We start from the raw sequence: 72,089 nt of genomic DNA, 5'->3' as shown, positions 1-72,089 counted from the left end.
AAAATTTTATGTGGTTGTAAAGTTTATTCCAATGGTGTATTTCTGCATCACTACCACTTATTTTTATTTTATTTTATTTTATTTTTTGGAGAGAGAGAGAGCTCAAGTGGGGGAGTGTGACAGAGGGAGAGAGAGAATCCTAATCCTGACGCAGGGCTCAATCTGATGACCGCGAGATCATAACCTGAGTCAAAATCCAGAGTTGGATGCTCAACCGACTGAGCCACCAGGTGCCCCAGTATCACATTTCTGATATTGTGGCTTTATAAAGTTCTAAAACATGGTAAGTCAATTCTCCTATAATAATTCTTTACCTAAAGTTTATTTACCATTCTTGTGAATTTACTTTTCCAAATCTTTATCAGCTGGACAAGTTCTTTAAAGTCTCACTGAAATTTTTATTCAGATTGCCCTGAATTTACAACGAAAAATGGCAGCCATCTATACAATATTGAGTATTTGCGTACAAGAATATTGCCTATTTTCTCATTATTCCTATCTCCTTTTTTGTCCTGTAGCAAATGTTTCACTCATATAGATCTTGCAGTCTTGTTAAATTTACACCTGGATAGTTTATACCCATTGCATTTTCTGATCTGTCTGTATGTATGTGGGGTGGAGGGCTTTAAGCTAATTAGTAAACTATGTAATAAACTAGGAATTTTTGCATGCTTATCTTTAACTCTCTCACCTCACTGAACCCTCTGCGCAGTTCCTGTTTTTCAATTTCTGGGTTGTATTTCTAAACTATCTTATACCTTGTAAGTAATGTTCTGTTGCTCCCATTCCCAATATCTGTATCTCATTTGCTAAGCCTCAGAAAACACTGTCGTAGCACTGAAGTGTTAGCTGGCATTCTTGACTTGTTCCAGACCTTAATGAGAAGAATATACAGAAAAAATGTGAATTCCAGTGTCATGCCACTGTTAACTGCTTCCCACCCTGAACTTCATCCTAGTTATTTCATTAACCTTACAACTCCATGTTTTTACCCAACCAAAACTTTTTACCCCACTTATGGCATTATGGAGGATGTTACTGTACTCCAATATTTCATCATTCAAAACCATGATTCTGATAGTTCTCTACTAAAAAGTACACTGTAATCAAGTTAATAGTTTCCTTCTCTACCTTACCTACATTTAAAAAGTTATTGTGGATTGTATTAAATACATCTTCAAGGTATGCTTTTCTCTTTCAATCTCTTTAACATCCAAGTGTACCCAAGAACGCATTATTCTTTTAATATATTGCTGGACTTAACTAATATTTTAGTATGGATTTTATAACTTGGGTGAGAATAAACTCTAGTGGTTTTTATTTTTGGTAGTATTCTCTCCAGGTTTGGACAGCAGGGACATTACTTTGAATTATGAGGTCTCCTTTCTTGTCTTTTCATTTCCCATATTCTTAAACAAAAATTACCTATTCTGTGAAATTTGACAAAACATATATTGAGTGTGTGGAAACTTTTGCAGAGGTAATTTTTTAACAATTCAAGTTAATTGATTATAAGTATTTTAAGGGTATCTGCTTCATTTTCAATAACTTATAAAAATTTTGTTAATTCTAGAAAAGCATCTATTTCACTGAAAGCTTCAGAATATTAAATTTTTCTAGAAATGAGATTTCAGATGTTTTAGGAGTACAGTTATATGCACTCTTGTTAGAAGAAAATTCTTTTTCCTCTGCAAAGCCCAAACACACACATCATCATCTTTGGAGGTTACAAAGAGTGAAATCATGAGAACCTTCTAGGTCAGTCTGGAAATCACGTGATGTCACAGCGAGATTGCCCTCAAATCCCCCATTTCTGTGAGACTAGCTTTACAACTTATCATACATCATTCTCTTACAAAAAGGTTAATAGGGTTGTGCTGAGAACAGACTGCAATGGGGCAAGTGTGGAAGTAGGAAGGAGTTACAGGGCTATTGTAGGTGAAAGCTAAGGGTGGCTTCAACTAAGTTGTTAACAGTGGAGTGGATGAGAACTAGTCAGACTCTGAAAACTGCTTGACAGGTGAGCCAACAGGATTTACACACACAATGTGCTTTCATCTGCAACACTGCGTTACAAGCAGATTCTCAACCAGGTATAGCTTTTGGTAAGAATCTATGCACTGACTTCAAGTTTTAAGAAAATCAGGTCAGGCCCACTGTTTTTTGTCTATCTTTGTACACTAAGCACAGTGCTTTGCACATTTGTTGAAAATTCATGCGGATGACCAATTGTGCTTTCAATTGTGACACGATATTAAGATAAATTTAGTCAACTATTGAAGCTTTGGGTCTTATGCTATTTCAGAATTTCTGGTGAAAGGGGCTTATAAAACACATAGGGACATTCTAAATATAAAACATACGTCTGGATTAGAACCTTGCTTTATTTAAGTGTCCTTCATGCTACAACACAACCCTTCCAAGTCAATCAAGTACGTAACATTATATCCTTCTTCAAAACCTGTAATTCACAGTCATAGCTTCTCAATTTCTACAAGGCAATTTCAATGCCTAAAAAGGCATAATATTATGACTGTGGCATCAAGTCCCGTGTTACGTACAAATTTAAGAAAAGCAAACTAGAGATTATTATCAGCAAAACTCAGTCAATTCTGTTGATACACCTACTTCTCAACTCTAAACTTGTTTCTTAACACTGGTGGGGGGTGGGGGGAGGAAAAATATCAGTGCCAGGGCTCTACCCCTAGTGAATTAAATCAGAATCTCTGCAGGCCAACTTTTTTTTTTTTTTTTTAAAGGTTCTCCAGCAAATCTAATGTCAGCCAGAGTTGGGAGCTACTGCTCTAGGAGAATCTTAGAGACAAAAAAATAAAAATAAAAATAAAAATAAAAAAGCACAGGGAAAGTGCCAGAACATGGACAATGACATCTTGAAAGGTCCAATGGTTACTAATACTAGACTCTACATTACAGCCTGATCAATTAATCAGTTAAGAAAAAACAAAATAAGGCCTAGAAAGATCTCTGTTACTCATCTAGAATCATCCAGTGTAACAGCATTTTGCAATGGGGGAAAGCTAGAGGGTTTCAGGTAATAAGCAATGCAGAAACAACTGCAGGGCATCAGGGAGAGGATGAGGAAAAGCGGCTCTAGTTTCCTGTGTTCCAGTTAAGGAAACGAGGAAGGGGATGGAAAGGTGCGTCCAGGAGAATGGGCTCCTATGATCTAAAGGGTAATGTTTTATTAATTTCCTTTTCACTCACAGTTTCAAACATAAAGCAACATTAAATATGGGGCAAAGGAAAGCTGGTTTCCAAGAATTTGTGCCTTCAAGTTTTTACTTGGTATAGCAGTTCTTCAAGCCTGGAACTATTCAAAGATGAATCATGCAAAAGAAGAAGAAAACCTTTATTTCAAACAGGTTTCTTGGTATGTGTGCTACAGCAAAGGCTGGTTGTAGCTATTTCATTTCAAACCTGCGATCATGTATAAATTAGACATTATTTGGGAATGATTAATTTCTGCTAAAATGTAGATTCAATCCAACATTATGCCAATTTTTACATTTATTGTAGATCCTAATTTAGCAGTAGAGGTTAAATTTTCATGACCAAAAAATGAGAATAACCTTAGAGCTGCCACTAAGGTAATGAGCTGTGAAATTAATTTCCCAGTACTGCTATGAAAATATACCCCTAGGTTGTAAAGACAAATTCTGATTCCATCCAAATGTATTATTTAACCGGAATTCTTCAGTCATCATCTACTGTTGGCTTGATCGTCACTCCTCTTCTTATTTGGCCCCAGCCAATTAAACTGCAAAAAACAAAATTTTTAAATCATGAATTTTATACCTCTTTCATTATCATTACCACACAATCATATGACGTAAGTGGTTTTACTTGCCTATCTGCTATGAATGTTTCCAAAACCTGCGCTCCATTAAGAAAGCTCACACTATCTTCGTAGATTCTCAGGCTCACAAAGATGGGCTCCAGCGATAACAAATGACCAAAAAAAGCAAACAAAAAGTTGCTACTACAAATATGCTTGTCTTTATTCTATCCCTAGAATAAAGGGATACACTAATCCCTCCAGAACCACCAGTCTAGTCCACCAAAGTATTCATGCTGATACACAATCTACCACAGCCTGATTTTCTAAAATATCTCATTCTCTATCCTTTCCTCATTGAAAAATGCTTTTTTACTATTCACAGCACTCGACAGATCACAAAGGATTTAGCATGACCTTGGCTGGTAAAGAAAACTTAGAGAGGAAGCAGAATATATAGTCTGGTAGCAAATTACTCTCAGTAGCAGAGGAACCTCTGCTCCCTTTTGGTGTTTTCTCTAATCAATGAGTAGGCTGGATTGCTACCTCAGCAATAGCTTCTAGAACAAAACCCATCTCATGGGGTAAAACCACAATTCTAAAGAATGTAAATCATTCAGATGTTCTCATTTAAAAATATTAACACACTTGCTAAATTAAATTTGATTTTTAAATACTTTTATTATTGAAGTATAGTTGGTATACAATATTGTATCGGTTTCAGGTATACAATATAGCGATTGGACAATTCTCTGTATTACTCAATGCTTACCATTAAGTGTACTCCCCATCTGGTGCCACACAACATTCTATTATTGACCATGCTCCTTCAATTGTTACTTTTCATCTCCAGAACTTACTTATTTTATAACTGGAAGCCTTAATCCCCTTCACCTATTGCACCCATCCCCCTACCCACCTCACTCCACCACCAGAAATCAATCTGTCCCTGTATTCATGAGCCTGCTTGTTTTGTTTTTTTAGATTCCACATACAAGTGAAAGCATATAGTATTTGTCTTTCTCAGGGCACCGGGGTGGCTCAGTCGGTCAAGCGTCTGACTGAGGCTCAGGTCATGATCTCGCGGTTCGTGGGTTTAAGCCCCACACCAGGCTCTGTGCTGGAGCCTGCTTTGGATTCTGTGTCTCCCTCTCTGCCCTTTCCCAACTTTGCCTCTCAAAAAATGAGTAACATTTAAAAGTAATAATATTTGTCTTTCTCTTATTTAACTTAGTGTAATAGCCTCTAGCTCCATCCATTTTGCCACAAATGACAAGATTTAAATATTTTTTGGGCTGAGTAATATTCTGTTGTGTACATATACCACATCTACTTTATCCAATCATCTATGGATGGACACTTGGCTACTGTAAATAACACTGCAATGAACATAGGGGTGTACCTTTTCAAATTAGTGTTTTCATTTTTGGGGGGGGGGGGGGGTAAATACCCAGTAGTGGAATTACTGGTATTTTTAAATTTTTGATGAACTTCCATGTTTTCCACGGTATCTGCCACCAACTTACATTCCCACAAACATGCATGAAGGTTCCCTTTCCTCCACATCCTTGCCAAACACTTGTCTTTTTCATACTAGCCATTCTGAGTAATGTAAGGTGATATCTCATTGTGGTTTTGATTTGCATCTCCTTGATGATGAGTGATACTGAACATTCTTCAGGTGTTTGTTGATAATCGGTATGCCTTTGGAAAAATGTCTATTCAGATGCCCATTTTTTACTTGAATTGTTTGGGGTTTTTCAGTGTTGAGTTGTACAAGTTCTTCATATATTTTGAATATTAACCCTTCATTGGAGCTATCATTTGCAAATACCTTCTCCCAATCAGTAGGTTGTCTTTTCATTTTGTTGATGATTTCTTTTATTGTGCAAAAGCTTTCTATTTTGGTATAGTCCCAATAGTTTATTTTTGCTTCTGCTTCCCTTGCCTGAGGAGACATACCATAAATATGTTGCTAAGGCTAATATCAAAGGTTAGTATGTTTTAAGTTTTGTGGTTTCGGGTCTTTAATCCATTTTGAATTTATCTTTGTGTATGGTGTAAAAAAGTGGTCCAGTTTCATTCTTTTGTGTGTAGTCGTTCAGTTATCCCACCACAATTTATTGAAGAGACCCTTTTTTCCGCACTGTGTATTCTTGCCTTCTCTGTCATAGATTAATTTACCACTTAAGTGAGGGTTTATTTCTTGGCTATCTTGTTCCATTCGTCTATGTGTCTATTTTTGTGCCAGTACCATACTGTTTTGATTACTACAGCTTTGCAGTATAGCTTGAAATCTGGAATTGTGATATCTCCAGCTTTATACTTCTTTCTCAAGACTACTCTGGCTATTCGGAATTTTTTGTGGCTCCATACAAATCTTCGGATTGTGTGTTCTAGTTCTATGAAAAATGATATGGTATTTTTTTAATTTATTTTGAGAAAGCGAGAGCGAGCATACAAGCAAGGGGAGGGAGGAAGAGAGAGAGAATCCAAAGGAGGCTCTGTGCTAACAGCCCTACACAGATGGGGCTTGATCCCATGAACTGTGAGATTATGACCTGAGTCAAAATCAAGAGTCAGATGCTTAACCGACTGAGCCACCCAGGCAACCCAATGCTATGGTATTTTGATAGGAATTGCACTGAATCTGTAGATTGCTTTGGACAGTATCGACATTTTAATAGTAATTCTTCCAATCCAAGGAAGGGAAGCCTGGGTTGCTCAGTCGGTTAAGTGTCCGACTGGGGCTCAGGTCATGATCTCAAGGTTCCTGGGTTTGAGCCCCGTGTCGGGCTCTGTGCTGACAGCTCAGAGCCTAGAGCCTGCTTCAGATTCTTTGTCTCCCTCTCTCTCTGCCCCTCCCGCAGTCACACATGGTCTCTCTCTCCTTCAAAAATAAGCACAGTGGCACACGGTTAGCTCAGTTGATTAAGTGCCCGACTTGGGCTCAGGTCATGATCTCAGTTTGTGAGTTCAAGTCACGTATCGGGTTCTGTGCTGACAGCTCAGAGCCTGGAGCCTGCTTCAGATCCTGTGTCTCCCTCTCTCTCTGCCCCTCCCCTGCTGTCTCTCTCTCTCAAAAATAAACATTAAAAAATAAATAAACGTTAATTTTTTTTCTGTAAATAGTAATTTTTCCAATTCATAAGCATGGTATATCTTTCCATTTATTTGTGTTGTCTTCACTTTCTCTCACCAAAGTCTTACAGTTTTCAGAGTATAGATCTTCCTTGGTTAAATTTATTCCCAGGTATTTTATTCTTTTTGGGGCAATGTAAATAGGATTTTAATGTTTATTTATTTTTGAGAGACAGAGACACAGAGTGAACAGGGGAGGGCAGAGAGATGGGGACAGAGAATGTGAAGCAAGCTCCAAGTTCTGAGCTGTGAGCACAGAGCCCGATGTGGGGCTCGAACATATGAGATGTGAGATCATGACCTGAGCAGAAGTCGGATGCTTAACCAACTGACACACCCAGGTGCCCCTAAATTTTTTTTTCAACGTTTATTTATTTTTGAGAGAGAGAGAGAGCGCAAGCAGGGGAGGGGCAGAGAGAGAGGGAGACACAGAATCTGAAGCAGGCTCCAGGCTCTGAGCCATCAGCACAGAGCCTGAGGTGGGGTTTGAACCCACAAACCATGAAATCATGACTGAGCCGAAGTCAGACATTTAACTGACTGAGCCACCTAGGCGCCCCCATTTGTTACTAGTTTTAACAGTTTTCTGGTGGAGTCTTGCTAATTTTTAAGCAAAATCTAAAGTTTCATTTGGACAGAAATCTTTTAAAGGATTAGCGGGCAGACACAAAAAAATCCTTTTATTTTAAATCTATTCTGATCTAGGAATTGTACCATTGAGACTAATACACTCCATGCTGTGAGTTTTTCAAAGTTTACTATTTAAGCCTATTTTAAAATACCCTGGAAATCAGTATGTCTATAATAGCAAATAGTATAATCATACCAAAGAATAAAATCAAATGACATAAATCACCACATAGCAGGATTATTTACTTAAAATTCAACCAAAAGTTAAACTCTGTCTCAATTAGAGAATAATGATTCAGATCGATTTTCTGAACAATAAGTGATGAGAAACCTTCATGGGGCACAGTATCAGGAAAGCCTTAATAAGGGAAGTAAGCACTGAGGAAAAAACAGACAGCAAAAGATATGAATAATTATGACAACAATGAGGACACAGAACAATGTAATTTAGAGGGTTTATATGAGACAAAGAAGGAAGAAACATAAAATGCATTGAAGTAGGCTTCCAGAAAGGTCCTGAATATCATAAAGTAATGAGAAGCTAGTGAAAATTATTGAACATGTCATAATAAAGATGTTTTAGGAAGATTAATTTTGACCGAATTCTTAACTAACAAAGGAAGAGGTAAATTAGGAATCTTTGGCAGTAACTTTTAGGTGTGAAAGAATGGCTATAGGGATATAATGAGGTCACAAAGAATAGGAAGGGTAGTTGCAGTAACTAACCAGGTAACTAAAAGCAAAGAGAAGTCTAAGATGTGTTGTGTTTCCTAGCTCTATCCACTCAAAAGACCTAAAAGGAATAGCACCCTATGAACAATGAACACACCTGGCACCTACATCTTCATTTCTAAATACCATTTCCCACTAAAAGAAACCAGGCTTGGAAAAATGGCCAATTCTAAAACTGGAGCATGGGAGGTATGAGAGGAGTTTGGAACATTTTGTGCCAGAAAGTAAGGAACTATTAAAAAAAAAAAAAAAAAAAAAAAGGTGGGGACGTATCAAAAGGACACAGGAGCCAGCCTCAAGAGTCTCTACTGGATGAATCCTGAACAATTTGGGTATCAAAATAAATAAGGACAGTAATGAATCATAACCTACTGAATAAAATAGGACTCTACGAATCTAAATTATAACTACTTAAGTAAATAATAGGGAAGAATAATAAATGAGAAGTGGCAGGTTTGGAGGAGGGATGTCATCATTTTAATAACATAATCAAGTTCAATTCAGACAAGAATCATCAGTGGATGAAGAGTAAACTAATCACATAGTCTCAACTAGTCTTCCCACAAAATGAGGTGCATAGGTAAAAAGAGTAACTATAGGGGCGCCTAGGTAGCTAGGTTGGGTGAGTGTCTGACTTTGGCTCAGGTCATGATCTCACGGTTCGTGGGTTCGAGCCCCATGTTGGGCTCTGTGCTAACAGCTTGGAACCTGGAGCCTGCTTCAGATTCTGTGTCTTCCTCTCTCTCTGCCCCTCCCCCACTCGTACTCTGTCAAAAATAAAAAAATTATTTTTTAAAAAGTTAAAAAAAAAGAGTAACTATATAGAAAATTGGAACGAAACCTTACTTGCATAATCAAAATTAACCTTAACAAGGAGGAGCAATCAGATCTCATGTGCCTCTGGCTATGATTCCCTGAGGAGGCATCACCAACTATATAAAGTATTCCAGCCAAGACTATATAACCTGAATCTCATCTTAAGAAATTTCAGATAAAGTGAGGAAGAGTTTAAAAACCAGCTTATATTCTTCAAAATAGTCTATGTCAAGTAAGACAAAGAAAAGCTGAGAAAGTTTCAGATTAGAGATCAAAGAGACATGATAACTAATGCAATGCATGAGCCTAGAATGAAGGGACTAGAGGACATTATTGGGAAAAGCCATATATAACTGGATTAGTGACTGTAGATTTCAGTAATTTATCAATGCTAACTTCTTGAAGCAATTATATAAGAGAATGTCCATGTTTTTAGGAAATATACACCAACTGTTAAGAGATCAAGAGGTATGATACATACAACCTGCTCGTCAAACAGTGGAGCAAAAAGTATATACATATAGAAAAGTACTTACACGCATATGTAAAAATAAACGGTGTATCTGGGAAAAGGGAATACAGGAGGTTATGTGCAATTCTTGCAATTTTCTTGTTAAGTTTGAAATTATCTCCAAATAAAATGTTTTAAAAAGCCAAAGATAAGAGAAACACTGAATCTAAATTCACCGGTTTCTTTCATAGGTTGTGTATATCACAGATCAGGGCTAGAGATAAAGATTTCAAAGCCATCCAAAAGAAGAGCTGAGCTACAGCCTCAATAACTGTTATGTTCAAGGTAAAGTGTGCACATACACCACCAAGAACTTAAGGGAATTGACTTTTTTATTAGTGACAGAGGCTAATAAACTTACCGCCAGTGTTTCTCAACTCTTCGGCTAAGAGCAATTTTTTCTCCTACTTCTGTGCACACAGGATTAGTCAGAACGATTTTGCCCAAATCGGCCTTAACTGCACTAACTCTTCCTCCTGTCGACAGGGATCCTATGTTCACCATGAGCACTTCATTCTTAGACAGCTTTTGCACCTAGGGAAGTAAATAGGGGAAAAATAAACCCTAAAATCAAGAAAATGCTTTCCAAAAAGGAATGCTTATTCTCCTACATCCTTGCCAACAAGAGATGTCAGCAACTGTCCATCTCTGCTGACTTAACCTAAGACTTTAAAAATGAAAATCATACAGATAGTAACAGTTTCATGTCATTGACATATGGGACATACATTTTTGCTTGGGTTTTTTTTGGCTTTTTTACTTTAAACTGATGACCATATCTAAGTTCTCGATATGACTTTCTGAAAGTAGAAAATCAAATTTACTCACATTTTCTTTTTCTTAATCCCATGTTAACTGTCAAAGAGTGAACCTCAAAACTGGTCTTAACATCACTGCCACTTTTCTGAAACAGGAATTACAGAGAACACTTACCTTTGCTGCTTTCTTGTCTCCTTCAGTGCGTACACCTAGAAGCCGTCTAAGTAGGAAATAGGAGATTTCCAATTCTGTGAAGATCTCTGGTAAAGCTCCAACTGCACCAAGTACCTGTCCCACCATTCTGTCAGCTCGGCACAAAGTGGGGTCAATTTTTGTTCCTACTCCTGATATAAAACAAGATACATAAAGTCCAACTTTTTATTTCCCATTAAGCTGTCTACCCAAAACAGTCAAACAAGTAAAGCAAACACCTGTATGTTTTAACACACATTTACACTTCCACACTCATGTAATAGCTACACAGGTATGACAAAATATGTCTTACCTGAAGAAAGAATCATAAACCTACGGATTTGTTGGGCCTTTGGGAACAGTCATTTGATTTAAATTCTAATCAAAGGATAGAGATGATAGCCTAACTCAAAAGTGAGTGTGACTACACTTAATAAAGAGTAAGAAGATACAAAATTCATAATGAGTAATTTATAGAATATTTGCCTGCCAATTCTCCCCTGGAGGGCTAATCAAAAGAAAAAAAAAACAAAAAACTTCATGACTTCATTATCTGATTCCTAGGATCCACTTCAAAATACTTTAGCTGTGTATGAGGAGAGGGAAGAAGATATAAAGATGAAGCAAGATAAAGTATTGACAACTGTTCAAGCTGGGTGGTGGCTACATGAGCATTATCATTAAATTATATACAATAAACTCTTAATTACAAGATAGAATAAAAAAATGAACTATATACCTAAAGACCAGAGAACCAAAAGACAAACTCCTTCTTTATCCAACAATTTCTTCTTTAATCCAAAGGTATAATAAGTCTAATTCTTACTAAATCTTATCTTTTTCTGGGTATCTGGTAATAACAATAAGTTGTAAGGGACCAGGAAATCCATAAATCATCTCGGTAATTCCTATATAATCAGAGTTATTTTTTTAGTCTCACCTGATAGTAAATATGATCTGACATGATTCAAGTGACATTTGTGGGTAACTTTCCATTTGCAAAACACACACAAAAACAACCACTCTCTACCGCCATAACTGCGTAGACAAAAAAGTATACTTAGGTATTTTAACACTGGGTCATAAAACTTACTTTATTGCTAAAAGGCATTCCTTTATATACTAAACCAAAATGTATTCTTCTTTATGCTTAAAATAATTTTTATCAACACATGAAACCATCTTATGAACTAAAATCAACAGCTTAACCACACAAACATTCCCCCAACCCAATCATTTAAAATACCCAATTAAAAATCTACAATACACTTTTTTGGGTACTCCTTTTCCCACGAAAAATACCACAAATTAAAAATGTAAGGTTAAGAAAAGAAATCCTTACCAATAAGACCTCCTGGAGCAGCATACTGAAGATCATTATGCTCCGCAAAAAGTGATACGATTTTCGAAAAGATTGGTTTACACATGAGTTTTCCTTCGCTATCTTTGGAAACAATACCAGGTCTGACTTCTATCTCTTGGCCCACCTGTAAACATGTAAGTTTGTAATTAGAATCACTCTGGGATGACACAATTACCACTTACATATCAAAAGTCCTAACAGGAAGACCCCGTAACTGAAAAGGCAATTCTTTTTCTATGTCAAAGACTGCTATTAAAAAACAAAACAAAACAAAACAAAAAACAGACATAGAGTTTCAAAACCAGAACCATTCATCCAACTATTGCTAACTACATACCACACACACCTCTCTCCATACTCAGAAAATAGTACTGTCTGTTTGGAGTATCCATACTATCCACCTTATGATTAAAACAAGAGAAAAACAGGGGCTCCTGGACAGCTCAATCAGTTAAGCATCTGACTCTGGACTTTGGCTCAAGTCATCATCTCATGATTCATGAGACTGAGCCCACATCAGGCTCTGCGATGACAGCATGGAGCCTGCTTGGGATTCTCTCTCCCTCTCTCTCTACCCTTCCCCTACTCGAGGATCTCAGTATCTCTCTCTCAAAATAAATAAACATTAAAAAAAAAAAGACAAGGGAAAAACAAACAAAACAAAGACAATAAAAATCCAGTTCACCTTTAATACTCCTTTTAGAATACTACCACCAGCTACACCACCCTTAAGGTCATCAACTTCACAGCCAGGTTTGTTGACATCAAAGGACCTAATAACTAAAAGAAAACAAAACAAATTAAAGCCAATTCTGCTCGTTTTAACTTTAAAGGAAATGTTCTTTTCTAAGTTAACTTCTAAAATAGCAGCCACAGGGATGCCTGGGTGGCTCAGTCAGTTAAGCCACCGACTTTAGCTTAGGTCAGGATCTCACCATATGTGAGTTCAAGCCCCGCCTCCGGCTCTGTGCTGACAGCTGAGAGCCTGGAGCCTGCTTTGGATTCTGTCTCCCTTTCTCTGCCCCTCCCCCATTCGCACTCTGCCTCTCTTTCTCAAAAATAAATAAATCTTAAAGAAAAAAAATTTAAAAATAAAACAGCAGCCACATAATTCTTATACACACAGGGGTGACTTTATGCAAAATTTATTATTATTACTCCTACATTTATTGCAGCCTTACTTATGATGAAAAAAGGGGAAATAAGTTAAAAGTTAATTGATGGGGGGCATATTATGGTACATCCATACTATGGAATATCACGCAGTTATTAAAAAAAACAATATTTGAGGAGCTCCTGGGCAGCTCCGTCAGTTAAGCGTCCAACTCTTGATTCTGGCTCAGGTTCTGGGATCCCACGGCTCATGGAATCTAGTTCCATGTTGGGCTCTGTGCTGACAACGCAGAGCCTGCTTGGGATTCTCTCTCCCCCTCTCTGCTCCTCCCCACTCACGCTCATACTCTCTCTCAAAATAAACTTAAAAAAATTTTTTTATAAGGATGGTAATTTATTATCATCTCTGTAGAAAGAGAAAGTATTAATAAACACCCTTAGAGGAAAATCACTAATGTGAAAAAGATCAAATTAAGAGTTAAAGACAGGGGTGCCTGGGTGGCTGAGTCAGTTAAAGTGTCCGACTTCGGCTCAGTTCATGATTTCACGGTTCATGGGTTCGAGCTTCATGTGGGGATCTGTGCTGACAGCTCAGAGCCTGGAGCCTGCTTCCGATTCTGTGTCTCCCTCTCTGCCTCGCTCTCTTCCACTGCTCATGCTCTGTCTCTCTAAAATGAATATAAAGACAAATACTGTCACTTACCAATGAGTCGGGGTTCTGAAGTAAAGTCTCTTGGGGGTACTGGAATTTTCTTCACTATGTACTCACAGACAACTTCAATATTGTATTTCAGCTGAGCGGAAATTGGAATAATAGGAGCTCCTTCTGCTACTGTACCTATAGGAAATTCAGATTAAGATTCTTTAGTTTAACAGAACTTCATCTATGTTACATGAAACACTTAAGATTGCTCAAACAAATGCCTAAACATCCCCCCACAAATGCCAGCAATAGGATAAAAGTGATAATTCTGTTTAGAAAGGTGGCAGTATTGTTTGTTCTATTCCTGAAAATGAACACTAGTTCCTTTACAGAAAAAAACTGCTAAAATATATTAACATATATATTTAATATACTAAAAGTGATAACACTGTCTAAAGGAATAAAATACTAACACTCCTGGGAAAGAGCACTTTACTAGTTGAAAGATTTCTAATAATATGTAATTAACCTCCCAATAAATGTCAAAGTAAAATTACAGACTCGGTGCTAATCAAAGACTACTGGCTCATAAAATATTTCCTCCTTATTAATTATATGTCAAACAGGCTGGGCAAAGAAATGGACCAAACATAATTAGATTTTAATCAAAAGGACTTATTCTTTTTCATAACAACAGAACTGAGTTCACAGGAACTAAACCTTTCCACCAACAAGGCTAAGAGAGAATTGTCAACAACATGCATCATGTCTGCTGTGAAATGAAAAACACTATGCTGTTAGAGAAATAGACACTGTAAAGACTAAATAAATCATTGTCAGTTCCAATGATCAAAGTAACTACCTGGTAAGAATAAATAGTATAAGACCTAAGTATAAAAAAAAATGCTTTTGTTCTTTAAAGTGAGTTATTATTTTTTTTAAATCTGATAGTTTCCAGGATACAAACTTCAGCTCTAACTTTCAGTCAGCAGAAATATACTTTGGTTTATCCTTCCAATTGTAAAATAAAAAATCACTGGGATGAAATGTACAGCATGGGGAATATAGTCAGTAATAATGTAAGAACTGTGCGCGATGACAGTTGGTGACTCCACTTACTATGTGGAGCATTGCATAATGTATAAAATTGTCGAAACTGTTGAATCACTATGTTGTACACTTGAAACTAATGTAATAGGAGATCAACTATACTTCAATAAAAAAAATTTTCAGGGGCGCCTGGGTGACGCAGTCAGCTAAGCATCCAACTTTGGCTCAGGTCATGATCTCATGGTTCGTAAGTTCGAGCCCCACATGAGGCTCTCTACTGTCAGCACAGAGTCTGCTTCAGATCGTCTCCTTTTCTCCCTGCCCCTCTCCCATGCTCACTCGCTTGCTCTCTCAAAAATAAACATTAAAACCAAGTTTCTTAAATTCAGAAACAAAGATTTCACTAGTTGTGTTAGGTGGCTAACAAATACTAGGGAGAGAAAGAAGGCTTAAAATCCATAAATGTATTCTATTTCAGATAGTCTATTATAGTAAAAGGTAATTTAACATCTGTATCTGGACTATATACGTGTCTAAACAATTCACAGATTTATTAAGTATCACGGCTTCTTACCTTGTACAAATGCAAGGATCTGTTCATACTGCTCTTTAGCCTGACTTTCTTTTACCAAATCAATTTTATTTTGTAGAATCAAAATATGCTTCAGTTTCATGATTTCTATGGCAGCCAGGTGTTCAGATGTCTGAGGTTGAGGACAAGACTCATTACCAGCTAGATGACAAAGAATCAGAAAGATGCCATGAGAATCAGCTGGAAATATTAAGACCAGGCAAATCCACAGGGACAGAAAGCAGATAAATGGTTGCCAGGAGGGCAACCCCTAGAGGGGGGGATATGGTACACAGTGACTGCTTAACGGGCATGTGGTTTTCCTTTTGGGGCAATAAAAATATTCTGGAACTAGAAGATGGTGATGCTCGTCTAACACTGTGAATGTACTTAATGTCACTGAGTTGTACAGTTTAAACAGCTAAAATAGTAAATTTTATTTTATGTCTATTTTACTACCAAAAAATTTTTGCCTGGCATCTAATAAAGAAAATTTGTCCAGGTCTTATCCTTACTCAAGGCAAAAGTCCTGACTATTATTGTCAGGCGTCCACCTTTTGCCCTTGCTTCACTCTCTGTGCTTGCATTCATTACAGCCTCCAAATCATTTGGCTCTCATCCCTGATCCTAAGCAAGAAGCTTGGAATCAACAAGTTTGGCATTTAGGGTCTGCCCTTAGCTTTTGTTCAAGGGTAAGTCATAGCCCTCTGGCTCTATTCAGTCTTAGAGATGTTTTGGCCCAGTCCAGCTCCTGAGGGGCAGAGAGTAATTCAGAAGGGAAGACGCTTATTACATTCTGTGAATTTCAACTACCATCAAAGGGTACTCTCTAACAAAGGGAGGGAAGAACACTAAACGTGAAGATAACCAACAGTGTATCACATAGAAATGAGCACGTTTTGTTGTGCACTCCACTGATCATTTTCCCTAAGCAGTGACGTTCAGGTGTCCTGTACTGTATATACATGGCATGCTTTTAAAAATTATGTTCCATACCAATGAAATCTCTTAAGAGTTCACATAAGAAACCCTAGCTTTGAAAACCCCAATGAGGTCTACACTTTAGCACTTATTAGGAGATCTGCATCTAAATAAAACCACTATGTGTCAATGTTGCAGTGGACAACACACAGACCAAAAAAAAAAAAAAAAAAAAAAGCACATTTATAACTAAATTTAAAACTAAAATAAGAAATCATTTCATGTGATCTAGACGGGGAAAAATGCACTATCGACTTTTTCAAAATATATACTACTGTAAGGATTCACCTGTCAGCCCCAGATCTTGTTTACTATCGTGTGACAGCTGGTAGGCAGGGATGGCATCCTAGTTGACATGTCACCTCCCGTCAGGTGTCACCCTTAGTTAATGGAAATGGCCCTTAATGGCCTTGGTTCTCGTTTCAATATCCCACCCTGGATTCGTTCCACACTGATCTGTCCAAGGCAGCTTTGATGTATTTACCTATCAGCAGAAGGGCTGCATCCATCACTGCTGCACCGTTCAGCATAGTCGCCATCAAAATATCGTGGCCGGGGCAATCAACAAAGGACACGTGTCTAATAATTAAGAAGTAACAATAAGTCCTAAGATCGATCCGTATTTCCGCAGACAGAAATTCCCAAATCCAATCAAAAGGAATAGGGTATAGAGTATGGCACAGAGTATATGCTGGAAATGTCATTGATTTGAAAGCTAAAACAGTGTTAACAGAACAGGCACTGCCATCTGAAAGAATAACTTGCCAAAAATTCCTCTAGCACCTTGAAAAGCTGGAACTGCCAATGTGAAGTAGAGACAGCAGTACTATTTTAATAAAACTATACTACTCATTCAGAATCACTATTTCCAAAAAGTATATGCTCACGATGACATGATCTCAGAGGTTAGCCGACTAAGGCCCTTAGGCCAAACCTGGCCCATACCCACTCAAGCACATATTATTTGTATTTGCTTTCATAACACAAGAGCAGAGATGAGCAGCCTCTTCACAGAGAACCTATGGTCTGCAAAGCTGTAAATATTTACAATTTGGCCATTTATAAAAAAACGTGATCTCTGATCAAGGACCAGAACTAGGGTAAGGCCAAGGGAGGAATCTGCCTCAGGTGCAAAGTTTAAGACGGTGCCAAAAAAACTCACTAATCAAAATAAATAATATTTAAATTTAAGATTGTTAAAACAAAATTAATGCAAAAAAATCCATGATGAGCAAAGTATCAAAATTAACTAATAATGCCACAATGAGCCAAAAACAGTGATAATGAAGAGAAAAAAATCTGTAATTGTCTAATTTAAACAAACAACATTCTATTTATTAAGATTTCTTTGCATTAATTTCAAAAAGCACTGTCTCAAAATACTATTTACCCTGATTACTGAGGTGTTTGGGGGGGATATTCCCCCTTATATTTGGGGCCCAAAGCAAGAGCCTCACTCTCATCTCTCCTTAGTTCCAGCTTTGCCCCAATCTAAAATTTCCTTGCGGGCCATTCCCAATCCCACATTAACACCACTAGGCAAAAGTCTGTATCCTCTGATAAAAAACTAGGATATGAATCATATTCAGAAAACAGATGGGTAACAAGACCATGTATTTAAGAGAGGTAATTAAATATTGCTTTGTTCATCCACTATCTAAAAAACAGAAACAACATTGTTTAAAAGAAATTTAGGAAGCCTGGCAAAAAGCATCCCCTAAATCCAAACAGCTGTGTTTCCACCTGCTTGTGTGATACCTTTCCTTTGAAGAATTTGCACTCAAGTATCTAAACGGAGGTTGAAATACTTGACTTTTCAAATTACTGTCATTATAGACAACAGAAACAAAAAATATAAAAACAAAAACATTCAGCAGTTTCATTATTTAATATCTCAGTTAAATACTTCAAAAAGGATAATCAGAAGACAACAGAATATGACATATAAAGTGTTTTTAGCATGAAAGAGCTCACCTGACTAATTTGAAGTTCCCTTTGGTCCCTGGAATGTCTGTAGGAAACTCATCGGGCGTACTACTTCCACAGGATCTATAACATTCTGGCCGAGGACAACTTGGGTCATCAAGTTTATAAATCTAAAAGTTCCAACAAAAAAAAGATTCAAATTTGTTACGTGCACATTCAACAAAGTTATTTCTAGTTCCACAGTATACATAGCTCACCTTAGCATTAGCATATCCAAGCTTGATTGTAATATTTCTTTCTAGTTCATTTTTGAACCTGACAGTGTGAACTCCAGAAATAGCTTTTACAACTGTGGATTTCCCATGAGCTACATGACCAATTGTACCTACAGACAAAGTACAAGAAATTAATTCATATGCATTCAATTATACCAAATACTTTTTCAAAATAGCATCAGAGGAGAAAACCCAAAGCTGTAACTCCCTATAAATATCAATGTAAAACCAACTGTGACTTCAGTTTTTCCTCCTTCATATTCTTTTCTACCCAAACCTTATGCTGATACAGGTCTGAAATAAACCTTCCATGTAAAGACAATCTTGTTCAAAAACTACAGTCAGTATAGTAAAAGCTATTCATCTTATGTTTCTAATCACATGAAAGACTGCCTTCATCTGAAATAAACACTCTGGGAATGCAAGCTGGTGCAGCCACTGTGGAAAACAGTATGAAAGTTCCTCAAAAAACTAAAAATAGCACTACCCTATGACCCAGCAATTGCACTACTAGGCATTTATCCACGGGATACAGGTGTGCTGTTTCAAAGGGACACATGCACCCCCGTGTTTATAGCAGCACTATCAATAATAGCCAAAGTATGGAAAGAGCCCAAATGTCCATCTATGGATGAATGGATAAAGATGTGCTATATATACACAATGGAGTATTACTCGGCAATCAAAAAGAAAGAATGAAATTTTGCCATTTGCAACTACGTGGATAGAACTGGAGGGTATTACGCTAAGTGAAATTAGTCAGAGAAAGACAAAAATCATATGACTTCACTCATATGAGGACTTTAAGAGACAAAACAGATGAACATAAGGGAAGGGAAACAAAAATAATATAAAAACAGGGAGGGGGACAAAACAGAAGAGATTCATAAATATGGAGAACAAACTAAGGGTTATGGGAGGGATTGTGGGAGGGGAGATAGGATAAACGGGTAAGGGGCACTAAGGAATCTACTCCTGAAATCATTGTTTCACTATATGCTAACTAATTTGGATATAAATTTTAAAAATAAATAAATAAATAAATAAAATTAACACTTAAAAAAAAATTAGGTTAAATACAAAAATAAACACTCAACAAGAACATAAAATTCTATATACTAAGAAACTTTCCAGTATATCCAGAGTGAAGTAAACAGGTATGAAACAACCTGAAACAACCAAAAAGAATCCATGAAAACAAGCAAACCACCCAGGTTTAATTATGGTAATGCTAGCAAGGATAACATATATCTTATAATTTCTTAATAACCTGATGGTAGAGCTTTACTTTCAACTAGATTTAATTGTGCTGTTTGTACAGGCTGTCAGATACTCTAACTTGACAGTCAACATACCTTCTCCTCTAAAGTTCTAGATGGCAATGGGCAGGGAGAGAAACTACTTAATAACAGCTTATATACCAAATAAAATTTTTAAAAATTCTGCCCTTGCAATAACCCTGTGTGGCAAATACCACCACATTTTCAACTCCTCTGATACATACGACTACATATTGCCTTATGCTACTAAACTTTTTATATGTATCTTCTCACCTAGTCTGTAAACTAGGCAGGAACAATATGTGCTTCCCACAAAATCTGACAGGTGCTTTGCTCATAAGGGCTCAAAGTCTATTTCTTGAAAGTCTGTGTCCTCATATAATTCAGGTAATCACACAAAGGAAGAGGTTAAAAAATTACTTGTCGAGATCAAACAAGTCAGGTCAGGAAAAGACTAAGGCTTTATTTACTTATTTTGAGAAAGAGAGCATGTGAGAGTGGGGTAGGGGCAGAGAGAGAGAGAGAGAGAGAGAGAGAGAGAAGAAGGAGGAGGAGGAGGAGGAGGAGGAGGAGGAGGAGGAGGAGGAGGGGGAGGGGAGAGAATCCCAGGCAGGCTCTGCACTGTCAGCACAGAGCCTGATGCGGGGCTGTAACCCACAAACTGCTAGATCATGACCTGAGCGAAGTCAAGAGTCGGATGCTTAACCACAGAGCCACCCAAGCACCCCACCAAGTTACTCTTATCTTACCTATATTAATCGTGGCTTGCCTGCTGATAACTTCGTGTGAAAGTGGCGTCAACTTGCTAACATCCTACAACCAAACATTTTTATTTTAAGTCGCTGTACATAAGACCAATCACAACTTTCCTTTGATTTTACATTTGCTCCACAGAGCTTCCAAAGAGCTTTTCCTGAAAAAGCAATCTTCTGTCCTGATGGCTGGGATGCCCTAAGAGTCCTTCATCGTTAGAGAAGACAACTCCGCTCACTATGGGAGATGTGAAGGCCCGAGGCCCCCCAAACTTGACAGTATTAGGGCTAAGGACTATGTAGATACTCCCTCCCCCTCCCCAGACCTTCAGAAGCAAAAGCCTTAGTGACATTTAACACCATCACTTTCCAGCCGATTCCTTCGGGGGGCTCGAAATCCCACAATCTTACACCCCCATGCACAGCTCGCAGACTTGCCGGGGTATAGCCGGCGGCGCGAGCTCAGCTTAGGGCGCCCGACTCCAAGGCTCCCTCCTAATGCATGCTCCCGACATCCCGGCACTGCCTGATCTCAACGCCTCCCGGGAGGCTCTGTCACTCACTTCTGAGCTCCCTCCGTATCCCTGCAGCACGAAACCTTACCAAGGTGGCGAGATCCTGGCGAGAAAGATGCGGCTGCCCCAGAGTCACGCCAGCCTCGCCCCCCGCCATCTTGCTCCGAGAGGAAGGAAGTCGCACCGGTAGCTGCCTGACCGAGCGCAGGTCCCCTTGTAAGGGGCGGGGAAGCGGAGGCAGGAAGGCCGACTGGGGCCCACGCCTGGGAAAGGAGGCTGGCCAGTGCCGCCGGGGCCTCGCTGCTTGGACTTCTCTCCGCTTGGGTTTACATAGTGCCTGCCGGCCGACTGACTATAAACCAGGAGGCAAAGTTTCGGAATCTATTCGTCGCAGACATGATACATATTTGTGCAGGCAACGCTGAGGGCAGCCCCATAATAAGACACCCCCGCCCCCCTTGCTAGGCGGGTGATGTAACCGCCGCGCGCGCTGGCGAGGGAGAAGCCATTTCCGGTTCCCGGGGGGGAGGGCCGGAAGAGTTTCCCGGAGCCTGGGAATGTTCTTTGGGGTGTGGGGACGGACAGTGGGGCTGTCCTTCTTTACCGATTTCCATAATTTAATAAGGCGAGATCGGCTGGGGGTGCGGCTCTCCTGTGACGGCCACGCTGGCCACATTTACGGCCCCACGCGTCACCTGGTGGGTGGGGGGGAGGGCGCCCTCGCGCGGAGGTTTGGTGAAATGGTCATGGCACAGGGATGGCAAGAGCAAAGTCCCTAACTTGTTCTCACAGGTTTCTAGGGCCTGGGAGGCGGTCCGTGGTGGCTGTAAACTGCACAGCATTGTAAGGGCGCCCAAAGAGGTTATTTTTTTAAGCTCATACAGGAAAACCCGCTTGCTTAATGGAAAGATTACCACTAAATCGGTGTTTTGAAATTTAAAGACTTTGGGGAGTTTCCTTTTTTTTTTTTTTTTATGGTGTATCAAAAAGTCGAGTAATTGTTTACCTCCATTCATGTCTACACTTTACAAGTTTTCCGTCATGAACAGGTGTTCGTGTTTAGCCAGCAAAAAATTTAAGGAGAGGTGAATAAGAATTTAGATTACCTGTGTTCATTGAATACTTAAGATGAAAAGGAATATATGCATTCTATCACATACGTTTTAGGTACAACAGTTACCTAAAATGGAAAGTTCTATTTCAATAAATGTATCCATTGGTTAAGTGATGGTAGAGACTACAATGTATTGTGTTTGAATGGAGGAATTTAGTTCCTACATTTAGGAACTCACACATTTGTAAGTTTATAAATTTAGAATTTCTCTTACGTTCTGAATAGTTACATCAGCCAATTAAGAAAACCCATTGAGGTGATAAAAATGTAGAAATATTGAACCACTATGTTGTACACCTAAACTCATTATTATATGCCAACTATACTTCAATAAAAAACGTTGAACTAGGGGTGATGGTTGCACAATTTTGTGAATATACTAAAAACCAGTGAATTGTATGGTTTAAAAGGGGTGAATCTTATGGTATGTGAATGAAAAATAAAATTCATTGATAATAAATATAATATGCCTCATTGTCAGAAACTTGCACTGGAAGTAGAAATGTCACAAAAAATAATATTCATAAAAAATTACAGTACAGTTAAATATTGGCAATGACTCAACAAGTATTAACTTTATTTAACCTTCACAACAATCTGACGACGTAGATGGTATTATTCCCACTTTACAAGTGAGCAAACTGAGTCCACAAAAGATTAGATAACGGGCCCACAATCCCACAGTTTATAACTAACAGAGCTGGAATTCATACGCAATTACGAGTATACTCTTTTTAAAAAATCACCTTTGAGGGGTGCCTGGGTGGCTTAGTCCGTTGAGCATCCAACTTCAGCTCATGTCGTGATCTCATGGTTCGTGGGTTCGAGCCCCACGTTGGACTCTATGCTGACAGCTCGGAGCATGGAGTCTCCTTCAGATTCTGTGTCTCCCGCCCTGTGCCCCACCCCCGTTCGACTCTGTCTCTCTCTCTCAAAAATAAAAGAATCAGCTTTGAGATAAAATTTGCATACTATGAAATTCACTCATCTGAAGTATACAATTCAATGGTTTTTAGTAAATTTACAGAGCTGTGCAACCACAACCCAGATTTTTTAATTTTCCGCCACCCCAAAGAAATCCCTCGTATCTATTTACAGTCAATCCCCATTTCCATCTCTGGCTGCCGGCAGCCACTAATGGGCTTTGTCTCTACAGACAATTTCTGGACATTTCATATACATGAAATCATACAATATGCAGTCTTTCGCATCTGGCTTGTTCGCTGAGCATAGTGGTTTTGAGGTTCTTCCACGTTGTTCATTCCTTTTTATTCCTGAGCAAATTCCATGGTATGGACATAGCACATTTTGTCAATCCCTTCACCAGGTGATGGATATTTGGGTTGTTTGCATTTTGGGCTATTTTGAATAATACCATGAACATAGGTGTACAAGTTTTTGTTGGGAATAATGCTCCTATGAACGTTTCTGTACACGTTTTTATGAAAACATGTTTTCATTTCTCTTGGCAAAGATCTAGTTGTGCAATTGCTGAGTCCTATGGTAAATCTATGTTTAACATTTTGTGGAGCAGCCAAACTTTCTTCTGAGATAGCTGCACCATTTTATGTTCTTATCAGCAGTGTGTGAGGGCTCCAGTTTCTCCACATCCTCAACAATACTTGATATTGTCTCTTGTTTTTAGACATTCTAGTAGGTGCGGTTTTCATTTGTATTTCTCTAATAACTAATGAGGCTGAGCATCTTTTCATGTACTTATTAACCATTCATATTTCTTCTTTGGTAACATAGCTATTCCCGTCCATTCTTAAGTTGGGTTGCTTATTTTATTATTGAATTGCGAGAGTTCTTTATATATTCTGGATACAAGTCTGTCTCAGATACATGATTTGCAAACGTTTTCTTCCAGTCTGTTGCTTGTCTTTTCATTTTCTTAATGGTATCTCTGCAGAGCAAAAGTTTTTAACTTTAAGTCCAATTTATTTCTTCTTCCATGAATCATTCAGTGGGTATCATTATTTAAGAACACTTTACCTAACTCAAGTTCACAAAGATTTACTCCTAGGTTTTCTTCTTAAAGGTTAACAGTTTTAGCTCTTATATTTAGCTTATGATATATTTTGAATTAACTTTTGTGTATAGTGTGAGGGAAGGCTTTAACTCCATCTTTTTACATGTGGATATGCAATTGTCCCAGCACTATTTCCCTTCCCTATTGAATTGCCTTAGCATCTTTGTAGAAAATCAATTGACCATCAATTGACCATATTTTTGGACTCTCAACACCTTTCCATTGATCTACATGTCCAAACTTAAGCCAGTACCACACTGTCTTGATTTCTGTAGTTTCATGGTACATTTTGAAATTGGAAAGTATTAAGACTTCTAACTATGTTATTTTTCAAAACTGTTCTGGCCCTTCTAGAGCTTTGGCACTTCCATATAAATTTCAGAAACAGCCTGTCAATTTCTGCCAAGAAGGAGAAGAAGAAGAGAAAAAGAAAAAAGAAAAACAAAGAGCCTGCTGGGTTTTCGATATGGATTGCTTTGCATATGTAGACCAATTTAGGGAGACTTACCATCTTGACGATATCGAGACTTCAATATCACAGGGCTATCCTGCCTCACCTATACTTAGCATTAAATTAATGCCCCTCACCCAAACAGTGCTGCTCTCTTCTCAAGTCCCTGGGAAGCATGAAGCTCAGCCGTGCTTCGGCCTGAGCCCTGTTGCTCACGTAATGCTTTCCCAGCTTCTCCTTCAGCTCCCACCGCCCTGCGCTGTGGCGGCCCGAACTGACTTACCTAAAGTCCCTCTCTGCCCCGTATCGACAAAGACAGTTTGTCCGGAGAGAGCTATGCGATTACTGTTTTTTTTTCTTTTTTTAAGAACTTCGTTTTAGAACCAATAAATAACCTCAGAGCCTGGCTTCAATCCCGTCTCTATCCTTAACCACACTCAAACCCTAAAGCTGTGCTTCTGGCAACAGTAATTACTGAAGGAGGTTTTTTTTCCACTTCTTTCATTGCGCAAACACCATGTAGCAGCTCTTCATGGCTCCTGCTCACCTCAACTCTGGGGCTCACACTTAGGATGTGTGTGTGTGTGTGTGTGTGTGTGTGTACGCACATCTACTGAAATGCTGTGCTTATGAATATGTGGCTTGTACCTTGAGGCTTCTATAGTATTGCTTTTCATTGGCTCATAAAAAACATAAAAATGATTCACTTTGGAGGGGATTTGTTCTTTCTAGCATTTTCATCTGCAAGGAGGCATTGTCTACACATTGTGTTCCCAAGTAGATAAATTTCATTAAAATGATGACCTTCGTTTAATCTTTTATAGATAGTGGAATTAAAACAACTTACAATAAATACTTTTCTATCTGGCTTGCCATACCACACTCTTCTACCCTTATCTCACTCGCTACTCCTCAGGCTCCTTGACAGTTCTCCATCTTTTCCTGGATGACCCCCTACTATTGGTATGCCCCAGGGCCCAGTCCTAGTTCTACTTCTTTCAGCCCCTTGGTAATCCCATAAACACTTCATGAAAATGTGGCTTGCAAGGTTGAGGCTTCTGAAGCATAGGGTTATTTTTCATTATTTCAGAAGGAGCACAAAAATGATGAACTTTTTAAGCACTTGTTCTTTTTGACATGTTCATTGAAAAAATTTTTGAAGTTTATTTAGAGAGAGAGAGTGAACGAGCAGGGGAGGGGCTGAGAGAGAGAGGGAGAGAACATCCCAAGCTGGCTCCGTGCTGTCAGTGCAGAACCCGACTCTGGGCTTGACCTCTTGAACCCTGAGGTCCTGACCTGAGCCAAAACCAAGAGTCGGAAGCTTAACGGACTGAACCATCCAGGCACCCCTGACATTTTCATTTTCAAGGGGACATTGCCTACACTGTATTTCAAGGTAAATGTATTCAGTTAAAACAGCAACATTCGGGCCACCTGCGTGGTTCAGTTGGTTAAGCGTCTGACTTCAGCTCAGGTCATGATATCACAGGTCATGAGTTCGAGTCCCACATCACATGGGACTCTCTGCTGTCAGCACAGAGCCCGCTTCAGATCCCCTGTCTCTCTCTCTCTCTCTCTCTCTCTCTCTCTGCCCCTCCCACACCCACGGTCTCTCTCAAAAATAAACATTAAAAAAATTAAAAGAAAACAAAATGGCAATGTTCACTGCACCTTTTATTGATGGTGAACATTGAGCAACTTCTACTAGTCTCTCCAGCTTGTAGCATACCATACTCCGGTCTCCTACACCCGCTCCCTGTTCTCTGGACGGCTCCCAGCCCTTGGTGTGCCCCCTTCTCTTTTCACGCCCACTCATTTCAAACCTGCTCCTCTTGAGGTCTTCCCCATGTCAGGAAATGCCAATTCCATCCTTCCAGTCACTCGGGATGGAAACCTAGGCGACTTCCTCATCTCCTCTCTTTCCTTTATCGCTACATCCAGGAAATCCAGTTGGCTCTACCTTCAGAATATTTGCTGAGTCTTGCCACTTCCCACAGTGTCTCCTTTAGCTTCTATTTCATTGTTAGATGAGTCTCCTTACCCCAGGTCCCTGCTTACATGTTCATCCACTTTCATTGTTTAATAGCCTAACTTTTTATTTATTTGTGCGTGCATATTGTATTTCCAGTGGTTTTCTTTTCTTCCAATGTTACTGACATACAGCACTGTAGAAGTTTCAGGCATACAGCATAATGACTTGACATAAATATATTGTGAAACGATTACAATAAGTTAACATCCATCGTCTCGTACAGATAGAAGAGGAAAAAAACGTTTTTCCTTGTGATGAGAACTTTTAGGATTTAATCTCTTAGCAACTTTCAAATATCCCATACAGTAGTGTTAACTATAGTCACCATGTTGTTCATTACATTTAGGCCTGAATTCTATCATTTACACGAGCAGCCTTAGTGTTAGTGGTAGTGCTCCTCTTCTCAAGAGCTGCCAATGGTTCCCAATTTCTCAAAGGCCAAGGCCTTACAATGGTCTAAAAAGCTTTACACAGTCTGGTCCTTCACCTCCTTCAAGTCAAAGCTCAAAAGCAACCTCCTGCGTTGATGATCCCAGTTAAAACTGGAACACTCTTACTAATCTTTTACCCTGCTCTGTTATTTCCCATAGCGCTCATCACATTCTAATAGGCCACAAAATTTGCTTATTTATTTTGTTTACTATCTGATTTATGTAATCTTTGAGATGGCAAGGCTTTTTATATGTTTTGGTCTCTGACAGATTCCCCAATGCTTAGAACAGGACGTGACACACAGTAGGTGTTCATACATACCGACGGCATGAATAAGTAAATTAGCATAGTAGATTAGGATAAATTAGATTACTATTAGATTACTATAGCAAATAATTTACGGAATTAAGTAGGAGTAAAAATGCAAGATCATTTAATATGTTCATCAGTATGACAGCATGGTACAGTGGAAAAAGCATGGCGTGAGAGGCCACACAGGAGGGGAGAAGCCTTTACTGCCTCGGTCTATACGCAGCAGCCTTGGTGGTTCTTCTTTTCCCTCTCCCCTTCTTGTGTACTATGCTGTCATCCTACAGAATTACCAGCGGTTCTCTAAATAAAGCTGCCTTGCTGTCTCTTCTAGGCCTGGAACGCCCTGCGCTGTGGGGGATCCTTTACTCTCTTCCCTTTCCCCTCTATTCTTCCCTTTGCCCTGAATTTAGAAATTACTGCCTCGGGGCACCTGGGTGGCTCAGTCGGTTAAGCGTCTGACTTCAGCTCAGGTCATGATCTCATGGTTCATGGGTTCGAGCCTCATGTCGGGCTCTGTGCTGACAGCTCGGAGCCTGGAGCCTGCTTCGGATTCTGCGTCTCCCTCTCTCTCTGCCCCTCCCCCAGTCACACTCTGTCTGTCTCTCTCTCTCTAAAAAATAAACATTTAAAAAAATTTTTTAAAAGAAAGAAATTACTGCCTCTGAGACTTGTTAGACCCTCTCAAGCCCGAATTACACCCCCCTACCTTTGTGCTGACTCACATAGCACCCCATGTTGTCTAAACCTGTCACCAGGTATTGGGGACTCTGAGACCAAACCTGAATGTTTTTAAACACTTGTTAGCTGGCCACAAGCACAAAACAGTTATTCTCACAACTGACAGCAGAGAATTGCTTGCTAGGGCTTTAAGGATGGAAGTGAAATATGAAGAAGCATTTGGTTCCAGAATCACATTGTTGAGTCCTCTTGGCCATACAGAGATAAGCCAGGTTATCAATTCATTTTCACTGAGGTAACTCCCCACATTGGTGAAATAACAAAACATAAATACAGTAAAACCTTAGTTTGCAACCATAACCCGTTCCGGAAACATGCTTATAATCCAAAGCACTTGTATATCAAAGCAAATTTCCTCCTAAGAAATAATGGAAATTCAGATGATTCATTCCACAACCCAAAAATATTCATTTAAAATGATTACAATCCTGTAATACAATACAAAATAATAAAGAAATTGCAAAATAAAGAATTTTTTAATGTTTACTTATTTTTTAGAGAGAGACACACAAACTGCGAGCAGGGGAGGGGCAGAGAGCAAGGGAGACACAGAATCTGAAGCAGGCTCCAGGCTCTGAGCTATCAGCACAGAGCCTGAAGCAGGGGTTGAACTCACAAACTGTGAGATCATGACCTGAGTCGAAGTCGGATGCTTAACCAACTGAGTTACCCAGGCGCCCCAAGAAAACACAAAATATAAAGAAAAACAAACTAACCTGCACTTATCTTTGAAAACTTTTGTGGCTGGTGTGAGGGCAACAAGAGAGAGGAGAGTTATTGTGTAGGATGACTTTCACTGTCACTAACAGATGTTGACTACATTACAATGTGAATTAACTTGTCATAGACTGTATTTAATGCAACTGGCGATAAGGCAGCAGAGGAAAGGGTCCCTCTCTGCAAGCAGCCTGACCTAGAATGAAGCAAAGCATTCTTAGGCTTACTCTTGTCTGGAAAAGCAAAGGACTGTCCATCAGTGCTTTGAAGTGACAGAAAACACACTAGTGCCAGTTGTGGGCACCTTCCAACGTTCTGAAAAATTACTGATTTCTGCCAGACACCGTGGCCAAACACCAAACACCGCATCCGAGCACAGGAGATGATCATCCACAATCCCGCAGTGAGAGAGAGAGAGAGAGAGAGAGAGAGAGGGAGGGAGAGAGAGAGAGAGAACCATTGGCTCAGTGGTGATCTTGTGACATTTGGCATCATGTACTACTTGTATTGCAAGACATCGCTCGTTTATCAAGTTAAAATTTATTAGAAATGTTTGCTTGTGGGAGCGCCTGGGTGGCTCAGTCGGTTGAGCGTCCGACTTCAGCTCAGGTCATGATCTCACCGCTCCTGAGTTCGAGCCCCGCGTGGGGCTCTGTGCTGACAGCTCAGAGCCTGGAGCCTGTTTCGGATTCTGTGTCTCCCTCGCTCTCTGCCCCTCCCCCACTCACGCTCTGTCTTTCTCTCTCTCTCTCAAAAATAAATACATATTAAATTTTTTTTAAATAAATAAAAGCTATTAAAAAAGAGAAATGTTTGCTCATCCTGTGGAACACTCGCAAAACAAGTTACTTACAAGGAGTGATGTCTTGCAATATGAGTAGTACGTGATGCCAAACGTCACATAATCACAACTGAGCCAATGGTTCTTGAAATTCACTTTGATACACAAGTGCTTTGGATTATAAGCATGTTTCCCAGAAGGATTATGCTCACAAACCAAGGTTTTACTATATTTCTTTTTTTTCTAAAATTTTTTAATGTTTATTTTTGAGAGAGAGAGACAGAGTATGAGCAAAGGAGGGGCAGAGAGAGAGAGGGAGACACAGAATCCGAAGCAGGCTCCAGGATCTGAGCTGTCAGCACAGAGCCTGATGCGGGACTGGAACTCGGGAACGCAAGATCATGACCTAGGCCAAAGTCAGATGCTTAATCAATTGGACCACCCAGGCACCCCGGTTTTACTATATTTCAGATACACTGTCTCATGGGGGAAGTGCCCTTTTGAGGGTTTTTTGTGTGTGTGCCCACATTCCTTTTGGACGTTTAGGGACCTGGTACTCTCCTAGCTGAGCCCAAGGCGTGGATTTAAGGACTCATGAGATTGGGGAAGAGAGGAGATGGGACAAGCCCTTTTTTTTCTTTTTTTAAAGTTGATTATAAACAATTTACACTTTTTTCAAATGCTTATTTATTTTTGAGACACAGAGCGCGAGCAGGAGAGGGGCAGAGAGAGAGGGAGACACGGAACCCAAAGCAGGCTTCAGGCTCTGAGCTGTCAGCACAAAACCCAATGTGGGGCTCGAACCCATGGACCGTGAGATCATGACCTGAACTGAAGTCAGACACTTAGCCAAATGAGCCATCCAGGGGCTCCTCTTTTTTTTTTTTTTTTTTTAATGTTTATTTATTTTTGACAGAGAGACAGAGCATGAGCAGGGGAGGGGCAGAGAGAGAGGGAGACACAGAATCCGAAGCAGGCTCCAGGCTCCGAGCTGTCAGCACAGAGCCAGACATGGGGCTCGAAACCACATGCCGTGAGATCATGACCTTAGCTGAAGTCGGACCAACTGAGCTACCCAGGCGCCCCAGGACAAACCCTTTGATATGCTTAGGAGAGGGTTCCCACCTAATGATTACAATTCTGACTTACAGATGGCGAGAGAAGACATCCCTGTTTAGGGATCTCTAGAAGTCATGTCCTGTTTAAAGCGACTGAAGTTTCCTTGTGATGGCTTTAGGTTTTTGCTTTGCTAGAGAATTGGAGGGAGAGTCAAGTTTGTGAGGCAGGAAGTACACAGAGCTGGAGAAACGTGGAGATGTGATGACAGACCAGAAAGCTAGAGATAGATAATAGGACAGAAGCTATGAGGAGCTATTCCAAGCAACAGGTGACCAGCAACAACCAAGGTATGTTGGCATTAGCCAGGAAGCCTCCAACATTCACGAAGACACGGATTTCCTGTCAGTCATGCAACATAAAGTCTCAAGTTATTCTACTGGGTTGTAAAAACAACAAAGTTGAAAGGCTGGAAAATTTGGGGACTCTCAGATTGCATTAAAAAAAAAAAAAGCTTAGGAGCACCTGGGTGGCTCAGTCAGTTAAGCGTCTGACTCTTGATTTTGGCTCAGGTTGCGATCTCTCAGATTGTGAGATCGAGCCCGGAGTTGGGCTTGGGATTCTCTCTCTCTGCCCCTCCCTGGCTTGCATGTGCACGCTCTCTTTCTCAAAAGAAATAAACTTTAGAAAAATATTATTATTGTAGTAATCTCTATACCCAATATGAGGCTCGAACCCACAACCCCAAGATCAAGAGTAGCATGCTTTTCCGACCGAATCACCCAGGCACTGCTCAGATTGCATTTTGAAGGTTCTGTCTGCAATAGGGACCAGAAAAAAAAATATTTAGGACAACAGCTACCAACCTGTTGGAATGTGTCAGTGTAGAGGTCTTGGTGTGTACCAGCGGAAGTTGGTACTGATTTGGGAGGATGCTGGTGCATCCTGAGGGACTGAAATGGACTGGACCCCAACAAGATGCCTTAAAAACCATCAACAGCTATAAAGCGCCTGTCCAAACAGTTTTCAAGAGGAAAGGGAATGCATATGTAACTTTATTAGAGTTCATTGAAAATACAACTCTTTGATTCCCAGAGATTAAAGTGGGAGCTAGTTACATGAAAAGTGACTACCTTATCACAGATGCTAGGCTTCTGAAAAGCCAAAAACAAACAAAACAAAAAACAAACAAACAAACAAAAAAAAGCGGGCAAGGAAAGGTTATAGCGTATCCTAAATCCTCACAACCCCCTTCCTTGGAACTTCCTTCCAACTCTACCACCATTCTTAGACCGAAGTCTCTAACATGCCTCGGGACATTTCAGACTGCAAGGTAGCAGATTTGAGGAGTATCCTGTAATACTTATGTTAGAGGGCTAGGAAAAGACAGCCTCCCTTTTCCCAGTGGGACTCTACCAGTGTGAAAAGATGCCCTCAAGGTATTTGGGAGCTCCCATTACTTTCCAGTAATTGGTGGGAAAAGTAATTGAATACAGGAATTACCTAGAGGAGTTAGTATAAATGATGTGGTTTTACTTTGCTTGGTGTCAGAGAAGCAGAATGCTCCTTACAGCACTACACCCATCTATACCCTTTTTTTTTCTTAAATGAAAGTGAGGGAGGTATCATAGATCACATATAACTTTTTTTTTTTTTTTCGAGGAATGGACTCTACATAGTAAATATAAAGATTGGTGAAAAGACACAGCACACAGAAACAGTATTTTTAAAAAAGACGTTTTGGATATAACGGAATGTCATATATGAGGCCACGTCATGCCATAAGGGGTGTAATCACAGTGGTTCATGACATTACTCACTGTAGGTATATATACCAGCTACACACAACACAGACACATTTCAATTCCTGCTTGAATCAAGAACGTAAGTCTTTCTCTGTACAGGTCAGTGCTACACTATGTATACTTCAAAATGTATGTTTGTTGGCTAATACACAAGAATCAAAATTCACCCATTTTAAACGTTCAAGAATAATGTATGAAAACGCAAATGTTCAAAGTTGAATGTATGTCATTTTAAAGTATATTTTATGGCTTACAGTTTTTTAAAGCTTGTTTTATAGTTTAAATCAGAAAAAGTAAGCTTATTTCCCTATTTCCTTAGGATTCAGGTGATTCTCTATTTTTTCCCACGAACTAGTCTACTTCAGCAAAAAAGTACACCGTGTGCTATCTTGGCCTCTTGGGAAACATGACATGTTCAAGTTTGCTAGAAAGAGATAATGATCGCTTTTAGCCACACACCTCACTGTAAATTCATGGGGATATTGGTGTAGAGAGAAAATGGCGGCGGGGGGTGGAGGGGGGTTAGGGTAGGAGATCCTCAGTTTTAGATTAGAAATGGGCACTGGATGACTTAATTTAAGGTTAGTTGTAGAACCACTGGCCTCCAGCTGTGTATTTCTGTCATTTACATTTTTCTCACAAAGAGGTTTCACAATAATAAATTTACAAAACAGGCTTTAGTATGGTTCTACATTCTTAAATCAAGTAAGGCGATATATTTAAAAAACATTAGCTCAAATTCTACAGCTGATTTATTTAAAAGAACAACCACCCCAAAAATCACTGCTCTCTGAATGTTCGTTCTTGCCATCTTATTTTGACGCAAATAGAACAGCGTTTTTAGATCCGACATTTCTGTGGGGCAGACATGCCGTTTTCTATGAATTTTCCCACCTCTGGGAAATGCATTCCCGAAAGAGTAATTGCTGTGCAATAAGCCAAATGGAACTATGACGCAATAATCCCCTGCAAGTTGCTTTACAAAAATGATGTCATTTGGCGCAGAAGTAGTCAATTTTATAAAACAGGTAGGTAGGGCAAGGCTTCCTCCACGTCGTCGCAGACGCCCCCACCCCCACCGTGGTATTCAAGATGCAAAAAGACATTTTCCGGGCGCCCCAACCCTCAACTTTGTCGAGGGTGGGCGCACCCGCAGTAGCTGGAGACCACCGCTCATGCAGACTAAGCGAGACCGCTGCGAGGGGATAAGCACCACCCGGCGTTCCCAGCCCCGACGGCGACGCCACGAGGGAAACCGCGTCGAGCCGAGGCCGCAGTGCAGCGCCCGGCCACCTTATTCTCTCGGTGGGGCCCGCCGGCGTGGCCGGCTTGAACGTGGGGCCCCGCGGGCGTGGGACAGCCCTGCCCCCACCCCGCTCCCACACCCGCTCCCGCTCCCCCGGCGCCGGAAGTGACGCGCGCTGGCTGAAAGATGGCGGCATTGGCGCTCGACCAGGGGGAAGGTAAACACCCTCCGGGCCGTGGCCCGCGCGCGCGGGCCCCCTCGAGGCGCCGATGGGGGACGAGGGCGCCTCCGAGGCCTGCTTTCCAACTGTTGCCTTCCCACCCTTCGACCTCCCTACCCGCGTGGCAGGCTTCCGCGTTGCGACGACGGCGCATGGAGCCCCCTGCCGGCGGGCCCCGCCTCCCTGGGCCGGCCCCGGGCGGCTCCCGCGGCCCGCAGGGGGCGCGCGGCCCGGAGCGGCCCCTGGCTCGTGGCCCCGCACGCTCCGCCCCTTGCCCGCCCCTTTCCCGCCTTCCTCCACCCCCGGCGTGGGTGATCCTGAGGCTCGGCGCGCTTCGGGGCAGAAGCCCGGAGACGCCGTCGTCGACGCCGCTACCACCGTGCTTCTGCCGCTGCCCGCGGCCCCCCAGCCCCTTTCCCCGCCCGTGGCCCCGAGTCGGCCCTCCAGCCGAGCCCCGCCGGGCGCCGCGAGGCCCCTGGCGTTGGCAAGGCCGGGCCCGGCCCCGACGCCGCGCCGCCTTGCGCCTTGTGCCGAGCCCGACTGTCTCGATTCGCGACTCAGCGCTGTCTTCTTTCCCAGGACTGGTTCCGAGGGGGCCGCAGGCGCGCAGACTCGCCCCCCGCCGGAGCGCCCCGGCCCGGCCCGGGAGCGGCCCCTTGTAGAGGTTCGAGGAGCCTGCCGAGTGCCATCCCGGGGCCCGACCGCCCACCGCCTGGCCCGCCGGCCCGCTTCTTCCTGATGCAGACTGCCGTCCACTAGAGGCTGGACAGACCCCCGAGGTGCGTAGCCGCCCCTGGCCCTCCGGCCTGCAGGAGCCCGGGCTTCGTCCGCGTCCCCGCGCTCGGCACCGATTTGGTAGCCTTTTCTGCACAGACCGGAGTCAAACATTTGGTAGACGCCGGGAACTAATTTGTCTTTGAGTTTACTTAAATTGTTTGAAATCTAATTTTTTTCAGGGAGGGGGGGGAGAAGGAAGAAGCATAATTCAGCCATTTTTTGCAGCACACAGCTGCAGGTACCATGATTATTTTCTCCCTAACCCGTTCCTTCCCTTTAAAAATTCTGTTTATGCCTGGAATAGAAGTATGCGAAATGCGAGGCATAAAACGTGGAATCAGAAGGTCTGGGTTCGACTGGGTGACGCTGAGAAAATCGCTTACCGATCCTCAGTTTCTTATCTATGAAATCTAGTCGGTAATAGCCACATCACAGGGTAGTGAGGACTATATGAGGTCATATATATGAAAATAACCTATAGCTGTAAAGTGTTGTAAAAATGCAAAACAATTTTTTAAGTAACCCTTGCCAGAGTGGTTAACGTTGTAGTGGCTAACTGTTGCTGCCTCTTTTTTTTTTTTTTCTGTATTATAAGAGTAAGCAATAAGTACGGAATAGCAAAGCAGTGCTGTGAATCGACCAGATATATAATAGTCACGTTGCTTGGCCTTCTTCCTACGAAATGCTAACTGCTTATTTAAATAACGGTATTCTTTAATTCAAATTTAACGTTACTGTAGTGCTTTGCTTTTCATTTTTCTAGGCCGCTTATGCCCGTTTTCTTACTCGGAATATTTATTTAACACTTTGTGTTTAGTCTTCTGTGTTTTCCGAATTTACATTTATTTTTGTTGATCTGATTAAATTGTAACTTAGAAAATGCTTTTAAGGCATATTCTTTAATTTTAATGCTGTTTTTCATATCTAGGGAACAGGATGCCTGGATATCTCTACTAATTTGAAAATTATTTTTGAAGAGCTCACAAATGCATTCAGATTTCTGTAATTCTTAACAGATCTAGAAATGTGTAGAAATTTTCAACTTTTTGGCAATGTACTAGTATTTGTGTAATTTAATTTTCTTTTTAAGTCATCACAACACTTAGTAGGTGCTTAAAACCAGTTTTTCAGTGGTAAAGGGTATTAATTTGCGCTCTATTGCTGATTTAACTTGGGAGAAATAATAGAATAGTAAATATTTGTGGTTTGGACTTATTTGTCAGATTTTATAATACATATGTGTAAAAACAGATCAGTATGGAATAATTCTTACTCGGTACATCAAAAATGTACCATGTAGTATGTTTTGGCTTAAAAATGGTCCACAAAAAGTGAAAGAGAAGCATTTTTCTTAGTATATTGTTATTTTTAGCCAACAAATGGTTTTCTGAGACTTTTTATTTTATAATCTAATCCCGGTTGTTTTTTAGAGTATGCTTTTGTGTTTTGTAAAAAGATTGAGTAATATAAGTGGGTAGGATTAAATTAGATGGTAGAGCCTCTTGTAATGTGCTAGGCTTTTATACATCGGACTTATCGTTTGTCCTAAAGAAAAAATTTTGGTAAATCATTGCTTTATTGGGAATTTCAAGGTTTGACCTTCTCTCTGCCTTGATTTGGGTTATCTGGGGCAAAAATCTTGGAACCAGGGCTGGCTTGGCCTTCATGGGTGTTCAGAAGGGCCCCAAAGTTGGTGTAATAATCTGCACATAAAACTGGCATTGTACAATGTAAAGGTGAATGATGAAACTCATGCTAATTTAAATTTTTAATTTTTCTTTACTTAGAACGCGTTAAACAGCAAATAAAAAAACACCAATAAGTCGAGAGATACCTCAGAAGAAAGGAGAAAACTTTTTATTTTAGTACCTTTAACGACACTTTTTTCCAGCTTTTGGATAAGGGGGCCCAAATTTTCATTTCACTTGCGTCCCAAAAATTAGCTGGTCTGCTGTCAGCTCGCCCTTCACTTTGTAAATATTTTAAGAGTAAATAACGTTAACTGTAAGGAGAATTAATATTTAGTTTGAGAGGTTGGATTAATTTATTAGCGTATATTTTCTCTGAACTGGCATGCAGTAGTTTGTGTGGGGTTTTTTATTGAAAAGAAATTAAGAGTCACTGGTGAAGCCTTGTAGGATACTGATTAAACATAGAGGCTCTGAAGTGGGACGGACCCCAACTCCACCGCTTAAGGATCAGGGCCTCGGGCAGGTTTCTTAACCTCTGTGAGCTTTGATTTTTCTCATTTTTAAATTAGGGGTGGTTACAGAACATGGATCGTTATGTGGTAAATGAACGGATAAATTTATCTGTTCATCCAACAAATATTTATTAAGCACTTATTATGTGCCAAGCGCTGTTATTTCTAGGTTGTGAGGGATACAACAGTCAAAGCAAAACCAGAAAAAAGAAAAACAACCCAAACAGTAAACTAAACAAGGAAGAGAGGCTCTATCTCAATTTTAATATACTATAGAGAAAAATTAAGCAGAAAAGTAAAGTGAGGATTTCTGACAGTGGGTTTTGTTTTTTTTGTTTGTCTTTAATTTTAAAGATGGGGTTTGGGGAAGGCCTCACTGAGATGACACTGGAGTAAAGGCCTGAAGGGAGCCCTATATATCTGGAGATACAGTGATCCAGGTAGAGGGAACAGCAAGTGTAGAAGTCTTAGGATGGGTGTATGGCTGGTTTTCAGGAAATAGCAAAAGAGGCCAGTGTATCTGGGGCAAGGGGTACAAGGGGGAGAATAATAGGAGATAATACTATTATTGCTATTTTAAGAATCATTGGAGGGGCTCTTGTGGTTCATTTTTGCTGTGGGTATATGTTGTATTGCCGCTGGTACAAAAGTGGAAGGCCTTTTCAGAACTAGAAATTTTAACTTTGGAAGAAATTAGAAAAGGGGAGGTATGTCCTCAGATACTCTGTTTTTAATATAAGGCCTTTAAAGCTCATCTGGCTGAATCATTGAAGCAAATAAGAACAGACAGAAAATTTATTCTTTGTCTCTGATAAAATCATTGAATTTAGTTAATGATTCTACATCATTTAAAGATTTGCAGGAAATCTGTATCAGGACATCAAGATCCCTTCCAAAAGATTTAGTTTGTTTGTATAATTCTTGTAGAGAACTAAAATGTTAACGCTATAATATTGATGTTTTCTTGTTAGGATATAACTTAGAAGATTTGGAGTTTTATTCCCCAGTAGAGGCTTTTCCTAGAATTCTCACTGGATCCAATCTCTAAAGGCTAGGGAAGCTGTTTTCCATGACATCACTCTTGGACTACTACTGCTTGTAGTGAGAAATAGGCAGAGCATTAAATGAAAATCTTCTGATGAAAAAAATAGCATTGAAGCAGGAGTGGGTTTTTTTTTTTTCTTATAAGTTTTCTTGTGGTATAGAATGATTAAATGCTAGACATACCTGAAGAGTGAAGTAATTTGGATAATAGGTGCCAACCTGGCTGGAGGACCCAGAGCCTTCCTAAAAGCTCAGTTAAATGGTCATTTGCAGTTTGGTACTGAGTTGTAAGAACATTTAGATAGATAAGAAAGAATTTCCAGTATTAAGTAAATTAAAGTTATGTTGCCTTGCCTCCCATATTAAACTGAGTTGTCTCTCAATTTGAATAGTGTATCCAAGAATAAAATGACTGCTAATATAGGATGTTTTTACATTTTTCTTGCCTTTTAGATTGAGAAGTTAACCACTTTGAGATTGCTGAACTTAAAATTTCTTTTTTATAAGTTAACAGAAATTGTGAGAAACTCCATGATTCTATTTTTGTCTGTAGTAAGCCTTGCATTTTCTTTTCAGTGTGCGAGTATGGGATTTTCTGCATTAGGCATCAGCTTTGGTAAGCTACCAGTTTGAGGAAGAAGGTAGTATGAAATAATTTAAATTTTTCGTTGAAAACAAGTGTATCAAGCTTTGAGAATCTAGCTTTTGTTCTGAATGACTTAAGATTTTGTATGAATTTTCAAGGAGCTTTGGGAGGAACGTGAAAGCAGTAAATTATTGCTTAAGGCATAAACATGGAGGTTGATTTTGAAATACCTTCTATTTAATTGCCTAAAATTTTGCCTTGAGATTGGAATGGCAGCCTTCTAACTGAAAAGGAAGCATTTAATTTCTTTGCGTTTAATTTCCTGTCCAATTTTACCCCCATCAGACTTCTTTCTTTACTGGTCACTAGAGATTTTGAACTGTTAAAAATTTCTGTGATATAAATAGCAGTAATAGTCTTCCAGGGCAGAGGTAGGAAGAATATGTTTTGTGCATGTGTGTGTTGTCATCGATCTCTTACACCATCAGGAGCACTCAAACCTTTTGGTCTCAGGACCTCATTATTCTCTTAAATATTTGGAGGACCCTTAAGAGCTTCTGTTAATGTGGGTTGTATCTATTTATATTTACCAAAATAGAAATTAAAACAGGGAAATTAAAAAAAATATTTGTACATACAGTTTATTTAAAAAACCCATTACAGGTTAATCTGAATAACATTTTTTTAATGAAAATTAACTGTCTTCCAAAACCATACTAAACTTGGTGAGAAGAGTGGCATCATTTTGCAGATCTGATTAATGTCTGACTTAATGAAAGACAGTGGGCTTCCTATCGGCTTCTGCATTCAGTCTGTTACCATATCACACGTGTAGCCTCTGAAAAACAGAGAATGAAAGTTCTGGAAAAGACAAACAACTTTTAAAATTATGACTCTGAAAATAGTTTTGACTTGGTGGATTTCTTTTAGGGGACTAGGACCTCATTTATCCCTGGACTGTACTTTGAAAATCACTATACTAATCATTCTTAGGTGTAGAAAATACGAAGGTTTCTCTTTAATCAGTGCCAAGTTTATGAAACAAGACAAACTCTTCAGTATTTTTTTCCTAGTGAAGTAATTATGTCTTGTCATTTAGTTTTAAGTTGGTTCCCCTTTTGAAAAAAAAAAAAAACCTACCATTTGAAATTCTGAAGGCCAAGTGTAGAATATATATATATATATATATATACACACACACACACACACACGTGAGTTTATAAACCATGATTTCCTTTAATCTGATGATCTGTTTTGAAAAGTGAGGATACAGAGTTTCTGTGCATGGAACATCTTGTAAGTCAGTAAATACCTCTTCTCAAAGCCCCTTAATGGATTTTTTTTGCCAGACTTCATTGATTTATAGTCCTTATTTGAGTTTAGTTTTACAGAGATTCATTCTTAAAACTTTTTATTCCATGAATTGCTATAATTTTAAAGAAAATTCTTATGCATAAGATTTTGTGGGGTTTTTTTGTATCCTTATAATTTCCTCTTTGTAGGTATTATTTTTTTTATTTGCTTACATGGGTGTTTTGTGTTTTTATCTTAAGCCTCACTTTTTTTTCTTTTCTTTGTAGCTTCCAGGGTATGGATTGTGAACAAGTTGGTTTTGTTTCACATGTTCCTTTGTAAGTTTGGTTGTTTGATGCCTTAAACATGGATGTTGTAGCTCTGTGCTGCCCAATAGAATATAACACAAGACACATGTAATTTAAAATTTTTTACAGCCACAGTTTTTTTTTAAAAGTAAAAAACAGGTGAAGTTACTTTTAGTATATTTTATTTAACCCATTATATCTAAAGTATTATTTCAACGTGATTAGTACAAAAAATTGTGTAAAGAGATAATTTACAGGGTTTTCTTGTACTAAATCTTCAAAATTCTGGCATTCATTTTATACTGAGAGCACATTTCAAGTGCTCTATAGTCCCATGGCTAGTGGCTTATATATTGAACAGCACAGATATAGAGAGTAGCTACCCTGGTTAGGGCAGAAAAACTTGAAAAGCCCATAAAAGCTAGAAAATTATACTTGTGTGTTGAGAAAAAGTAGAAAATAATGCCATTGTAAAATGAAGTCCAGTGTTTTGACTACCAGTAAGAGATCTGATCTCTTAGGAATTTTCATTTTAATAAACTTTAGGGAGATGTGGGGTCTGTAGAGGTGATTTTGAGAGGTACCAAGTTCCTATGGTTTTTTTTTTTTTTTTTTTTTTGGATGGTAAAGGAGCATTAGGCAAGAGCTGAACAATGGAAGCCATCATTGATTGACCTCTGGTGGATGCCTTGCTCTGGGCTAGGCATTGAAGTGACTTTATTTAATCACTACCCCAATTCAATAATAAGGTGGTGGTGATGATAATTCCTAATGTATGAATGGAAACTGAGGTCAGGAAGTTAACTACATTTCGCCAGGTCATGCAGGTGGTGAGTACTAGAAAGCACTCTAATTTCAAAAGTTTTGCTCTTTCTAACAAAACACATTTTTTTTTGTAAATTAAATTCTAGTTTTAACCCTATTTCTAACTAGTTGTATGACCTTGAAAAATTTCACCCATAGACCTTAGTTTCTTTATCAAATTAGGGTTGGCCTGGCTCCTAAGAGACTTCACTGATAAGACAGGTTGGGGTTCTAAGGAAGTGCTGTTGCTAGGGAGAAGGGTTCTCTAGAGACAGCTGGACTTGTTTGTTTGTTTGTTTGTGATCTCTACGTGCTCTGTGGGACTTGAACTCACAACCCAGAGATCCAGTCGCATGCTCTACTGAGTGAGCCACCTAGGCTCCCTGAGGCAACTGGACTTTTAAAGTGGCCGTTTGACTCTCTTGGTTCCACTAGCACCAACTGAAGGGGCCTAATAATGAGCCCTAACATTATGGTGTCCTTCAGGGCCATATACTGTCTTTACATGTATTAACTAAGTCTGTACGTGTATTAACTCATGCAGTCCTCACAGCAACCTGTGAGGAAGGTTCTGTTGATACTGGTGCCTGCTTTTTACAAGTGAGGACATTAGAGCACAGAGAGGCTCAATATCTTGCCCCAAGGTCTCAAAGCTAGGAAGAAGTTAGAACCAGGATTCAAAACAGGCATATGAGTCCACACCTGTGCTTTTAACTCAACTATTTCCATTTAGAGATTAAATGTTGGTCAGTTAATCACAGAGTATTTTATTGTTTTCTCTTTATAAAAATACAAAATACTGCTGTTGCTCTAAAGCTATTAGTTATTAGTCTTATTGATAGATGCACCAAACTTTTTCATGTAGAAAAGAAGTTACTGATAAGTCCCAGCTATCACAAATTAGTTTTAGAAATCAATTTAGATCAAGTAAACTTCACAAATGCATTGCTAAGGCTTGAAAAATAGCTACAGGTTATTTAGCCTGCACACCTACGTAAGTGCATTATACCTCTGTAAAGTCTTATAAAAAGTAGGAGAATAAATGAGAAATTTTCTGACTAAAAATTTTGAGGTCATCATGGTGAATGTTCTCAATTTTACAGATGCAGAGATAAGACCAAGAAGGTTTGAGTAACTTAAAGTATAGCAGTTTCTGTTCTAAAACCATATTAGTTAGGGACCATGGTTTTATGTGAAGGGAAAACACACCTATAGTAGTAAAATAGGAATTTGTTCCAAGCATGGAAGGATTTCTCTTAGAACCCAAGGGCAGGAATAGAGCTGAGCCTAGGAACTGGAAAAATGAAGGTGTTAGGGAGCACTCCCTGTCCTCTTGTCTTGGCTTTATCCTTCTTTCTCAGTTCACTGGCTTTCTCTGATATTCGGCCCACATGGCAGGCAGAAGTTGGTGCCTACAGCTGCTCTTTGACATGTTCCAGTTCCAGTCATACACAGTCAGTGCACGTCTCTCTCTTTTTCCTTTTTCTAAATTCTTGACAAGAGAGTGTTCCTCTTGATTCATATTTCCCACCCCAGTCTGACCGTATGTGACTGAACAGGATCACGGAGTGAAGCCTGCCTGCTTGGAGTCCCCCTTGGTGTGCTGCATCCCAGAGGAGTATGGGTGCTGTCCTTATATTTTTTAGGGTCTTTTGACTCACAGTTTACCAATCATTCTCCTTTTTTTTTTTTCTTCTTTGCCCTATGATGTTTCTACCATAGTAAGTATCTGGAACCTAGATTGCTTTTTTTTTTTTTGAGAAATCATAGTTTCTCCTTTTATTTTTATTTTAAAAAACTGTACTTTTTAGGGGCGCCTGGGTGGCTCAGTCGGTTAAGCATCCAACTTCGGCTCAGGTCATGATCCCAGGGTTTGTGAGTTCGAGCCCTGCGTCAGGCTCTGTGCTGATAGCTTGGAGCCTGGAACCTGCTTCAGATTCTGTGTCTCCCTCTGCCCCCCCCCCCGCCCCCCGCTCACGCTCTGTCTCTCTCTGTCTCTCAATAATAAATGTTAAAAAACTTTTTTAATTGTACTTTTTAAAATTCAAGTATAATTAACAGTCTTATGTTAGTTTCATGTGTACAGTATAATGATTCAACAATTTTATGCATTTCTCAGTGCTCATCAGGAGAAGTGTACTCTTAATTCTCTTTATTTTCACCCATTCCCCCCCGCCACCTTCCCTTCTGGCAATCACCAGTTTGTTCTCTGTATTAAGAGTCTGTTTTTTGTCTTTCTTTCCTTGTTCATTTGTTTTTTAAGTTCTACATATGCGTGAAATCATATGGTATTTGTCTTTGACTTATTTCACTTAGCAGTATACCCTCTAGGCCCGTCCCATGTTGTTGCAGATGGCAAGATCTCATTCTTTTTTTAATGGCTGAGTAATACTCTATAGTATGTGTATGTATGTACATACACATACACGTGTTCTTTATCCACTTATCGATCAGTGGACACTTGGGTTGCTTCCATATCTTGGTTACTACAGATTAGTACAGTCACTGTGGAAAGCAGTATGGAGGTTCCTCAAATAATTAAAAATAGAATTACCATATGACCCAGTTATTCCACTTCTTGGTATTTACTCAAAGATGAAAACATGAATTCAAAAAGATACATGCCCCTCTATGTTTATTGCAGCATAGTATCTCCTTTTAAAAATTTCCTTCAGATGAAACCTTTTCCAGAAAGGTGAATAATAGTTGTTGGAGACCTTATCAGATAGTGATAACTGTTGAATAGAGAGTGTTACTTTGACAGGAAGTGAAATATATGGTATTCTAGGCATTGTCAAAATAACAGATGAATAAAACACAAAGCAGTCTACTGTCACATATACAAACCCTGAGGTCGAGTCTTCTATTACTAAATCTCCATTAAATGTGACCAGTATCTTGACAAGCCACAGTGATAATTGGTGTCCATAATGATCCTGAGAAAGATAATGAAATATCAGACATTTCATCTCGTCTAATTTATTGTATTTTTAAGTTCCAGTTATTTTGAAAACTGGTCATTAGTGTGATGTGGGTAGTCCGCTATTAACCATAATGTTTGATTATTCAGATACCACGCCGTGTGATGTTCCTTTTGTTCCCAGTGCGCATTTGTGTACGTATGCCTCATATCACTTGGAAGATTCTAAGCTCATTAATTTTACCTTTAAAAATAATTCAGGAAAAAAACCCTCATATCTTACTTTAATCTTGAATGTGTTAGTAAAGTTGTTTTGCCAAGAATTACTTGTAGTATCTAAATTATTTTATATCTGTTTTCCACATGATAGACAAACCTCTTGTGTTCTGCCTTCAAAGTGAAAATATAGCTTTTGGAACAATGGAGTACTAATAAAAAACTTGATAGTAATTTCACTGTGTGCATACTTTGCTGTCTTAGGTAAGTGATTGTATATATATATAATTTAATCAGTAAGACTTGCAGGTAAGTTAGGGACAAATTGAGTGAGTCACCTAGACTGCCTCTTGGTAAGATGAGGAATATGGAAGAAAGAACTGGTTGGGAGAAGGTCATATTATGATTACTTTTAGACATGATGTTTTTGAGATCCCAGTGGGACACAAGAAGAAATGTTTAGCATCCATTCACTATTTGTACAGAGATAGTCAAGGTTTTGGTAAAGGTAGGTGTTAGAAGAAACCATGGGTTTAGATGAGATCATTGAAGGAGATACGGTGTTAAGATGAAAAGAGAAAAGGTCCGAGAACAGAATTCTGGGGAACACCAGTGTTTAAGGAAAAGCTCAAGAAAAATGAGGCCAGGGACGAGATTGAGAAATAAACAGCCCAGGAATAGGAAGAGAATCAGGGAAGTAATTTCATGAAACTGAGCCAAGGGAGTAAGTCATGTTGCGGAAGGATTCTGCAAAATAGGGACTAGTCTATAACCATTGGACTTGGCAATTAGTTTTTCTTAATATTTTTAAAAATGAATTTTCAAAACAATCATATACTTTTGCTGCAGATAGATTAGAAAACACAGGTCAGCAAAAGGGAAAAAATTAGAACTTCTTGATACTCTGCCATCCCGAGATAACCATTTTTAACATTTTGGCATATTATTCTTTCAGACTTTTGTCTTGCTGATTAACAAAGGTGTTGTTTTTTTTTTTAAGATGACTTCAGACGGGGGTAACTACTGAATCAATGGGTTAATACATCAAGAAGTTAAATATGGGGTGTCACAGATAACATTGATGAAACAAAAATACGGTGATAGTCTGCTCACAAGATTGGATAAGTAGAGCTGTTAGCATGTCCACAGAAGATGCCTTTCACTCTCAGTATCAGAGGCTTCTTCCAAATCCAGGATGCAGAGGGGATTCCTGAAAGGCACATTCCCCATGCCTAACATAATGCCTGGCACACAGAAGTACTCTTTTAGCAAGTAAAGGAGGAGGTTTTGGTAATAGAGTGGGGAGATTGGAAAGGAAAGAACTTGGGAGATTGTGTCCAACACCAGAAGATCTAAGCTGGAGAAGGATACAGGTAAAGTTTGGAAACGATAGACCAAGTGAAAAGGGAGGCGAAGATTAAGCAGAGTGAAGAGTTGACAGTTAAGATTTTAGATGGGGACCAGTTATGGATTGTGTTGACATCTAGCAGGTACAGGAATAAGATTTTAAAATGGAGTAAAGAGGGAGGCCGAAGCAGTTGAGGTGGTCAGGGAAATTTGACTCTTCAGGTTTTGGATGAGTGGTCTTATGTGAACATCGAAGAGGTGGAGAACATGAGTCTTAGCCAGGTGCCAAAGTTGTTGGCAAACGTGCACGAGAGAGTGATCGATCTGGATGTGTGTATGTGACAAGTGACAAGAAGCAATAGAAGATGAATTTTTATCTGAGCAAAAGGCCGTGTTTTAGAAAAAGGACAGTAGAAAGCTAAAAAGGAGCCTTAGAAAGTAGGTTTATAAGCTATAGAGGAGTATGTTTTCATATTTAAATCAGACTGCGGGAAAAACTTTGTGACCAGCAGGAGGCTGTAGGGGAGTTTGTTTTCACTGAAGCAAGATTCCACAGGGCACAGTGGAAAGGGTAGGGAGGGAATTCGGGGACGGAGGAGGCCCCAAGCTGTGTGAGGTTGAGAGGAGAGGATAGATGGCTGGCGGGCAGGGTATGAGGGAGGGTGCTTGTGTGAAAAGGAGAAAATTGCTTTGCTTCATAAACAGTCTAATAGACTGAATTAGTTGATTCTGCTTCGGAGATCTAATTATCAGTCCACCATCTCGGCTTCATTTCTCGGATATGCAAAAATGTGGTTTAATTCCCTTTAAAAATTATATATTTATATTTTAAATATATAAGCAATGTGTGATCATTGTTTTTTTAGGATAAGGTTAATGAGGTAAGTAAAAAAGAAAAGGTAAACTTCAACATTTCTTGAAATCCCATTACCCAGGGACATCGTTTTGGTATATATTCCTCCAGATTTTTTCTCATCTAAACATACATGTGTGTATTTAATTTTGAAAAATGCACCAAGTAAACTGTAGTTGTGTGCTTTTTTGTTTTTTCACATAACAGTACCTAATAAATATCCTTTGTCAGAGTAGGTATTGCTGCCATCATTTTTAGTTGTTAAAGCTATCCATTATAGAACTGCATGCACCATATTAATAATCTCTTATTGGGCTTTTGAATACTTTCCAGTTTTTTTTTATTGTAAGTAAGGCTAGAAAGAAAATCTTGTGTGTGTACAATTTGGCGTATTTATCTCATTATTTCCTTTGGGTAAGTTTCTAAGAGTGTTCAAGGTCAACTGTGGTACTTTTTGGTTTGGTTTCTTTCTTGTTGTTTTTTCTCATAATTTAGCGTTTGGCTGAGAAATTCTTTTTGTGTTGAAAATCTGGGAACATATTGAAATATATTTGGTGAACAGTGTAAAATCAGTGGGATAGGCATATATTGTTTGTAAGTTAACAATTTACCATTGTTTGATAGATATGTGATCATTTAGATATATTTTTCCCCAGGTAGGGAAGCCAAAACATTATCCTGCAAACCTTTAGGTTGTCTTCTCCCAAAGGGCTTGTACATTTGTGATTTAGGCAGTGGAATTGAGATGATTATGAAAAATTGTTTAAGCTCTTAAGTTAATAATGTCTTCAGAATGCATGGAAATGATTAACACAGTTTTCTTTGATTACCTTTCTTCCAGGTGATTCATGGCAGGGGACGTGGAAGGATTCTGTTCCTCCATCCATGACACCAGTGTCTCTGCTGGGTTCAGAGCACTGTATGAGGAGGGATTGCTTCTTGATGTCACTCTGGTTATTGAAGATCATCAGTTCCAGGCCCATAAAGCACTCTTGGCCACCCAGAGTGATTACTTCAGAATTATGTTTACTGCAGACATGAGGGAGCGAGATCAGGACAAAATTCATTTAAAAGGTTTAACTGCTACTGGTTTCAGCCACGTGCTTCAATTTATGTACTATGGAACTATAGAACTGAGTATGAATACTGTTCATGAGATCCTTCAGGCTGCCATGTATGTTCAACTTATAGAAGTGGTGAAGTTCTGCTGCTCTTTTCTGTTAGCCAAAATCTGCTTAGAAAATTGTGCAGAAATTATGAGACTCTTAGATGATTTTGGTGTTAACATCGAGGGAGTCAGGGAGAAGTTGGACGCCTTTCTGCTAGACAACTTTGTGCCACTCATGTCCAGGCCTGACTTCCTGTCTTATCTTAGCTTTGAGAAGCTCATGTCTTATTTGGATAATGATCATCTGAGCAGGTTCCCAGAGATAGAGCTGTACGAGGCTGTGCAGTCTTGGCTGCGGCATGATAGAAGACGCTGGAGACATACCGATACCATCATACAGAACATCAGGTTTTGTTTGATGACCCCATCCAGTGTTTTTGAGAAGGTTAGTGCATTTGAAAGCAATAGATAGGACTCATATAGGTGACATTCCCAGGCTTGGTCAGGAGCTAAAAAGAGAATGAATAGTTTATAAGAATAGTTTATGTGTAAGGAGTCTGATTTGTTGTAGCTTGTGCATTTAGGTTTTTAAAAACACATATTGTGGGTGAAAGATGAACCAGGTAGGTAGTAGAGTAGTTTAAGTTGAAGCATAATTACGTAATGCAAAATATTTCAGGTTTGCTTTAGCTCTTCTTTCTTTTCACAAAGTAATTACATCTGAACTGCATCAGGCTAGCTCTGTTTTTAAAAATTAATTTAAGTGATACATGCTGAAATTAGAGTTGAGAGGAGTTTTGTAGTTCTGAATGACGCGCATTAATGCACTTTGGTATTCCTCTAAAACGTAGTGAGTAAACATAAAATAGCTCTTGAAAACCAGTAGGCCCTAGTGGTGATTCTTCCCTACCCATACCTAGTTGATTTTCTTCCCTGCTCTTCAGTAGTTCTGTTTTTCCCATTTCACTGTGAATACTAACTAAATTTAACCATGAAAACATGTTTATGTCTAAAACCATTGTTTTGGCATTTCTAACTAAATAGGCCATCAGTCATCTATCTACATTCATCAAACATCCCTGTGCACATTTTACCATGTAACAGTTCTCTCTTAAAAATAGTCTTTCTTCAAAACAGCCTTGCCCTTTTTGCATGTAAGCATATTTCATTTTTATGTCAGAGTCTCACTTGTGATCCTTTCTTGCGGAAAGGAGAGAAAGCGGTTTCAGTAATTGCTGAACTTAATTGGTTTCTAATCACATGGTTACCTCTGGGGGTCTGTTTACCCTCTTGCATCTTCTTTCTAGAAAGCGCACTTAAAGCTTTGGTCGACACCCTTCATGTTAAATAGTTACTCAGATTTAGTTACCAGGCCTGACAATAAAAACATAATATTTGCAAAGGAGGGTTGTTTGCACCATTTGAAAAATAAACAAATTTGCGCCTTCAAATAACACTCAGCAGCCTGGCATGTTTCCCCGCCCCCCCCCCACCCCGAAATGTTGTGAAATGTCATTAACTTACACTTTTAATAGAGAATTCAATTTTATGGGATTTTATCTTTATTCTCAAAATGTACTGATCTAACAGAAATAATTGAAGCTAAGAATACATTTCTTAATCACTTTTTGTTGGGTAATAACCAGTCCCAACATCAACTATATAAATCATTTGTGTCTGATTCGATTTTTTTTTCCTTACTATTGTTTTTATTGCTCTCTTTCCCTGGGGAATCCTGTTTTGTCTTTATACATTAAATGCAAATGCTTTCCCACTACTAAAAGAAACAAAAACCCTCCCAACTTCAGTCCAGATGGAAGTACTGGTGAACAAGAAAATAAAATCTTCCTCTTGTGGTGCAATATGATGGATAATTTTTAGCAGTAAGTGATTTTTAAGTGCTAGAGCAGAGCCTTTTTATATTCTAATCACCAGCTCAAGATGGTCAATAGTGATTGGCTGAAATGAAAGTTAATACCGTCAGGTAGTTTTGTAAATTATATGAAACATTACTTGTACCTTCTGATGGATTTTGTTTGCTTATGTAGTATAAGAGGTGGTTATTAACCATTGGCCAGGTATGGAGCATCTCATCAGAATAAAAATGTTAGGGCTTCCTACTTGAGTTAATTTCTTAGGAAAACTTCATAAAGCCCTGGCCACAAAGAAATCTTTCAGTTCTTTGTTATATAGTGTAAGCCTTTCACTTTTATTTTAATAATACTGGTGAGATAATTAGAAGGTAGGTGTCCGTGATTCTTACCTTTGCGATATGAGAGTTAATGTTTATCAAAGGAATCTGTGGCTTTCTATTTTATTTTAATTCCAGTAGAGTTAACATACAGTGTTATGTTTATTTCAGTAGGCCTGTATGGCTATCTAGATTTTGAGAACCACTAAGTTAGGCAATTTTTTTTTTTAAGTTAGGGAAATTTTTGAGAGCTTATCTCTAGAAATAAAACTTCATAAACCAAACTAAAATGGAAAATTGGGTTGGGAAATAAGAATTTGAACTATTTTATACCATACTATTTTGAGCTCCCTTGAAAATAGGGCCCATCTATTTTTCCATAGTATGCTGCAGGTCTCACACAAAGCCATTTTAATATCCATTATATATGCATGGTGCCAGAAAGGGCACAGAAATAAAGACGTGTTATATCTGCGCTGGTCCTTTTTTAGTATGAGAATCTACATGGGGAAAAGCGTAGGCAGTTTTGATTTGTGGTTTTATCCTATTTGCCGAAATTTAGAAAAGTGGAATATTGATACGCACTTCTTATTTTTAGCTTTAAATTTTTAAACACTTATTATGAGACTTTCTAAACATAAAAAAAAAGTCTGAGGGGCACCTGGGTGACTTCATCATTTGAGCGTCTGATTCTTGATTTTGGCTCAAGTCATGATCCCAGGGTTATGGGATCCAGCCCTGAACTGAGTGTGGAGCCTGCTTAAAATCCCCCCACCCCTCCCTTTGTCTCCGCCTGTCTCTCTGTGTCTCTCCCTCTGCCTCTCTCCTCCACTAGCTCCCTCTCTCTCTCTAAAAAATAAAAAGGGCCGAAAGAATAGTGAAATGATCACCCATAAACATCCTGTAGGTCAATATTTTTATCATCTTGCCACATTGGCTTTAGGTATGTGAAACCATTTCAAAGAAAGTTGTAGGTACTATGACACTTCATCCCTAACTACTGGAGCAAGCAGCTGATCTCCCAAGAGTAAGGAAATTCTCCTACATAATCATAATACATACCATTATTGAAGTTAACAATCATTCCTTAATGTCATGTAATATCCACTTCGTTTTCTGGTTTTCTCACTTCTCCCCCAAATGTCTTTTTTAGCTACTTTTTAAGGATTTAATCAAGGTTCATACAGCATATTTGATTGTTATGTCTCTGTTTTCATCTAGAATTTCTCCTTATGATGAGGATGTTCAAACAGAAAAAGTTGGAAGAATAGTATAATGGATGTCTAGCTGTCATCTAGATTCAAGAACTGTTAACATTTTACCATATTTGTCTAGATTTTTTCTTTGCTGAACCTTCAAAAATAAGTTGCAAACATCATAATGCCTTATCCCCAAAAACTTACATGCCTCTTGTATGAATAAGGACTTTATCCTACCCAAGTTCATTGCCATTCCATCTAGGTAAATTAACAATAAGACCTTAATATCATCTAATAGCTAGTCCATATTCAAATCTTCCCTTTTCTCAAAATGCCCTAGAATCCAGTCATTATTTATGCATTGCTTTTGGTTTTCATGTATGTCTAATCTTAACCTAAAACAGTCCCCCACTTTTTTTTTTTACATTTATTTATTTTTGAGAGAGAGAGAGAGACAGAGCACAAGTGGGGGAGGGGCAGAGAGAGGAGACACAGAATCCGAAGCAGGCTCCAGACTCTGAGCTGTCAGCACAGAGCCTGATGCGGGGCTTGAACTCACAAACTGTGAGATCATGACCTGAGCCGAAGTTGGATGCTTCACTGACTGAGCCACCCAGGCGCCCCAGTCCCCTACTTTTTAAAAAGAAAGATCAGATCACTGATTGCCTTAGTGTATCCCACATTGTGGATTTATCATCTTATTCGTTTGTGTTAGTGTTAACTTACATTTCCTCTTTATGTGTCCCTGTTAACACATCTCCTTTTCAGTGTTGTGATTTTTCAGTAACGGTTGCAGGAAAATCTTGTTGTAATGCTGAAGAAGTCTTGGAAAAACTACTTAGTAACTCTGATCAAACTTAGAATTTACCTTTCTTTCTTTTTTTTTTTTTTTTATATATATTAGGAGGTCAGGTAGCCCAATCCTCTGACTAAAATAGTCACAAATTTTATTCACACTATTCCATTAGATTTCTTTTAGATTGATGAAATTTCCCTCCTTTTAAAAAAATTTAAATCTAAGTTAGTTAACATAGTGTAATAACGATTTCAGGAATAGAATTTAGTGATTGATCACTTACACATAACACCCAGTGCTGATTCCAACATGTGTCCTCCTTAATGCCCATCACCCATTTAGCCCATTCCCCCTACCCAACACCCTGCCAGCAAAATTGTCCTTTGTATTTAAGAGTCTCTTATGGTTTTTCTCCCTCTCTGTTTTGATCTTATTTTTGCTTCCCTTACGTTCATCTGTTTTGTACCTTAAATTCCACATGAGTGAAATCATCTGTCTCTGACTTAATTCGCTTAGCATAATACACTCTAGTTCCATCCATATCGTTGCAAATGGCAAGATTTCATTCTTTTTGATCACTGAGTTATATTCCATTGTATATGTATACCACGTCTTTATCCATTCATTCGTCGATGGACATTTGGACTCTCCATACTTTGGCTTTTGTCAGTAGTGCTGCTATAAAATCTCCCTTTAAAAAAAATTTAAAACCTTTCCATTCAATTTACTGGGATTAAAACTAGCTGAAGTGTCAAAAGATTACTCTTACTGATAAAAATTTTAGTGTATATCTGTGACTCTAGAACTGCGCTGTTCGATATGGCCACTGCTTGCGGCTATTGAATACTTGAAATGTGGCAAATCTGAATGGAGATTTCAAAAATTAAGATGACATAGGATGTAAATGACCCGTTACTAATTTTTATATTGATTACAATTTGAAATGATATTTTGGATATATTGGGCTAAATAAAATACATTATTAAATGTTTTTTACTTTTTTTTTTGTTTGTTTATTTTTGAGAGAGAGAGCAGGGAAGGGGCAGAGAGAGACGGAGACACAGAATCTGAAGCAGGTTCCAGGCTCTGAGCTGTCAGTACACAGCCTGATGCGGGGCTTGAACCCACAAGGTGTGAGATCCTGACCTGAACCGAAGTCAGATGCTTAAGTGACTGAGCCACCCAGGTGCCCCAATGTTTTTTACTTTTTTAAATGTACAGAAAATGTAAAATTAATCATTGGCTCACATTTGTGGCTCTTTCTGTTGCACAGTGCTGCTCTAGAAGTTCAAGGAGTGAGTTGTTCATTAGAAACTCTGAATCTGCATACAATAAGCAGCTTTTCTCACATATTAAACCCTTCTCCTGGTTTCTCAGCCATTAGAAATGTTCTGTACAGTTTAGTATTAAATGAACTTACCTACCGATCTGTAGAGTGGCTGATGAAGACAACTTGAGTATAGCATCTCTTTGTCAGGATCCTTACCCTGGCCTCACGAAAATTAAAAGCTAGTGAGCAAAGCTTGGTGAAAGGAACCTGTGGAGATTTTAAGTCTTCCTTTGGAAGTAACAAACAGATCTGAGCAGAGGCTTCCTAGTGTGGAACGGGGATGTTCTGCCTCTCCCCAAGGAATAGCCCTCCTTCATTCCAGGGACCTGAATCATGCTCCGTAGCTATGCTGAAATCTTTAGGTTTATTCTTCTACAATATCTTTCCCCTTAGTCCTCTACTGGATTTTCTCCCCAGCTGAAAACTTTTGTACTGAGTACTCTGTGGGAGCATCACCAAAGAGATCAAGACTTCCAAATTTCCTCCTGGAATTCCTTAGAAGCAGTGATTCTCCTTATTTGAACACCTTATGTGTGTCAGGTCGCGCGTGCGCTAAGCGCTCTCCGCGTGGGTAGAATCTATAGGTTATCTCCATTTTATAGATAAGAAAACAGGCCCAGAAAGGTTAGGAATCTTATCCCATGATGAATGACTGAGTGAAACCCAGGTCTGCTTGCTTCCCACTCCAAGGGCTTCCTATTACAGCTGCTGGAGCAGGGAGGGAGAGGCCCCTGAGGTGCAGAAGCATGCACTTGTCTCTGTGGCCCAGCTTGGGTCATTTAGAAGTTACTGTCTAGAGTCATGAAAATTCCAACGTGTTTGCATCAACAAAATACAGCCTGAGAAGTGTAATGGCACTGAAAAAAGTACAGGGTGTGGGAAACCCTTCAGATGTGAAAGCACAATTCTGGGGATGGCAGTGTATAAGAAAGCTGAAAATAAATATCAGAATCTTGTCCTTTTAACATAGTTGTTGAAGAGTTCTTATGATCCTTTTATCTGTAGTGGATTCTCAATTTTAAAACTAGACTTCAGTTTCAGTTTTTACTCCTACAAATGTCTGCGGCATGTTTTTTTACTAGCTCCAAGGGTCTTTGCATCTTTAACAGAGATAAGACTTAGCATTTGTCATTTGGAATTTCAGTGATGTGAAGATTTAAATAGTTTACACTTTGCTTTCTTTGGTCCTTTGGTTTTTAAAAAACAATTTACTGCCTTACTGAAAACATTGTATGAGGCAAATCTATGTTTAGCAAAGTGCATATTATACTTGACTTTTTTGTATGGGAAAGATCTTTTCAGCAAAATTGTTAAATTATTCATTAAAATACCCATATGTTGATTCTTTAGTACAGTGATATTTTAACATTTTGAACCCAGGGTCAGTATGATAAATATGTATATGGTAAGAGCTTACCAATGATCCCCTTAGAAATTGTATCAATCATAAAATCTTCCAATTTTTCACAAGGAAAGAAAATATTTTAAATCCTATAAAGATTTACAAAGCAAATTTGTTTGGCTTATAATTAGGCTTTTACAGTTGGTTTTTCATTGGCTGTTTACTACGGAAGCAGATTATATACATGTATTCTGCTTTATTCCAAATGTTTTTATAAACTAGCTCATGATATTCAGACTTCCTACTGTGCTTTTTTCCTGATCTATTAAATGTAATTCATCATCTTCCCCCCAAATTTGGATGTATGTAACTTTTAAAGAGCAAAGTTTATGTTTTAATGAGAAAAAAGCTCTTTTACTGAGAATATATTTCAATTTAACAAATCATATCTGCATTTTATGAAAGCTTGTTATAAGAATAAAACTTTGAGATAATTTTGATAGTCTGCTGAAAAAAGACAACTTCATTACTAGTGAAAAGTAATCAATCCTAGGATCAGAATAAAAAATGCTTCAGAAGAGTTTTCCAATACTTTTTAAAAAAAATATCTTTTACTTAAAGTACAGAATTTGTGGCTTTAAAAGCTACATCTTAAAATGGGGATAAGTGATGTTGTACTCACCTTGAAACGGATAGAATTCAAGGATCACAAATTAAGCGTCCAAGTATACCTTGGACGCTTAAGAATACTAGTAGCTCTCAGAATTGGTCTTCACAAAGTGTTCCAAATATTTGCGCTATTAGCATAGTTGATTTAGATAGCATTAACAGTGGACTATATGACACATGAGGAAATCAATTGCTCTTAATGTCCTGCTTGGATGGTGTGATATTTTGGTTAATTGAGGTACAGACCACTTGTAATGACGTTGTATGGATAAGGACGCATCTGTTTAAAGTGCAGGTGCTGTATACCCTTTAGAATTCCTTTACTTAGGAGCTGTGACACGTTTTGACTGATCTAGCACTTGAGCAATCCAAAATTTCTGTCTAGCAACAAGACCATTAACTGTAGTGTTAATTACAGTTTAGCGGAAAACTCAAAAAAAGTTTAATTATTTCTAATGACTTCAGCTATAGCCAGACAAATCTAGAGGAAAGAACAGAAGTTTCCTTCTGACCCTCACGGAAGTACATGAGAAACACAAGCAGTGCTGTATTTGACAGTACAAATATTTTTTACAAAGACAGTAACCTAGATTTCAAATGTGAAATTTGGTTACAGTTCTTAATGGGTTTGAGTTGTTTTTGAAAAAGTTTAAAACCCCCTTGATACATTAAATAGTCCTTATACAGCTATAAACTTGAAATTGCTTAACAGTCAACTCACTTGCCCCTTGGAGTGAAAGCACCGAGATGACCAGGTTTTCTGTTGGAAGTTAGGTCAATAGGTTAAGCGGACTTTCACCGTTCACTTAATGTCTTTTTTACATCCATCTCTTTTACCAGCCCCTCCTCCCCCAGCCCTGTGGACTTGGATGATTGTAATTAACACATGCACAGTTCTTTCAAAATCACCCAAGGTGTTTTTCTTCTCTCAACTCTTCTGCCTTTTATATATAGAAGTAGAGTGCTCTTGTTTTCTATCTTTGACTTGGATTCATCCCAGGTTTACAGGTTCGTGGAGGGTACAGTAATCCAGGGTGTTGACTGCTGTTAGATCCCCTGGGAGAGAGACTGTCCGTAGAGGGTGTATTAAGCAGGCCAGAACCTACTGAAAATGGTAGTTCACAAATTTAGTCTTACTTGCTGATTTTCCTTTTAAGTAAAATAAATGGGAGATGAAAACAAAAGTCTAGAATTGGAAATTAACTGTGGAGTGAAAGGGAAGGAGGAGATGGAGTGGAGACAGCTGTTTTCTTATAAAAGGAGAAAAATGTTTTAATGAACGAGGGAACAAGGAGGGAGAGAAACCAAATGAGAAGCTGAAATCAAAAAAGATCAGAGAAGTCAGAAAATGGAGACAAGGTTAGAAGCAGGAAAGGAACAAGAGCAAATACTAAGATTGTGGGCTTTAAAGTTTTAATTCTCTAATATTTACTCAAAATGTTACATGAGTCATAGGTAAGCCTTGCTCATTCAGAAGTTAATTGTAGGATTAAACCTTTTATTTGGCTTTCCTTCTCTTTTAGCATATTTTTCAATAAAATTAAAACATTTACACAGTTGAGAATATTTCATAAGTAGGAAAAAGTCCTCCTAAGTTGTGAATTGTAGAATACAGTTGTACTATCTAAATATTAGTATAACCAGATAATAAGATGGTCCTAATGCTTTCTAGAAATTACATAAATTTTTACCTTTTAGGCTTGTGCACGCTTATTTAATTTCTAGTGATGTTCAATGACTACTGCACTGGAATTGGAAGCAAATTAGACTTTCTGAGCATATTTATTTTTTGAGTTACATATTTTTCATCCTAGGAAAGTTGAAGGGATAGAGGACTAACCAAATTGTGCTGAATCTCTTATTAGATTATTGTCTTGAGGAGGGTCTTCTCCCTCACCCCCATTTATGCTGGTCACTTGGCTTTTGAAGTTCTATTCGATAATTTAGATTGTTGCCTGCTTGAAGAAGAGAGGATAGGTAAATCCTTACTAAAATTTGTCTTTACTGTTTGGTGTTTGACTGCAATTACAGTATTACTGAGAGGATTTGTACTTAGCAGGAACTGATTTTTGTTTCTTATAGCTTTATCCTTGGTCATTAACTCAGTTTTTCAGGACAAAGGGATTAATTAAAGGTATCTTGCACCTAGCTTTTTGTAATTTTAACATAAATAAGTATGAGCTTCAGTTCTGAGCATGAATTTATAAATAGACTTCTCATACCAAGGTGGATGCTTTTGTAATATGGCACATAAAGACTGCTCCACATTTTGCTGAATATCAAAAATAATACTAGATGTAGCTGTGGTTCCCAAAGGTATAATTCGTTTTAGTAACTGCTTTATTTCTGGATATTTCTTTTGAGCAGATTGGATCATAGAGAAGGGATGATAAAACTGATAGCTAGAACTCTGTCTTCCTTCCACATGATCCCTTATACTCATCATTCTGAAAATTAGGGTATCATTTTTGGATGTAGGAAGGGCCAGAGGTGTCTTCATGCAACTGACTCCTATCGTAAGGAGAAAATGTCTAAACTAGAGGCTTGTCCATGGTCACACAGTGACTTAGGGACGGCATCAAGCCCAAGACCTAGGATCTTTAGTTCAGGGATTATTTCAGTCCCCAGTGGCACCTCCAACCCCCACTGATGGATAAGCTAATAAAAGACGGGTTTTTTTTGTTTTTTGTGGGGGTTTTTGTGTGTGTGTGGTTTTTTTTGTTTGGTTTTGGTTTAGTAGAAGTATATTGGGCATTTAAAAACATTTTGAAAGGTTAAATAGCTGTTAATATCTTAAATTGGCTAAAGGCCTAAAATAATTTTAGATTGTAGCCAGTTTTTTTTAAAGTGACCTCTACACCCAGTGTAGTGCTCAGACTTAAAACCCCAAGATCAAGAGTCACATGCTCTACCAGCTGAGCCAGTCAGGCACCCCAGACTAGCCAGTTTTAGTAGATTTTTTTAAATTGCAGATTTTTAATCACGTGAAGTTATGTAGTAATCTGTAGAAATGCTTGTTTTAGTTATATTGCCAGTTTCACTTTAATTCCTTAAAAAAATTTTTTTTAGTGTTTATTTATTTTTGAGAGAGACAGAGTGCAAGCTGGGGAGGGGTAGAGAGAGGGAGACACAGAATCTGAAGCAGGCTCCAGGCTCTGAGCTGTCAGGACAGAGCCCAACGTGGGGCTCGAACTCCCAAACCATGAGATCGTGACCTGAGCTGAAGTCGGACGTTTAACCAACTGAGCCACCCAGGTGCCCCAGTTTCACTTTAATTCTTAAAATTAAGAATGATCTATATGAATTACCTTTAAAATTAAAAAACTGAATGAATGGATTATGTAACGTTTTGACAGCAACGGGAGAAACCTGGAATATTTGCCCAGTGGTAATGGCTAGCTCCTGTGTGTTCCACTTAACACACATTTCCAGGAGCCTCATTCAGAATTAATAGTACCTCACATTTTCTCCTGTACATGCATGTGTGTACACAGTTACATGAAACTAAAGATCAGAGGAAATGGCCAATTTAAATTTTCAGATCACTGTTTTTAGGAGGTATCATACTTTTATTTTTTATGCAGCATAAGACAAAATGCTTTTCATAATAAAATTTTTAAGTATCAAGAAAAGCGATAATGAATATATTCTTTCTAAGTGTTAAAACAAGACCGCTTTTTTAATCCTGTGAAAGGGTAAGGAAAGTAGTTCTTCAGAACATGAAAGAAATGTCATTTTTTTCCCATATCTTTCTTTTGGAAGTAACTGATCTAGAGATAAACTGTTATGTGAGCGAATGGTGGGAGAAATGCTTTCTCTATGAAAAGATGAGCCACATGTTTCTTTTTTGATAGCTTTCTTCATTAATGTATTTAAATGATTCCATTCACATAGAAGGTTTTAGCCCTACGCTTTTTGTTTTAAAGCAGAGTATATCTGTAATTACTTTGTCCAGGATTATCAGAGAGGCATTAATTCCCCATTTCTATAATGAAAGAAGAAACTAATTATGCTTATTGATATTGTGTAGTTGTAGAGGAAAATTGTAGTTCTGGGAAAAGAGCAAGGTAGATCTAGAACTTCTAGCTGTGGCAGAGAGTAGGAGCTAAATTTCTTAGGTTAGAAGACATTTTATGGTATAACCAACTATCTCAGAGGCACAACTTCCATTGTTGGGGGCTTACGGTTAGAACAAGCTGGATAAAGGTATGTGGCTATGATAAGGACTTTTAACATAGAGTTGAAGTAACTGTTTAAACTCTTTGGAACCCTGGTTTCAAAGGAACACAATAGAATGAATGGAGAAGGGGACAAAGGGACCGAAACACTGGGTAGGAAACAGACAGGAAAATGACTTTAAGAAGCACTTAAGCTGGTTCAGGTTGATGGGATTTGCAAGAGACTGGGGTTGGAAGGTGGAGGGCTGTCACAGGCCATTGTGCCTAGTCCTCATGTGACACCAGAACCCTCTCCAGCACTCCTGACAGGCAGTCACACATGGACTACCTGAAGTGACAGGATTGCTCACTGACTCCGGAGGTAAACAGTCCTGACTTGGGGCAAATATGTACGCATACCCTTTTTACTGTAGTCCTTGTGAAAAAGCCAAATACAGACCTGTATAGATCCTGAAAAGGGGCAAGTCCCCCAAAAGTTCACTGGTAACCATATGTTGTATGTGTATACATGTTTTCCTCTGAATACACTACCAGCTGTTCAAAGCAGGCCACTTTTATTTTTTGAGAATATTGTATATATTCTTCAGTTATCATTTGACACTTTGAACATCTGTGTTAGTGCATGTGGATTAACTTCATTCTCTTCATGACTGCATATGGTAAAGTCTGCATACCACAGTTTATCCAACTGATGTCATTGATATTTGAGTTGTTCCTGGTTTCTGTGCTCTTTTACTAATGTGATGGACATCCATTATCTTGGTAGGTCTAATTACAAAGCTTTTCTCTTTGTTGGCCTAAAATCTTCCTCCAGACTTCCACTTACTGGTCCTGAAAATGGTTGCCACCTTTCTCCTGAGTCTTCTCTTGAACGTAAACATTGCTGATCACTTTTACCATTCTTCCTATGGTTTAGATCCCTTCGCTGTCTTCAGACTGTGGTCCACTTTGTATTGTCTAAATTGTAGCGATGGAACTAAACACTCTGAGCTGTGGTTTCATCTGATGGAGAGGGTGGGATTGTCTAATTTAATTAGGTCCATGATATGACTCTGCTCTATCACATTGTACTGAGGATAGTCAGTTACAGCTTTACATTTAGAGTTCACGGATCGTTGGAGCATTTGATAAAAGCTGTGGACTTCCCACCATCTAGCCTTACCCCCGGAATGCATTAACACAATTATTGCTACAATTGCAAGTGGTTCATGGATCCCTGGTACTTCTCTTTATGATTAGACTTACTGATTACTTTGCCAAAGCCATAGGTTCTCTCATTGTCTACCGGTTCTGTTACATCCTCGGACATTAAACTGGAAATGTCAAGTTTTGGCATTATTTGGTGAGTCTGCTGCCTCCCAGTGTGTAGCACTTTCTTATTTGCAAGTGGTATTTTTTTAACAATTCAGGATCAGCCTCTGGCTAACTAGTCTAGTTTGGAAGTCTGGCTTCTAGTCGTTTTCCATTCTTCATGATTCCGCACAGATTACGGAAAGCAGTTAAGCAACCTTATATGTGAAGCCTCTCAGGATCCCAGAATGTGATCTTGAGATGAAATGACTTGAACTTAGTGACAATATCTTATCTAGTTTTTCTTTTTTTTTTTTTTTTTCCTTAGCCATCTTGGATTTAAGTTTCTTCGTCATTGTGTTTGATCTTCAGATTGGACAGAATAAAACATTGTTAGCCAAGAATGGAAATAAAATAGAAGACTATTTGTCTTTGCTAATATTACATTAACCACCCCATCCGGGAGGGGCTTCACTTTTGCGTCTACTTCTTTTTACTTTAACCTCCAAGATGCCACTTAATTCAATACCTGGCACTTTGCTAAGTCACAGTTCATCCTGAGGCGTTAGCCTTGTTCACAGTATTCTTACAGCTCCATCTCACCCTTTGTAATACTTGTTTTATGTGCCTGTTTTTTTTTTCTTTGGTTTTTTTTGGCCATCTGTTGTAAGTGGTTTTTTAACATCTGAATTCCAGAAAGCTCTCTGTGCAGCACATCAGATTTTTTAGATACTTTCCCCTTTTCTTCCCCTCATCAGTGTGTTTTGCAATTATGCAGTCAGCATTATGCTTTTGAGAGCCTCCAAGCCTTCTTGAGCTTCTTTACACAGTTTCCGATCTTGGAATTGGTCCTAATTTTCCTTTAAAACACTTGAAATCTGCCTGTCCAATATGTGCAGTGTTCCCCTTCCTTTTTCCATCTCCAAGTGACATGGCTGCTTTTGGGAAAGCTTCCTTCTCTTTGCATCTTACCAGTCAGGTTTTACTGGGGAGGATTAGGTCCAGAGTAAGTTTGACTCATTACTCCTCTCGTTTCTAAAAGACTGAATTTTTACACAGACCAAAAACACACCATCAGATGCATTGACTTAAGCTGACGGACACTTCCACAGATGTCCACTGGTGAGTAATGATAGCTAATAACTGCTATTATTTGTTGTACACTGCCATATGACAGGCACCGTAGTAAGTCTTTTTCACTTGGATTATCATGCTTATCTCCTACCTTAGGGTTATGAGGCATAGGTGCTATTGTTATCTCAATGATACAGATGAGGAAACGGCTGTAAGGATGTTGAGTTACTTGCCCAAGATCCCACAGCTTGTTGAATGTGAGTCGGATATTTTCTAAATTGGATTCTTAGTTGTCATGCCGGGCTGCTTGACATGGTGCTTAATTACAGTGCTAGACCGGATTCTGTTACTTCAAAACCTGTGTAGCTCTCAGGCCACTGGCTGTGCACAGTAGGCACTTAAATACTTAATTTGAGGTTTATGTTTCTTGTTGATTTCCAGGGTATTGCCTTTTAGTCTTGCACATATGAAAAAGATGAGAAAAATGGGCGAGGTACACTATTAGGCAATTCATAGTAGAAATGAATGGAAAATGAAAAGATACGTATTTTTAGTAAGCAAATATATTTTTGATGGTTTTAGGAGACCCATTTTTTTTAATGGCAAGATTCTTCTTGTTTATAAATATGATACATTAAAAACAAAGAATGCAAAGATGTTTGTGAAGTTTTAGAGACAATCACTATTAACACAGCAAACGTACACAAAATCTTCTTTAATTGGGATACCAGTTTACTATTGCTTTTTAAAAACTGAATATATTGTGAACATCATTGCATATTGGTAAATACTCTGTGAAAATGGCTTTACAGGTTTCCATTGTTTCTCATAAGAGATTGAGGCTCGTTTCATTTTCTTTATTCTTCTATATGTGAAGTGAAAGTAGTAGAGAATGAGAGTTCATCTCATATTTTTATCATATTATTACTCTCTTTATTGAAATTACTTATTTACCATTATTCATTATTTGCTGTGATTTCTTCCACACTTAATATTTTGCTAGGAAGAATTGGGTTGGATGCCCAGTCATTTGTGATCCATATGATTGATTCTTTAAGAACCATTATATTATCTTTTCTTTGAAAAGGGTCATTAGGCTAATTCATTAAATATGTTAAGTGTTCTAAGAATTGAGTTTGTCATTTAAAGAGTTTTCTAAAGACTAAAGGAAGCTGTGCTGTAACCTATTGGAAATTGATCTTCGGAGCAAGACTGTCCTGGTTCAAGGTTCAGATCCCAGCTCTCCTGGTTTTAGTCATGTAAACAATTTGGGCAAGTCACTTAAGATTCTAAGCCTCAGTTTTTTCATCACGAAAACAGGGATGATTATTAGTCTCTCGCAGGAGGAATAATTTAGCTTGAGATGTTGCACATAAGGCCCCCAGTGAAGTAATGATGTCCGTTTGTTCTCTTTTATGTAGTAAGACCAGGAATTCTCTGCTGGCCTGGTTAAATCCACCGAAGGACCCCTTCTCAGAATAATGATTTTAAATCCATAAAATTAACTGCTTGGGATCACAAAGGAAGCCAATCCTATTGAAATGCAGTTAACAAAATACTTAAAAACACATTTGCGGTGCTTTCTGTTTCAAACTTTTTGGACCAAGGTGGGGCGTGAATGAGAAAACTAGGGAGGAGGAAGGAAAAAGGAGAAGAAGGAAAGAAAGCTCCTAAACATTTATGTGTAGTTCTGGCTCCCTCCCACACAGCCACGCTGGGTTCCCTGTACACTCCTAGACATCTCCGCCTCAGCATCCTCCCACCAGTGTAGATTGATCACCAGTGAAGTGGAATGCCTCTCCAGAGTCCCTTAGTGATCCTGCTCTCACGAGCGCCTCAAGTCTAAATCCTCAGATCAGTTCGAGTCATCGCCTTTGCTCCCTGTCTCTACTTCACATTAGTCGTGCTCTTCTGCCCATCTTCTGTCTACAATAGCTGATTTTCCCCTTGAAGTTGAAGATTCTTGTCTCATTCTTGTCACTAGGATACAAGCTTTTTCTTCACGGATTCCAGCTTCCTACCTCTTCCACGAGGTAACCCGTGAGTGTTTTGGGCCAGTTTGGTGTATGTTCCATGTCCTAAGTTCCACAGAACTCCCATATTACACCCTCATTCCCAACTGTCAACTGCCTTGTTTATTTACTTATTGGCAACTGTTATCTATTTTCATTTCCCCAGACACAGATTCTAAGTTCTTTGAGGAAAGAGACCCCATCTTAACATTTTTATGTCCCTGTAGAACTTAGCACAGTACTTAAAAGTGCTTCATAAGATCTTGATAATCATCACAATGAGGTAGTTCCAGCTCCAAGAAAAAGAAAAAAAAAGTTGGGGCACCAGGTGGCTCAGTCGGTTGAGCATCTCACTTTGGCTCAGGTCATGATCTCATGTTTGTGAGCTCAAGCCCTGCATTGGGCTCTCTGCTGTCAGCGCAGAGCCCTCTTTGGATCCTCTGTCTGTCTGTCTCTCTGCCCCTTGCCCTCTCTCTCTCAGAAATAAATAAATGTGTTTTTTTTTAAAAAAAAGGAAAAAAACTTGACCTTTCCTTGTCAACTGGGTTATGATTGTAGGAGTTGATGATATCAAACCAATTCTTTATATGAAAAACTTGAGAATTTTGTATATATTTAAATTTTTACTAACTCACTAACTTGATTGCCCAAGTTTTTCAGTCATGGCTGTTCTTACAGTGTTCCTTGCGGTTAAGAAAACCATGGCCATGATTTCCTCTACTGTGAAACCTCTGTTTGTCCTCATAGCCACCACTTGTATCCCAGGGCCTGACATGCAGTAGATGAATGATTAGTACATTTTGTTAGAGGAATGTAGCCTTGTGCCTGGAAAATAAATATTTACATTAAAAGGCTTGGAGATGTGCATAGATTATTATGAAAACAAATATGATAAAACTTTGCTTAAAAAATAGTATGTGATCTTAACAGGAGAAACAGTTTTAGCAAAGTAAGCCTCAAATCATACACTAATCATCTTAGTTGGCTTTGATATCTTGTTTGCCATTGATGTTCTTTCTTTTGGTTAAATTCTTTTACTTGTATTCTTAGGTTAAGACATCCGAATTTTATAGATACTCCCGACAGCTGCGCTATGAAGTTGACCAAGCACTGAATTACTTTCAGAACGTTCACCAGCAGCCTTTGTTGGACATGAAGTCAAGCCGCATCCGTTCTGCCAAACCCCAAACTACAGTATTCCGAGGCATGATTGGACATAGCATGGTTAACAGTAAAATTCTTCTCTTAAAGAAACCAAGAGTCTGGTGGGAACTGGAGGGCCCACAAGTTCCTCTGCGCCCGGATTGCCTTGCTATCGTCAATAACTTTGTGTTCTTGTTGGGCGGGGAAGAACTGGGCCCGGATGGCGAATTCCATGCTTCTTCCAAAGTGTTCAGGTATGACCCCAGGCAAAACTCTTGGCTCCGGATGGCAGACATGTCTGTGCCACGTTCAGAGTTTGCAGTTGGTGTCATTGGAAAGTTTATTTACGCTGTGGCAGGCAGAACCAGAGATGAGACTTTCTATTCAACTGAGAGGTATGACATCACCAATGATAAATGGGAATTTGTGGATCCTTATCCAGTTAACAAATACGGACATGAAGGGACAGTGCTCAATAACAAGTTGTTCATCACCGGTGGAATCACCTCGTCTTCCACCTCCAAACAGGTGTGTGTGTTTGACCCCAGTAAAGAAGGGACCATAGAACAGCGGACCAGGAGAACTCAAGTGGTTACCAACTGTTGGGAGAATAAGAGCAAAATGAATTACGCAAGATGCTTTCACAAGATGATTTCTTACAACGGCAAGCTTTATGTCTTTGGTGGCGTCTGTGTGATCTTGAGAGCCTCTTTTGAGTCTCAGGGATGCCCTTCCACAGAAGTGTACAACCCAGAGACTGATCAGTGGACCATTTTGGCATCCATGCCAATTGGCAGAAGTGGTCATGGTGTGACTGTGCTGGACAAACAGATAATGGTTCTCGGAGGCCTTTGCTACAATGGTCATTACAGCGATTCCATTCTCACTTTTGATCCAGAAGAAAACAAGTGGAAGGAAGACGAGTACCCACGGATGCCCTGCAAGCTAGATGGTTTACAAGTATGCAACCTGCATTTTCCGGAATATATACTGGACGAGGTCAGACGTTGCAACTAATGACATCTTTCTCCCTTTAAATAAGCCAAACAAAAAATTTGTTTGTGACAGAGTAGTTAATTAAAAAACATAAAGAAAAACCTCACCAGTTTTACTATCAAAGCCATTGGTCTAATATCGTAAAAAATTCTTCATTCTGTGCTAGCATCCTTTTTTTTTTTCTTTTTAGTGGCCTCAAACTCATGCAATAAGTTAATTCGAAGCGCTAGCTCTTGAAACTACTTCCAGAAGCAGTTTAATAGAGTGATCCACTTATCTGGGAAGTTGATTTTATGCTTTAAACATTTCTTTCAGATGTCAGCGTAGGAGTCATGCCTCTTCTAAGAGAAGACCTGATAAGTGTCACTGGATGTAATTTCGGTTCCTATCTCAATCTGAAATCTTTTGGAACATTTATTTCAGTGTATTTCAGTCTGTTCGACCTTTTGGTTTTATTATTTACGTTAAAACTCTTGACCTTTTTGCATGGCTTTTTGCTGAAAATGCAAAAATATAAATTTTCTACAAAGTTAACTTTTTTATATTCAAAACACTATTTCTAAGCTGCCTTCTCTTCTCTGCATTGTGTTAGCGAAAGCATACCCATACTTGCGTACATCTTAGGAACGTACAAGGCACATCTCCTTTTATGCGTGGTTAGGATTCTATATTTTTAAGCTAGTGCACTTGCACACACGGTTTGCCATACTTGTTGAATTTTAGATGTAACGTCTTTTCATGTACTAACATTTTTAGAAAGTTAAAATAACTGGAGTCCTCATTTGGTATCAAAGTAGCCTATCTTCAGTCCATACTGATTCAGTAATATTTGAGGTCCTTGTATTCCTGAAACATGTATGGATTTCTGAAAACTAACATTTTGTATTTTATTTTCAAAAGTAAACGTTTAGTGTTCCTTATCAATGTATGTCTTCTTTTTGAAAATGTTTTTCTTTGCAGTCTGTTTAACGTTACCCTGTTTTTAGTGAGAATCGGAGTGGTATATGCAGTCCTGGCCCTGCAGCGTGCAAGCACTTTTAAAGAGAATTTAGGTAATACCAGACTCCTAAATAAAGGCCCCCTAAAAGTAAGTGCAACTCCCGTTCTTTACATTCAAGAAGGCTGCTGCATCTGTTGTTGAATGGAAAGTAGCATCTCGTGGAAAATTTGAGTTCATTTTTGACTTAGAGGTAAGAAATAGAATTACAGTCTTACTGGTTATATCTACTTGTTTATTTAGTACAAAATATTTAGTGGCACTGGGGATGTAAGCCCTCAGCCTTTGTTTTATTTACTGAAAGCTACTAGCATGAAGGATAGTAACCTCAAAATTCAGAATGCATCAAAGTTAACTGTTTAAAAGCATTTATAAAAGTGTTGTAGGATTAGCTGTGCACCTTTCAAGTCTTTCAACTCGAAGGAAAAACATGTAGTTGACAAAATTAAGCAAGAATAACCAGGGAGTGGATCATTCAAATTGATGCCATTTTCTCTTGAGTAGAGTCTATATCTGATACAGACTAGATCTACACTGGCAAAACTTGCCAGAGCTTAGGATATTGGTGCAATATTGCAATGCCTTCTTCTATGGCTGTTGTATAAATTTTCTAGTTTCACTTTTTTGGTTTTGTTTTTTATTTTTTGTTTTCATTTTTGTTTTTTTGTTTTTTTGTTTTTTTGTTTTTGTTTTTTTGTTTTTTTGTTTTTTTTTTTTTGCTGCTGCCACCACTGAACACAAAATGGAAGAGTGAAGTCATGATCTTGTTTCCCATGGTAATATGGGTAAAAGTCTTCTTCTACCTTTTAAAAATCATTTTTTAATCATTTTATTTTTGAAAACTAGGAATTAGAGTAGCCATTTAATTCTTTTTCTAATATATTAGTTGGTTTAGTGCTTTGTGTGCTTTCTTGCTTTAAAGAAAATAATGATAATGTCTTCATTATTTTCCTCATTGTTGTCTTTTGCTGGAAAAGACCGAGACAGGGTACCCCTATCAGGCTTTTACACTTTTACACACCAGTGGTGGTTCTTGTTAATTGCTTAGATATGACTTCATAGTCCTAGTTAGTGTAAGATCTGGGCAAACTGTTGACTATTCTTGGTCTATCATTCTAAAGACACAAGACCAAGATCACAGTTCGTGTTTTGGAAAATTTGTGAAATCTTAACTTGAACTAACTGTGGGTTCAGCTTCACACGTGAGTCATGTCTGACCTGATGTTAGCTGTAGTCAGTTTTGAGCTTTAAGAATAGTTGGTATTGCTTGGGTTCTGAATGTATGAGAAAATCCATCCGTTTATATGTAGTGCTAATATAGGTTATTTTAAATCCACGATTAACCTACATTCCCTTTTAAAATTACGGTTTCATTGCTGAAAGAGATTTATTTTTGTTATACTAAACTATGGAAAATTTTTCCATAGAATTTTTTTCACGTTTATTTTTTGTGTGCTTCATTTGGAACCATTTTTTGTTTAGATACATTGTATGTGCTCAAGGTAGTGGTTTTTAAAAATTCAGTAAGAGATTGGAAAGTACAGTGTAACTGTTGTGATCTTTGTGTGTTAATTTTCACTTTACATTTTAAACACCAGACTTGACAAAAATAGCTGATCTTCAGTAATTGCATCTTAATTAGAAATGTTCTGTTCCCTATCTTTGACCTTGAATTTCAGTTTTGACTTTAATCTGCTTAAAGAAAATCCTTGCACTACAGCCATTTCACAAAATTCAAGATTCTCACATTGAAGGTTTTGTATTGGAAGAAGTACTACTGGTTTTTATAAAAGCAAAGCGTAATTAATAGAATTACTAGCTTTTCTTGAGACAACATTCTCTGTGTCCTCATTGCTCTGCTCTGTGTGTGCGCGTTACTCTAATTTGTGAAATATTGACTGAGCCCTTCACTTATCTTTTCTAAAGCAGCACCTTTGGACACCTCATTCTGGGAAGCCTGCTCGAGTCATAGTAAAGGACACACACATTTGTGTGGGGAGAAGTGGTAAAAATGGAGAGTTTTGTCTTAATTACATGAAACTAAGCTTTAAAATATTTTATAACAAATTATTTGAGCTGCATAACCTAAACATGTCAAACGTTCAGTGGGACTATTTTTATATATGTATATGTGGTTGTAGGTCATAACATTTCAGTTTATAATATAAATTGATATTTCAGTTTATAAGCTATCTCTCAGAAAAGACTAGCTCTTTTGAGAATACATAATTTAAAGTTTTAGACTGAAGTAAAACGCAACATAGATAATAGTGTAAATTAGCTGTAACTGAGGGCTATATGGCAGTAAAACTGCCAGTGCCATTTTTCTTGTTTGCCTACTATACGTTTTTGATTTTTTTTTGTACTCAACATTTTTAGGGATCATACGTTTATTCAATCAGATTAGAGTTGGTTTGGGAATAAATATCTTCTAAAAGAGATTTATCTTCAAAATGAAAGTCCTGAGAAATTAGTTTATCGAGAGTTTATAAAGTCAAATATTCAATAGACACCAGAATAGGTAAGCTCATGCAGTCCTACCCTTGCAGTACATACACCCGTGTGGCTTCACTGGTACACGGGCGACGCTGAGAGAATGCCCTCAGCGTGGTTTGTTCCCCCTTCATAATCTGGGATTTTCTTTTTTTACATCTTTGGGAACAGCTACATTAAGAACCTTATTAATCAGTATATCAGTAAGGGTTAGGTGTTTGCTTTCTGAAGGAATGTTCCAGTGAGATAGTCGGAGAGGTTATTTTCTACCTAACTTGTATATGCCCTGTACCTCTTGGGCATACTTTGTCTATAGAAAAATATTTTGACCTTTAGGTACATTTTGGGCCAGTAGTCAAATAATCCTAAGGCCGATTTAAAAATCTTAGAATAATTTAAGGTTTGCCTTTTATACCTGTTTTGAAAGCCTTTACATTTTTGTCAGGTAATTTTTCCCAAGCCGTGAATATAATCTATTCAAACATGTTTATGCTATCCATTCTGTTTTTAAATTGAAAAAAAATGTTAAAAGTGTTTATGAAGAAAAGTTTAAATAAAATATTTTTAATCTTTAAAATCTATTTATCTCTTATTATTTGCTATCTTTATGCAACCCGTCACTTTCCAAGTCACTCATGACCTGATTAACAGCATACATTTTGTTTCCCTTCAGCGTGCCAAGGAAGTACCATAAAAAACGTGATTTCTCCCGCTGCTTTCAGTCACAGATTCAAATGAGTGCATTAGAGTGAAATTATTTACACTTACATGCAATGGAAATTTTATAACGAAGCCAAGTAATTAAAGTTCCACTAACACAGAGTTTTGCAGAATGGAAATACGGAATTGAGAAAGAGCACTTACAAGCCATAAGCCTTAGTGTGGTGATTTTTAGGTTTCCTTTAGCATTTATTTCTGAACTTAGTGGCGAGGCAAAAATGAAGCTGCTGCGTCACAAGCGCTTGGATATCCATAGGCTCCTTCTCTGTGCCTTCTTTAAAATGGACGCCTGGGAAAGGATTCCCTGGGCCCTGGCCTCAAGCCACCTTCCCAGCCTCTTTCTGTCGCTTCGCCCATTTCATTCTGTTGTGATCTTTGTTAGTTTCCAGCTTCTGATTACCTGCCTCCTTTCCCCTTCCCTGCTTCCAAAATCCACTTTCCACCCCAACTCAAATGCTCTCCTCCCTTCCTGAAACCTGTGTTCTCTCTTCCATTGAATTAATTGCCTCTTCAACACTCAGCATATTTGTAGCTCTTGGTTTCATTTTGCATAATAGGTGGGTATAATTCTTTCTCCACGACTACATCATAGTTCCCTTGGATGAAAGGACTTTTTTGTATTCCTCTTTGTACCCTCATATCAGGCGTGGTACTTTTTGTGCACAAGTAGGCACTGAGCTAGATGTTGCAGCACGTAACACATTCCGTAAGTTACAGGCAGATGCTATAGGCGTTCAGAAGAGGAAGACAGAGTTCCCCACGGTTTTGTCGGCTTCTCAGTCTACACATTCCCTGCCCGATTTCACCACACCTGTGGCTCCCGCAGCTTTTATTCTGAGTTCTGACGCCTGTCAAATCTGTGTACGTCTCAACCCAGAGTTCCAACCGTCTCCTTAACGTCTTGCACGTGTTTTATCGGAATTTCAAACCGAACAAGTGCAAGCCTGAATATATTCTCTCCTTCCCAAATACCTGCCCCTCATCCCGAGTTCCCTCTGTTATGTGGCTGGACCATTGTTGAAGTTGGAAACCTGGGAGTGGTCTACCACTGCCTCTCTCCCCTGCCCCCCCCAGCATCTTGGTTCATCTGGCCCTCACAATTTCACCTCTCAGCTGCCCCTCTCCATCTGTACTGCCCTTGTTCAGATCCTCATTATTCTTGCTGGCCTCCTGGAGCTTGCTTTCTGATCTACCTCCGCAGTCCGTTTTCTACACTGCTGCCAGAGGGATCTTTCAGAAGGTAAATCATCCTGAGGTTCAACAGCCTTTCATAATCTCCCTTCACTCTGAGAGTAAGAGCCAGACTCCCTAGCTAGCCTGCCACACAGAGCCCTTCATCTTTTGCTACCTTTGTACCTGTTCCGTCTTTTATACCCCATACTCTAGCTAGGCAAACTACTTGGAGCTCCCTGAATATACCATGTTTTCTCCAGCCTCTTGGCCTTTGCACATGCTCCTCCCCTCTTCCTTGCCCGGCTAAGCCTTCCTTGGCCTTCAAGAACCAGCCTGGACATCATGGCCTTTGTCAAGTCTTCTTTGACACCTTGGGCCGGGTTAACTGTGCCGTTGGTCTTACCACAGCACCTTGTGGATGCCTGCATGCCGCCACCTCTGACGCTTGGTTATAACTCTTCTCCGACGTGCCCTTAACTGTACTCCTTGAGGACAAATACTGTGTCTTTATTTACCAAGAGCCTTACTTAAGCCAGGTACATGGGAAGTCCTCCTTAAAGAAACACAGAACCCAGAAACTTGGAAGGTTACCAATGAAATGCTCCCGGTGAGGACGGGCAGCTGTATTAGCTTGATTGTCCACAGAAATTGACCTCACTGAGGGATTTCCCTCCATTCATTTCCACTACCACCATTCCCATGTCTAGAAGGTTGATGCATCCAGCTGTCATAGTTGTGAACATACTTCTTCCCCTAACATCTCCGTATTTCTTACCCAGGCAGAAAATTTCAAGTAAAACACACCGAAGGGTATTTTGAAGATTGGCAATCCCTTGAAGTGTGGGGGGAAAAAGTTCATTGGTCACAGTGTTGAGAAAACACTACCTATTTTCTTTCCTAGAGAATCTCAACAAACAGCATATTAAAAGGCTCTGGAGAAGTCCTGATGTTGACTCCTTTTGATTTTGTTTAGCTTAATGTAAATCAAATGTTGACCATAGAGCTTTTTTTTTTTCTTGCAATGTAGATGATCCTTGAATGCTAA

The 72,089-nt window shown here is 38.9% G+C and overlaps 2 protein-coding genes across 3 annotated transcripts; one reads left to right on the top strand and one right to left on the bottom strand.

Annotated features, from left to right (window-relative positions):
* Nucleotides 1-3,357: 3,357 nt before the first annotated feature.
* Nucleotides 3,358-21,247, bottom strand: EIF2S3 (eukaryotic translation initiation factor 2 subunit gamma). Its single transcript, XM_027054637.2, has 12 exons — nucleotides 21,135-21,247; nucleotides 20,529-20,592; nucleotides 18,482-18,609; nucleotides 18,273-18,394; nucleotides 16,783-16,877; nucleotides 15,321-15,479; nucleotides 13,757-13,891; nucleotides 12,626-12,720; nucleotides 11,920-12,064; nucleotides 10,560-10,729; nucleotides 9,988-10,160; nucleotides 3,358-3,778 (listed from the first exon to the last, which is right to left on the bottom strand). Exons 1-12 carry the CDS (start codon nucleotides 21,201-21,203, stop codon nucleotides 3,715-3,717), a joined length of 1,419 nt encoding a protein of 472 aa, XP_026910438.1. The 5' UTR covers nucleotides 21,204-21,247; the 3' UTR covers nucleotides 3,358-3,714.
* Nucleotides 21,248-34,341: 13,094 nt separating this feature from the next.
* KLHL15 (kelch like family member 15) lies at nucleotides 34,342-69,732 on the top strand. 2 transcript variants are annotated; one of them, XM_053202176.1, is made up of 4 exons: nucleotides 34,342-34,761; nucleotides 47,175-47,886; nucleotides 64,573-65,664; nucleotides 65,977-69,732. In XM_053202176.1, exons 2-4 carry the CDS (start codon nucleotides 47,182-47,184, stop codon nucleotides 65,986-65,988), a joined length of 1,809 nt encoding a protein of 602 aa, XP_053058151.1. In that variant the 5' UTR covers nucleotides 34,342-34,761; nucleotides 47,175-47,181; the 3' UTR covers nucleotides 65,989-69,732. The 2 variants fall into 2 exon arrangements, with proteins under 2 accessions (XP_053058151.1, XP_026910437.1); XM_027054636.2 differs by having other exon boundaries at nucleotides 34,343-34,761; nucleotides 64,573-69,732.
* Nucleotides 69,733-72,089: the final 2,357 nt, after the last annotated feature.

This window comes from Acinonyx jubatus, chromosome X, assembly GCF_027475565.1.
Source record: "Acinonyx jubatus isolate Ajub_Pintada_27869175 chromosome X, VMU_Ajub_asm_v1.0, whole genome shotgun sequence".
NCBI classification, from domain to species: Eukaryota; Metazoa; Chordata; class Mammalia; order Carnivora; family Felidae; genus Acinonyx; species Acinonyx jubatus.
Note: the sequence above shows the minus strand (reverse complement) of the source record. Positions and strands in the feature narration are given on the sequence as shown.

Coding starts and splice junctions, on each gene's coding strand:
- EIF2S3 (XM_027054637.2), bottom strand. CDS start 21,203: ATGGCGGGGGGCGAGGCTGGCGTGACTCTGGGGCAGCCGCATCTTTCT. Junction 12,721..13,756: donor TTCAGAACCCCGACTCATTG/GTAAGTGACAGT, acceptor GTTTTCTTTTAG/TTATTAGGTCCTTTGATGTC. Junction 10,161..10,559: donor GAGACAAGAAAGCAGCAAAG/GTAAGTGTTCTC, acceptor TTACTTCCCTAG/GTGCAAAAGCTGTCTAAGAA.
- KLHL15 (XM_027054636.2), top strand. CDS start 47,182: ATGGCAGGGGACGTGGAAGGATTCTGTTCCTCCATCCATGACACCAGT. Junction 47,887..64,572: donor CATCCAGTGTTTTTGAGAAG/GTTAGTGCATTT, acceptor TTGTATTCTTAG/GTTAAGACATCCGAATTTTA.